Genomic DNA, 71724 nt, shown 5'->3' on the forward strand with positions numbered 1-71724 from the left:
GGTACCATCTGCACACTGAAACGCATGGAATGCGCATCTACATATGCAGTGATGCGGAATCCATGCGTTTCAATGCAAGTCAATGGCGGCGAAAACGCAGCACTTCCGCAAAATAATTGGTAGTGCTGCGTTTTTTTCCGCAATGATAATCCGTAGCGGAAATTTCCGCTGCATGTGCACAGCACATGCGGATTATCATTGGGGGACATGACAGGCCTTCTACCAAGCCTTTTTTAAGCATTTCTGCAGCGGAATTGCCGCTGCAGAAACGCTTAGAAAACGCATCGTGGGCACACAGCCAAAGGGTTGAAAAGGATGTTGGAGTGGATCTGTTCAAAAAAAAAAAAAAACCCTCTGTCTGAACATAGCCTAAAGCTTTTGTTAACAATGGTGTCTTTTTTAATGATATTTTAAGATCTGCTCTCAAAATTTTTCCTCAAGAACGCTTATAAAAATTCATAGGAAGAGGGGTTTTTTTTTCCCCATAGAGGTATAAAAAAGGACATATCACTTCTATGACACGTATCCTGATGAAATCCACACCGTACTAGACACTGTCCAAAAACAAACTTTTAGTACTTGTGAAGACCCGGGTCTTCTGTGGGCGTAATACCACTCAGACAATACAGGGTGGGGGTAAAACAGTGTGGCAATACTTTATTGAACCACAAAAAACGGACAATAAACAGATAGAACAGTCCCAGCAAATACCCAAGATGGTGCAACATTACACAGTCTCACCCTTCTGCCGGCCCGCCGAGAATAGAGCAGCTGAGACTTTGGGACTTCCAGTGCCAACTACCTCAACCAGTGGTCCCCCGCTTTTGGCGGGCCCCCACAGAGAGAAGGTAGCACTAAGCTTAGGAAGCTGACATTTCATCGAGGTACAAGGCCAGGAGACTCGAGGGTCCCACCCTGGTTTCTCCGAGCATCTCCATGCGGCCAGATGACCGTCTGGTCACTATCTGGCATCTCCGAACGTCTCCATGGGTTCCAGGCGACCGGACGATCCCTCCTGGCAACCCCCAAACAACATATCTATGGGGCCAGGTGACTTCATCGTCCCAACCTGGTCTCCCCAAATGTATCTATGAGCTCTCTAATGGTCAATGGAGCAGATCTGTATCTTTCCAGTCAGGGCTGTGTACCCTTAGGCTGGAATCCTGTAGAATCCAAATCTGTGTCTCTCTGGATGGACGTATGCTACCAATCTGCTGTCCTGAAGAGTCTGTCTGATCTTTTATTCTCTTTTCAGCAGGATAGAAAACCATTTTTATATTTACATATGTGGCTAAGGTCATCAGTCACAGGTCGGGGGGGAAGGTGCAGGGCTCAGGTCTCATTGTTTGCACATTTAATGAATTTGCATAGTTTGTCCTCCTGTTTTTTTGAGTCAACAAGCCACAGGGTTCACACAATGGTTAATCAACATATTTTAACATTCATTGTTCCACCCTGAGTCACTGTCCTTCTTGACCAGCGAAATAAACACATTCAAAAATCAACACAAAGACAATAGTGTATTTCTCTTGGCTTAACAAATCTAGAAGTCTGGCTAATTAAGATTAGAAGCTGTGCTGTCACAATACTCTTTCAATTTTCACACTGGCCACAAGGGCTATTCTAGACTCGAACGTCTTGTCCTTTTTGGAAGAGTTTCCAGCAGTCTCTTTATCATCAGAGGCAGGATTACAAGGACTGGTAACACCTTTAGCTGACAGCTGTACTTTTATGCACCCTACAGCCGCTTTAACACATCTTTACCTCCAGTCTTGAAGATCCATATGGGAAATGTCCTCTTTATATCATCGAGTCATTATTAGGGCCAACATTCAGTATAGAATATAGCAGTCGGAGCTCCTTTTTTCCTGATCCTGAGTGCTTGCTTTATGTAGCCGGAGCTCTTCCAACTGCGATGGCGAATTGCTGCACTATTTTGTTTCGCAATTGTGTGCCCATTTTGCCCATTGTGAGTGAGCAGAACTTGTCTCACCCTAAAAAGAAAGTGGTGTAACTTTGGGATAGGTCAATAATATCCGATCACTTGGGGTCTACCCCCACCGATCAGGAGTAGATCTACAGCACCCGGCAGCGGTGACACCGGAGATGTCCCATGCAGATTACATCGTGCTGCTGGTATTGATGACTTGTCATGCACATGGCCATATTATCTGTATGAGTATGATCCGACAAAACATAGGATAACACTCGGACCAATTCTTATGTCATGCACATGTCCGTTTTTTTTTTTCACCACCGGACCGAGTCTGTCTGACGAGAAAAATCACAGGACGAGTTTGATCCAATATTCTGATAGCACCCAGCCTTGTGTGTCAGTGAGTGCGTGGAAACCATCGGACTGCACTCGGATGACATCTGAGTGCGGTCCGATTTTCACGGATTGACACATTGGAGAAGATGGAGAAATTGTTTTCTCCACCTTCTCAATCGAGAGAATTAGATTCACACTCATAAAAATCATGAAATTCCGCTTTAATGTTTTCAGTCTAGCCATTAAAGCTCACAATTAGATACTTCCAGTTTTTTTTAGATAGGACTTTCAGCTTGATGTGTCCGTGGTCATCAGGCGGCAGGATTACATTCACTGGTAACATCTTTATTATGAAGCGGATGACACAGAATTTACATCATTTAATGATCATTGCACAGTTTCTGCTCCCGGCACAAGGACCTCTGCACAGTTCTGCTCCCGGCACAAGGACCTTCTGCACAGTTCTGCTCCCGGCACAATGGCCTCTGCACAGTTCTGCTCCTTGCACAATGGCCTCTGCACAGTTCTGCTCCTTGCACAATGACCTCTGCACAGTTCTGCTCCTTGCACAATGACCTCTGCACAGTTCTGCTCCTTGCACAATGACCTGCACAGTTTCTGCACCTGGCACAATGACCTCTGCACAGTTCTGCTCCTGGCACAATGACCTCTGCACAGTTCTGCACTTTTCACATGACCTCTGCACAGTTCTGCTCCTTGCACAATGATCTCTGCACTGTTCTGCTCCTTGCACAATGACCTCTGCACAGTTCTGCTCCTTGCACAATGACCTCTGCACAGTTCTGCTCCCGGCACAAGGACCTCTGCACAGTTCTGCTCCCGCACAATGGCCTCTGCACAGTTCTGCTCCTTGCACAATGGCCTCTGCACAGTTCTGCTCCTTGCACAATGACCTCTGCACAGTTCTGCTCCTTGCACAATGACCTCTGCACAGTTCTGCTCCTTGCACAATGACCTCTGCACAGTTCTGCTCCTGGCACAATGACCTCTGCACAGTTCTGCTCCTGGCACAATGACCTCTGCACAGTTCTGCACTTTTCACAATGACCTCTGCACAGTTCTGCTCCTTGCACAATGATCTCTGCACTGTTTCTGCTCCTTGCACAATGACCTCTGCACAGTTCTGCTCCTTGCACAATGATCTCTGCACAGTTTCTGCTCCTTGCACAATGATCTCTGCACAGTTCTGCTCCTTGCACAATGATCTCTGCACAGTTCTGCTCCTTGCACAATGACCTCTGCACAGTTCTGCTCCTTGCACAATGACCTCTGCACAGTTCTGCTCCTTGCACAATGACCTCTGCACATTTCTGCTCCTGCACAATGACCCTGCACAGTTCTGCCCCTTGCACAATGGACTCTGCACAGTTCTGCTCCTTGCACCAATGGCCTCTGCACAGTTCTGCTCCTTGCACAATGACCTCTGCACAGTTCTGCTCCTTGCACAATGACCTCTGCACAGTTCTGCTCCTGGCACAATGACCTCTGCACAGTTCTGCACTTTTCACAATGACCTCTGCACAGTTCTGCTCCTTGGCACAATGACCTCTGCACAGTTCTGCCCCTTTGCACAATGACCTCTGCACAGTTCTGCTCCTTGCACAATGATCTCTGCACTGTTCTGCTCCTTGCACAATGACCTCTGCACAGTTCTGCTCCTTGCACAATGATCTCTGCACAGTTCTGCTCCTTGCACAATGATCTCTGCACTGTTCTGCTCCTTGCACAATGACCTCTGCACAGTTCTGCTCCTTGCACAATGATCTCTGCACAGTTCTGCTCCTTGCACAATGATCCTCTGCACAGTTCTGCTCCTTGCACAATGATCTCTGCACAGTTCTGCTCCTTGCACAATGACCTCTGCACAGTTCTGCTCCTGGCACAATGATTCTGCACAGTTCTGCTCCTGGCACAATGACCTCTGCACAGTTCCTGCTCCTTGCACAATGACCTCTGCACAGTTCTGCTCCTTGCTACAATGACCTCCTGCTCCTGCACAATGACCTTTGCACAGTTCTGCTCCTGCACAATGACCTCTGCACAGTTCTGCTCCTTGCACAATGACCTCTGCACAGTTCTACTCCTGGCACAATGACCTCTGCACAATTCTGCTCCTTGCACAATGACCTCTGCACAGTTCTGCTCCTTGCACAATGACCTCTGCACAGTTCTGCTCCTTGCACAATGACCTCTGCACAGTTCTGCTCCTTGCACATGGCCTCTGCACAGTTCTGCTCCTGGGACAATGACCTCTGCACAATTCTGCTCCTTGCACAATGACCTCTGCAAAGTTCGGTTCCTGGCACAATGATCTCTGCACAGTTCTGCTCCTTGCACAATGACCTCTGCACAGTTCTGCTCCTTGCACAAGGACCTCTGCACAGTTACAATACTTTCACATAGAAGTAATTTCCTAGTCCCCATAATCATGTAAAAAATATATTTTCTTTATTTTGTGTTTGCAAGAACTTATCAAGGGGACCCAAACTACTGTTTTAAATTCTGTACGAGATAAAGGAAGAATAATTATGGAGCCTCCCATGACTAGCACTTGTATAGAGATGACCCGCAGATGAGGATCTGTGCTGGCAGAGTGGTCGCTCCTGCTTACTTTCAATTAGCTTTGATACCATTCACAAAAGGAAGACGCTGATCCCTGCTGGAGTTTTCCATCCCCTCTGAAAATGACAAGAGACTATGGCGCGGACTGTCAGATCCAATTACCGGGCTCGATTACAGAGAGTGACTCTCGCACTGTGATAATACCTCTGCACGGAATTGCTTCAAGTAACATGTCACACAAATGTGGTGAAGCCATCTGCTCCTCCGATGCCGTACATCATTCCCAATTATAGGGCTTTCTTATAAAAAAATGTGACAAGCGCAGCAGCTGCGAGGATCTGCTCCCCTGATTGTGAAATATTGTCCTTCTGTCGTGCGAGGTACTTGAGTTTTCAGGTTTCACCTGCTCCTCTATCAGTGTATCATGGATCTCCTGTGTAATGCAACCACATATAATCCAAATGCTTTTATTTTATTGTCAGAAACTTATTTTTATAGATGTGAGGGCTACATAGATGCCACTTATCTTTTCCTCGTCAGTCATAGATCACTTTTGTATAAAATTCTTTGTGAGCAGCCTGTGAAGCCATAGCGTACTTCCATGGCCTGCAGCGTCTCCAGACTTGTCTCCTATCATGCACTTCTGGGACATCAGTGGTTAGCATGCATCCTTCCATGGCCTGCAGTGTACCCGGACTTGTCTCCTATCGTGCACATCTGGGACATCATTGGTTGGCAAGTATTCCATGGCCTGCCGCATCTCGGGACTTGTCTCCCATTGAGCACATCTGGGACATCATTGGTTAGCAAGCATCCTTCCATGGCCTGCAGCGTCTCCGGACTTGTCTCCTATCATGCACATCTGGGACATCAGTGATTAGCAAGCATCCTTCCATGGCCTGCAGCATCTCTGGACTAGTCTCCCATTGAGCATATCTGGGACATCATTGGTTGGCAAGCATCCTTCCATGGCCTGCAGCGTCCCCGGACTTGTTTCCCATTGAGCATATCTGGGACATCAGTGATTAGCAAGCATCCTTCTATGGCCTGCAGGGTCCCCAGACTTGTCTCCCATCGAGCACATCTGGGACATCATTGGTTGGCAAGCATCCTTCCATGGCCTGCAGCATCTCCAAACTTGTCTCCCATCGAGGACATCTGGGACATCATTGGTTGCCAATTGTAAAGGGAGCTGCCAGAAGCAGATCTTGATGATTTGCCCAAGGTTGGGGCTGTACATATTTCCCTGCAGCGTCCATCACCCTTTTCTGAAACAGCACTTCATCAGGGAGCGGCACTGAGGTCACTTCTCGATCTTCTCTAGTGAACCAGGATGTCATAGAATCATAGAATGGTAGAGTTGGAAGGGACCTCCTGGGTCATCTGGTCCAACCCCCTGCTCAAAGCAGGATTCACTAAATCATCTCAGACAGATGTCTGTCCAGCCTCTGTTTGAAGACGTCCATTGAAGGGGAACTCACCACCTCTCGTGGCAGCCTGTTCCACTCATTAATCACCCTAACTGTCATAAAGTTTTTTCTAATATCTAATCTGTGTCTCCTCCCATTTAGTTTCATCCCATTGCTTCTAGTCTTTCCTTGTGCAAATGAGAATAAAGATGATCCTTCTACAATGTGACAGCCCTTGACATATTTGTAGACCGCTATTAAGTCTCCTCTCAGTCTTCTTTTTTGCAAGCTAAACATTCCCAAATCCTGCAACCGTTCCTCATAGGACATGGTTTGCAGACCAGTCACCATTCTGGTCGCTCTTCTCTGAACTTGCTCCAGTTTGTCTATGTCTTTTTTAAAATGTGGTGCCCAAAACTGTACACAGTATTCCAGATGAGGTCTGACCAAAGAGGAGTAAAGACCAATAATGACTTCACGTGATCTAGACTGTATGCTTCTGTTAATACATCCCAGAATTGTATTTGCCTTTTTTGCTGCTGCATCACACTGTTGACTCATGTTCAGTCTATGATCTATTAGTATACCTAAGTCTTTTTCACATGTACTGTTGCTTAGCTCTATTCCTCCCATTCTGTATATGCTTTTTTCATTTTTATTGCCCAGATGTAGTACTTTGCATTTTTCCCTGTTAAAAACCATTCTGTTGGTTGCTGCCCACTGCTCCAGTTTATTTAGGTCTTTTTGAATCCTCTCTCTCTCTTCTCTAGTATTAGCTATCCCTCCTAGCTTTGTGTCATCAGCAAATTTAATCAGTTTACCCTCAATTCCTTCATCTAAATCATTGATAAAGATGTTGAACAATACAGGTCCCAGGACGGAGCCCTGTGGTACCCCACTTGAGACATTCATCCAGCTGGATGTGAAGCCATTTACAACCACCCTTTGAGTCCGATCACTAAGCCAGTTATGAATCCACCTAACAGTTGCCTGGTCCATTGCATACTTGGTCATTTTTTCAATAAGGATGGTGTGAGATACTTTGTCAAATGCTTTGCTGAAGTCAAGATATACTATATCTACAGCATTTCCCTGATCCACCCAGTCAGTGATTCTGTCATAGAAGGAAATTAAGTTAGTCTGACATGACTTGTTAGTTATAAACCCATGCTGACTCTGGTTAATCACTTCATTCTTATCCAGGTACTTACATACATGTTGTTTAATAATTTGTTCAAAGATCTTTCCTGGTATAGAAGTCAGACTCACCGGCCTATAGTTCCCTGGGTCCACCTTCTTCCCCTTTTTGAAGATAGGAACAACATTTGCTCTTCTCCAGTCTTCTGGGACTTCTCCTGTTCTCCAAGAATTTTCAAAGATTATGGAGAGTGGTTCTAAAATTTCTTCTACGATCTCCTTCAGTACTCTGGGGTGTAATTCATCTGGACCTGGAGACTTGAACTCATTTATGTTAGCTAAATATTCCCTCACAATCTTTCTGTTTACAGATAACTTGGATTCTTCTATTCCTTTAAAAGGACAGTGAAGATCAGTTGATGTTACATTTTCTTTCTGAGAGAAAACAGATGCAAAATAGGAATTAAAAAGTTTGGCCTTCTCAACATCCTCTCTTACCATTTCTCCATTTTCATCCTGTAAAAATCCTATAGCATCTTTGACTTTTCTTTTACTTTTGACATATCCCCAAAATCCTTTTTTATTGCTTTTGACATCTCTTGCAAGCCTTAATTCATTGTCAGCTTTAGCTAACCTGATACATGCCCTGCAGGATCTGCAGACTGCATTATAATCTTCTTTAGATATGCCTCCCTCTTTCCATTTAATAAACATTTCTTTCTTTCTTTTTAGCATGTGTTTAAGTTCTGTGTTCATCCATCCTGGTTTCCTTAAATGCTTCCCATTCTTCCTACTTTTCGGGATTGTTAACGATTGTGCTTTGAGAATCTCATTTTTAAAAATTTCCCATCCTTCCTGGACATTTTTGTCCTTAAGGACATCCAGCCATTGGATCCCTCCTATTCTCTTTCTGAGTCTCTTAAAATCTGCCTTTCTAAAATCTAACCTTGAAGTTTGAGTCTTCACATGTCTTCCTCCTCTAGTTATCCAAAATTCTATAATAGCATGATCGCTGCCTCCTAGGGTCCCAGCCACTTTTACCTCCTCAACCATTTCCTCCTTGTTTATAAGGATTAGATCCAAAGTAGCAGATCCCCTTGTTTTCTCCCCTACCTTTTGGAAGATAAAGTTGTCAGCAAGAGAGGATAAGAATTTGCTTGACCTGTTAGTTTTACTTGAGAGAGATTCCCAACAAATGTCTGGATAGTTGAAATCTCCCATGACCACTACGTCATATTTTTTTGAGAACTTGGTCATTTGATACATAAAGAGTTCATCCATATCTTCAGCTTGCCCAGGTGGCCTGTAGTAAATGCCTACAATGGTGTCCTTTCCGTTGTTCTCTCCTTGTATTCTTACCCAAACAGTTTCCACAGAACTCCCAGTCTCTGAAGCTTCAATCTCTGTGCAGATATACGCTTTTCTAACATACAATGCGACACCTCCTCCTCGTTTATCAAGTCTGTTTCTTGCAAATAAGTTGTATCCTTTTAGCCTTTTATTCCAATCATGTGTATCGTCCCACCAAGTTTCAGTGATTCCAATGACATCATATTCCTTTTCCTGCATTAGTAGTTCTAATTCTCCTTGTTTGTTGCCCATGCTTTGTGCATTTGTATAAAAACATTTTAGTTTGTGATTGGTTTCTCTTCCTCCCATATTTTTATTATTTAAATAGTTTTGTCTTTGTTCTTCTTTTCCACTTCCAGTAGCAGAGATCTCAATAGTATTTGTCAGCTGTATGGCTTTTTCTGGCCTTTTGCTTCCCTTCCCACATTGTTCTAGTTTAAAGCTCTTCTGATGAGTGTAGCAAGGCGACTTCCAAATACATGTTTTCCAGTCTTCGTAAGGTGCACCCCATCTCTAGCAAGTAGTCCATCGTATAGGTAATTCATTCCGTGATCCAGAAATCCAAATCCTTGTTGACGGCACCATCGACGTAGCCAGTTGTTCACCTGTAGAATCTTATTCCACCTCATTGTTCCATGGCCATCCACTGGGAGGATGGATGAGAAGACCACCTGCGCTCCCAATTCTTTCACTTTCTTGCCCAAGTCTTCAAAGTCACTGCAGATGGTTTCCAGGTCCTTTCTTGCGGTGTCATTTGTCCCCACATGTATTAGCAGGAATGGGTAGTGATCTGTAGGTCTGAAGAGTCTTGATATCCTGTCAGACACATCTTTAATTTTTGCTCCTGGAAGACAGCACATTTCTCTTGAGGTTATGTCTGGTCTGCAGATAGCAGCCTCTGTTCCTCTTAACAGGGAATCCCCCATGACCACCACTCTCCGTTTTTTCTTCACAACATTCTTCTTTCTCCATCCAGGAGGATTCTGAGGGCTTACAAGGTTATTCATTGCTGGCAAAGTCTTATCTTGCTGTATTTCTTCATGGTTCTCCTGCGAGAGAGCCTGGTACTGGTTCCTGAGCAGTATGGGTGCTGACTGCCTCTCGATCCTCCTGCTTCTCTGGGTCACATGCTTCCATTCCTCTGTTTCGTCAGGTGCAGTTCGAATTTCTTCTCTTTCTGAATCATGAAGAGATAATTCTGCTCTGTCTAAGAACTCTTCACCTTCCTTAATGATTTTCAAGGTAGTTAACCTCTCTTCTAGATTTCGCAACTTTTCCTCCAACAGGGACACAAGCTTGCATTTCTGGCATGTGAAGTTTGGCTTTTCCACTGGCAAGTCTGTGAACATGTAGCAGGATATGCAGCTCACCAAATGGCTCCTGGACTCTTCCATGTTCTTACTGTTAATGTTCTGAAAACAGTGAAAAAAGCTTAAAAAAAAAAGCTTCAAAATGCGCGCGCCGGTAGGCGCGCGGTTTACCGATGTCCTCTTTTCAGCTCCAACAGCCAAAATCCAGTGTTCGTTGAGCTCACGGAGACTCTTCACTTACCCCAAAATGCAGTGGGAATATGCAAATTATCTCCTCAGGACTCCTCCCCTGGTTTACCGATGTCCTCTTTTCAGCTCCAACAGCCAAAATCCAGTGTTCGTTGAGCTCACGGAGACTCTTCACTTACCCCAAAATGCAGTGGGAATATGCAAATTATCTCCTCAGGACTCCTCCCCTGGTTTACCGATGTCCTCTTTTCAGCTCCAACAGCCAAAATCCAGTGTTCGTTGAGCTCACGGAGACTCTTCACTTACCCCAAAATGCAGTGGGAATATGCAAATTATCTCCTCAGGACTCCTCCCCTGGTTTACCGATGTCCTCTTTTCAGCTCCAACAGCCAAAATCCAGTGTTCGTTGAGCTCACGGAGACTCTTCACTTACCCCAAAATGCAGTGGGAATATGCAAATTATCTCCTCAGGACTCCTCCCCTGGTTTACTGATGTCCTCTTTTCAGCTCCAACAGCCAAAATCCAGTGTTCGTTGAGCTCACGGAGACTCTTCACTTACCCCAAAATGCAGTGGGAATATGCAAATTATCTCCTCAGGACTCCTCCCCTGGTTTACCGATGTCCTCTTTTCAGCTCCAACAGCCAAAATCCAGTGTTCGTTGAGCTCACGGAGACTCTTCACTTACCCCAAAATGCAGTGGGAATATGCAAATTATCTCCTCAGGACTCCTCCCCTGGTTTACCGATGTCCTCTTTTCAGCTCCAACAGCCAAAATCCAGTGTTCGTTGAGCTCACGGAGACTCTTCACTTACCCCAAAATGCAGTGGGAATATGCAAATTATCTCCTCAGGACTCCTCCCCTGGTTTACTGATGTCCTCTTTTCAGCTCCAACAGCCAAAATCCAGTGTTCTTTGAGCTCACGGAGACTCTTCACTTACCCCAAAATGCAGTGGGAATATGTCATTAAGGGACTGTGGTGACAGTAGCTGTGGTGACTGCAGCGCCGCCCCAATAATGTCCTGCTCCTGTAGGGGTGATAGACGCTGCAGGGAAGCGAGTGCAGCCCCAGCCTCTTGTGTCATCCTGTTTGATATTCCTCTGAAATGAAACGTCACAGAAAGTAAAAAAAACATAGGAAATAGCAAGATCGGGAGAAATGTATGCAATTTAATAAAGCTAAAAATAAAAGTACTTGGGGCTAACAGATGAACATTTATAAATTGCTTTATTTATTGGACCGCTCCTTTAACATGGTATAAAGTATATGGCACAGCCATGGGCACAACCAGTGTGCCCACCTCTGTTACTTTGTTTTGGATACAGTAAGTAAAGGTAGAAAGCTTGTAATGTATTTATGATCTAAGTATGGGTTGTGGGGTGCCAGTAAAGTTAAAGCATCCCTGACATTTCATGTGATTTTTCAGAATGAGGAAGGACACTATTTCTGCATTTTCACCATATACTATGCAGGCCATTTTTATTTTCAGTTGTCTCTGAGCTAGTGGATAGAGGCTAAGAGCTGTGTTGCCAACACGCACAGACATGAGGGGTTTCTGTTCTGTCTCTCTGTAGCACATGTGCAGAAGGAGGATATTATACAACAGTACTGAGCATTATAGCTGTGGATCTTTGCAGTGAGTAACAATACACAGTGTGAGTATGTGTGTGTTGTCGTCTTTCTCTTTCACTCTGCGCTCTATACCCATGTAGGCATCCTATTGGGATACTAATTAAGGGTGTGGTATCAAAAAAATAAGATCAAAGTTGATTTTAATCTAGACTGGCCCAGCTGAATAAAGCTAATGGGAGCTATAAAAATGACTATTAAGTATTAAGCATATCCTAAGGCTGTGAATGGCTATATATATATATATATATATATATATATATATATATATATATATATATATATATAAATACACTGCTCAAAAAAATAAAGGGAACACTCAAATAAGACATCCTAGATCTGAATGAATGAAATATTCTCATTGAATACTTTGTTCTGTGCAAAGTTGAATGTGCTGACAACAAAATCACACAAAAATCATCAATGAAAATCAAATTTATTAACCAATGGACGCCTGGATTTGGAGTCCCCCCCCCCCAAAAAATTAAAGTGGAAAAACACACTACAGGCTGATCCAACTTTGATGTAATGTCCTTAAAACAAGTCATAATGAGTCTCAGTATTGTGTGCACACTACAGGCTGATCCAACTTTGATGTAATGTCCTTAAAACAAGTCATAATGAGTCTCAGTATTGTGTGTGGCCTCCACGTGCCTGTATGACCTCCCTACAACGCCTGGGCATGCTCCTGATGAGGTTGCGGATGGTTTCCTGTGGGATCTCCTCCCAGACCTGGACTAAAGCATCCGCCAACTCCTGGACAGTCTGTGGTGCAACGTGACGTTGGTGGATGGAGTGAAACATTATGTCCCAGATGTGCTCAATCGGATTCAGATCTGGGGAATGGGCGGGCCAGTCCATAGCTTCAATGCCTTCATCTTGCAGGAACTGCTGACACACTCCAGCCACATGAGGTCTGGCATTGTCCTGCATTAGGAGGAACCCAGGGCCAACCGCACCAGAATATGGTCTCACAAGGGTTCTGAGGATCTCCTCTCGGTACCTAATGGCAGTCAGGCTACCTCTGGCGAGCACATGGAGGGCTGTGCTGCCCTCCAAAGAAATGCCACCCCACACCATTACTGACCCACTACCAAACCGGTCATGCTGAAGGATGTTGCAGGCAGCAGATCACTCTCCACGGCGTCTCCAGACTCTGTCACGTCTGTCACATGTGCTCAGTGTGAACCTGCTTTCATCTGTGAAGAGCACAGGGCACCAGTGGTGACTTTGACAATCCTGGTGTTCTGTGGCAAATGCCAAGCGTCCTGCACGGTGTTGGGCTGTGAGCACAACCCCCATCTGTGGACGTCGGGCCCTCATGCCATCCTCATGGAGTCGGTTTCTAACAGTTTGTGCAGACACATGCACATTTGTGGCCTGCTGGAGGTCATTTTGCAGGGCTCTGGCAGTGCTCCTCCTGTTCCTCCTTGCACAAAGGCGGAGGTAGCAGTCCTGCTGCTGGGTTGTTGCCCTCCTACAGCCCCCTCCATGTCTCCTGGTATACTGGCCTGTCTCCTGGTTGCGCATCCAGCCTCTGGACACTACGCTAACAGACACAGCAAACCTTCTTGCCACAGCTCCCATTGATGTGCCATCCTGGATGAGCTGCACTACCTGAGCAACTTCTGTGGGTTGTAGAGTGCGTCTCATGCTACCACGAGTGTGAAAGCGCAACCAACATTCAAAAGTGACCAAAACATCAGCCAGAAAGCATTGGTATTGAGATATGGTCTGTGGTCCCCACCTGCAGAACCACTCCTTTATTGAGGGTGTCTTGATAATTGCCAATAATTTCCATCTATTGTCTATTTCATTTGCACAACAGCATGTGAAATTGATTGTCAATCAGTGTTGCCTCCTAAGTGGACAGTTTGATTTCACAGAAGTTTGATTTACTTGGAATTATATTCTGTTCTTTAAGTGTGTGTGTGTGTGTGTATATATATATATATATATATATATATATATATATATATATATATATATTTTCTCCCAAATAAAATTATATTTTTATATATACTGTATATATATATATATATATATATATATATATATATATATATATATATACACAGTACAGACCAAAAGTTTGGACACACCTTCTCATTTAAAGATTTTTCTGTATTTTCATGACTATGAAAATTGTACATTCACACTGAAGGCATCAAAACTATGAATTAACACATGTGGAATTATATACTTAATAAAAAAGTGTGAAACCACTGAAAATATGTCTTATATTCTAGGTTCTTCAAAGTAGCCACCTTTTGCTTTGATGATTGCTTTGCATACTCTTGCCATTCTCTTGATGAGCTTCAAGAGGTAGTCACCGGAAATGGTCTTCCAACAATCTTGAAGGAGTTCCCAGAGATGCTTAGCACTTGTTGGCCCTTTTGCCTTCACTCTGCGGTCCAGCTCACCCCAAACCATCTCGATTGGGTTCAGGTCTGGTGACTGTGGAGGCCAGGTCATCTGGCGTAGCACCCCATCACTCTCCTTCTTGGTCAAATAGCCCTTACACAGCCTGGAGGTGTGTTTGGGGTCATTGTCCTGTTGAAAAATAAATGATGGTCCAACTAAATGCAAACCAGATGGAATAGCATGCCGCTGAAAGATGCTGTGGTAGCCATGCTGGTTCAGTATGCCTTCAATTTTGAATAAATCCCCAACAGTGTCACCAGCAAAGCACCCCCACACCATCACACCTCCTCCTCCATGCTTCACGGTGGGAACCAGGCATGTAGAGTCCATCCGTTCACCTTTTCTGCGTTGCACAAAGACACGGTGGTTGGAACCAAAGATCTCAAATTTGGACTCATCAGACCAAAGCACAGATTTCCACTGGTCTAATGTCCATTCCTTGTGTTCTTTAGCCCAAACAAGTCTCTTCTGCTTGTTGCCTGTCCTTAGCAGTGGTTTCCTAGCAGCTATTTTACCATGAAGGCCTGCTGCACAAAGGCTCCTCTTAACAGTTGTTGTAGAGATGTGTCTGCTGCTAGAACTCTGTGTGGCATTGACCTGGTCTCTAATCTGAGCTGGTGTTAACCTGTGATTTCTGAGGCTGGTGACTCGGATAAACTTATCCTCAGAAGCAGAGGTGACTCTTGGTCTTCCTTTCCTGGGGCGGTCCTCATGTGAGCCAGTTTCTTTGTAGCGCTTGATAGCTTTTGCAACTGCACTTGGGGACACTTTCAAAGTTTGCCCAATTTTTCGCACTGACTGACCTTCATTTCTTAAAGTAATGATGGCCACTCGTTTTTCTTTACTTAGCTGCTTTTTTCTTGCCATAATACAAATTCTAACAGTCTATTCAGTAGGACTATCAGCTGTGTATCCACCAGACTTCTGCACAACACAACTGATGGTCCCAACCCCATTTATAAGGCAAGAAATCCCACTTATTAAACCTGACAGGGCACACCTGTGAAGTGAAGACCATTTCCGGTGACCACCTCTTGAAGCTCATCAAGAGAATGCCAAGAATGTGCAAAGCAGTCATCAAAGCAAAAGGTGGCTACTTTGAAGAACCTAGAATATAAGACATATTTTCAGTTGTTTCACACTTTTTTGTTAAGTATATAATTCCACATGTGTTAATTCATAGTTTTGATGCCTTCAGTGTGAATGTACAATTTTCATAGTCATGAAAATACAGAAAAATCTTTAAATGAGAAGGTGTGTCCAAACTTTTGGTCTGTACTGTTTATATTATATATAAATATAATATATAATAATATATATATATATATATATATATATATATATATATATATATATATATATATAATCAGACCGGATACTGATAAGGTGACATTCTCGGTGCTATCAGATCTCCTCCTCTCTGCAGTATTCCTGTTTAACACTAGAGGGCACATTGTGTCTTTCTCATAACTGATTTATGATCTACTATGTTATTTGCAAGGGCCAAGTTTCATTAAAAAGGAAACGTATTACCAGAAAAAAAATGCTATTAAACAGCAGATATGGGGTTAATCTGCAGGTTAATAGCGTTATTAACCTGTCCGGCGCCCACACTTAGCCGAATGCTGCGGGGAGAAAATTAACTTTATTCCTCCCCCTGCAGCATTCTAGTTTCAGTCACGGGGGCAGCGCTGGCATTGACTGACCGCTGGCCCAAATGCAGAGCCAGTGTCAGTCAGGGCTTGGAGCACGGTTATAGCCGCCCCTCTCTATACTCAGAGCGGTGACTAAACCGTTGCCGCCACCGTGACTGAAACCGGAACGCTGCTGGGGGAAATAAAGTTAATTTTCTCCCCGCAGCGTTCAGCTAAGTGCAGGCACCGGGGCAGGTTAATAACGCTATTAACCTGCAAATTAACCCCATACCTGCAGGTTAATAGCGTTTTTTCTGGTGACAGGTTCCCTTTAAAGCTTTTTATAGCTTACAACATAAGTAGTAATTGCATACCTCCCAAGGGTATTAAAGGAATGGCCCCCCTGAACATACCTGTAAGCTGTCTTTTCTGGCTTCTGATTATGTATTTGTTTCCTTCTTACTGTATGATCTGTAAGATTTATTGCTATGTGGCCTATAAGATTTGTATATCTAATACGTTTCCATGTAAAAATGTAAATAAGAACTTAAAGGGCACTTTTTATCACATCCATTTATGGCAAATAGCTCTTTCCACAAATGTATGTAATGTGTCTGATGCCAAGACCCTCCAACCATTGGTCAATCAGTGGGGCCACAGCACAATTCTGAGCATATATCCCTTTAAGTTTGCTGTCAGGAGACACAGTCTTTATTGTAAATAGGCTTACCGGAGGTCTTTAGGGGTCCAGGATGGGCAAATGCAATGTCACCATTTTCATTTAGCAATGGCTCAAGTTTTTAGTTCTTTACTAAAGAAGCTCTTCCATCAAAGTTTTTATCCTCTTAATATATTGCAGACATCATAGCACTGTGTATTTACAATTGATCATTTTGCCTTTCTATCCAGGTAATTCTTCTTTTCTCTGCTCCATGTACAAACAGGAAGGTGCTTTTCCCTGCATGAATCATTCCCCTCTTCAGCTGCTCCCTCATCCCATAGACTTTTGCAGTGACTCATGACTCATACATAGTGTTGAGCGAGTATGCTCGGGCCGAGCTCCGAGTTTTTACAGCTGCTCGGTGATATGGTTGAATCGCTCCTGTGTGCATGATTTGCAACTGTTTGACAGCTTTATTACATGTGAGGAATGTCTTTCTTACACATTCCTCACATGTAATAAAACTGTCAAACAGTCGCAAATCATGCACACAGGAGCGATTCAACCATATCACCGAGCAACTGTAAAAACTCGGAGCTCGGCCCGAGCATACTCGGACAGAACATACTCGCTCAACACTACTCATACAGGGAAAATTGACCTCCAGTTTCTACATTGAGCTCAGAAGGATTCAGCTAGTCGGTTTTTAATCACGTGATGTCATAGACTTAATGGGAAAGAGAAGAATTATCTGCGTAGAAATGAAAAATGAGCAATTGTAAGTACACAGCGCTGTATAATATGATGCCTGCAATATATTAAAAGGATAAAAATGTTGATGGGACAATGCTGTGCCTTCACATTTCCTTTGTGCACCCAATTGGAGGCTGTGTCTGAGCTGTAGATAATGGGGTATGATGACATTTTGGGGTCGGTAGAGAATCTGAAAGGAGCCGGTGGGTTCCACTATAGATATATGATGGCCAGATCATATGACTGTGTAGCTCAGCTCCAATTGAAGTGAATAGTGGCTAAGCTGCAGTACCTGAGAATGGCTACTACACCGTGTACCGAGCGATGGTGTTCTAGCTTTCTACAATATATATCCGCCAGCCACTTTAGACTGTAGCATAACTAGGAACAGAGCTGTCAATCACAATGAAGATCCACCCACATTCAGCTGCTCAGCTCTATAAACAATGGAGTCAAAGTTTTCGCTAACTTCTATGTACATATGTGGTGATGTACCTCACTGGAATGGTAAAAAAAAACCTTGATCTGTGGCTTTACATACACTAGTAGCTGTGTCAGTGTTGCAGTCTCATTGTGACATTTACGTTAAATGGAATCTGTCACGTTGAAGGTAATGTCCAGTGTGCAAGCAGCGTATCGTAGAGCAGGAGGAGCTGAGCAGATTGATATATAATTATGTGGGGAAATATTTGTTTAGCTTGTATTTTACCAATGTGCTCAGCTCTTCCTGCTGCCGCCTGCAGATCACGCTCCATGTTCGGGTGACCATTCCCTTTAAGTTGCCTTTTCTTGACTTCTAAAATCAGGACGTAGCACAAGGATACTTTATTCTCTGCATGTCTCGATCAGCTACAACCAGCAAATTCCCAGAAAACAATTCCCAATCCACTATCAAATGTCAGTGTTCTACTCAAACAGGATATATTAGATATCATTCCTGACCAGGTGCCTGTAGTCTGGTTTCCAGCCTGACATCTGAACGTACTGGAATAGACTATGGACATGTATAGAAGGGATCAAATATCATCTACTAAATCCTGAACTTTTTTTAGTATTTGACTCTTTCCAACTTTTATTATAGATCAAGTAATGCTGGATTTCGATATCGCTATGAACCCAGTGGCGAAAAATGATGGACATTTAATTCGATCTCATGAAAGGGATGGAAAGCCTAGATGTCTTGCATTCGTCGCACATGGTTTGGACTTAAAGGGGCATAAAGAAGCCTTGTGAAATGTCCCTTTATTGCCTTCATTAGGTTTCTTAACCACTTGCCATCATCTTGCGGTCTTTCAATGTTCTAATGAAACGTGCCTCTTTATAATAATAACTAGATGGTGGCCCGATTCTAACGCATCGGGTATTCTAGAATAGGTATGCGGCCGACCGGGCGCAAGCAGCAGAGCGGTGTTTACATTTGGCGCCAAAATCGCTGATTGGTCGAGGCCGGCAACCGCGACCAATCAGCAAAGCGGTGTTTAAATGTGGAGCCAAGATCGGTGATTGGTCGCGGTCGATATTTAAATGTGGCGCCCAAATCGGTGATTGGTCGCGGGCAGCGTCCGCGACCAATCAGCACAGCGGTGTTTAACTTTTGCGGTAAGATCAGTGATTGGTCGGGTCCGAAGACCGCGACCAATCATCGAATCGTCTTGGTGAGGACCGGGGAGCGGCGCTGCCTGTGCGGGTACTTCCGCTGCGAAAACCCAGGACATGAGCGGGCGCTCGCAGCAGAAGTATCCCGACCCGCAGCACCGCTCCCCGGTCCTCCCTTCCGCATGGAGGTCAGCGACGCCCGCGGTCGGGGTCCTTCCGCTGCTACCGGCCGGGAGATGAGCGCCTCGCGCCGCTCATCTCCCGGCTGCATCGCCGCTGAGCTCCGTCCCGCTGATGAGCCGCTAACGGCCGCCATCTTTTTTCAGAAATCTCGCGGCGCTGATTGGCCGCTGCCGGACCAATGAGCGACACGGGATTGACAGACAGACGGGATAAGACGATTATATATAGATCTTTTTATTTATATAGTGCCAACATATTCTGCAGCGCTTTACAATTCAGACAAGTTACATACATTATCGCTGTCCCTATTAGGGCTCACAATCTACATTCCCTATCAGTATGTCTTTGGAGAGTGGGAGGAAATCCACGCAAACACGGGAGAACATACAAACTCCTTGCAGATGTCGTCCTTGGTGGGATTTGAACCCAGGACCCCAGAGTTGCAAGGCAGCAGTGCTAACCACTGAGCCACCATTGGACATGAGAAGGCAAATGTGGCTTCACACTGGGATCGTGTTGCCGCTGCTCCCCCTCAATCTCAGCGCAACCATGACGAAGCAGTGAACCGTGCGCATGCTCAGCAGTCCGGATGGGATGGGAGCCCCCTTTAGATGTTGTGGTCAAAAGCGTCCAAGGCATCTAAGGAGTTTGAAGGCGGGAGGGGGCTCTGTGTCTTTCAGAGACCATGATCAAATTCAGCTGAGTGTGGAGAATTGCATTATACATTACATTCTGGATTGGGAACCTTCTGCCGTGCTTCAGCTCTCTTCTGGCAATCGGAGTGCTGTACTTTTATCTTAATTTGTATGGGGGGGAAGGGGGTCTTCCAATTCTCCGAGAAAGGAAACATGTTGGAATTCCGATGACCGATCCTTTTGTCCTCTGGCAGATCTCTCATAGACCATACAGCCAAGAGATCTTGTGCGTGGAGCGAAGTCTCCCAAAGAATTGTTGGGCCGACAGCTATATAACATAGATGTGGACCATAATGCTCATGGGAGCTACTACACCAACACATGAATATTTCTAGTCATGAAGGCAATCAAAAGAGCAAGTTGTATGATAATCATTCAGTCAGCCTTCATGTAGAAGTTTCTGAATGCCAATTGTGTTCTCTTTTGACCAATGACACAAGGCTTTTGTAGGTTGCTTTAGCAGGTATTCTGCAGGTTCTCCTTTGGAAACACCGGCTGCTGAAGTAACGTACCTGTCTTACAAGGAGACTGGGGGGAGACCTGAGCAGCATTGGGGTGTGACATTGGTATACTTTATTTTCAGCATGTCCGAGTTGATCACTGCTTTAAACATTTTCAAAAAAAATCCATCACATGTACAAATAATGTTCGTTAAAAGCAAAATGAGACACTATGTTCACATAGAACAGATTTGGTGGAAAGCTTTCGCAACTAGAAGTCCTTCCATACTTTTGGAGAAAACACATGGATTTCTGAAAAGACAATTTAGATTCATAAAACTGTTGCATGTACCCTTTAGTGCCACCATACACATTAGGTTAATGCCGGTGGGTTTGGCCAACAGTCTAATGTGTATAGAGGCCTCCTGACTCTTCCACCATAGCTGATGATGGGGAAATAAAAATCCAGTGAATTCAATCTCAGATTACCCATCAGTTTGTTCTCAGAGAGGAGTCTGGCAGCTGCTCACTCATGGAGACCACAGGATCTCCATCATTCTGTCCACACCTATCTATAGTGTAGATCGCCTCATATTCTAAGCACCTTTCATACTGAAGCAGTAACTTTTTTTTTTTTTGAAGCAGCAGTGAAGATAGGGCAGCTAAGCTTCAACACTTTGGGACCCAGTCCATTTTTTTTTCTTGTCTTCCATTATCTTCTGTGACCCTGGATGGGGGAAATTATACCAAAAAGGCATCCAGGATGGGGAAAATTATACCAGGAAGGGGCTCAGTAGGTGAGACAGTGTAAAGGGTCCAGTATGGGGCACATTATAACAAGAAGGAGCCAGGATTGAAGACATTAGTATTGGAACTGGCACAGGATAGTGGACATTATATTAGAAGGGGACTTATTATACCAGTATGGGGGACATTATACCAGGAAGGGGTGCAGGAGGGAGGACATACCAGGAAGGGCCCAAGCATTGTCATTCTGAACAGTTCCTTTGAGGATGATGACCAATGCTGTTACAAGCAGACCAGTGGGGAATGTTACCAAGAATATTTGTATTAATCTGGTTGCCTGACTATTCTCTGTATAGCCATTGAATTAAAGAAGTATTCCCATGTCAATACGTACTAGGTGTAATAAAAAAATAAATATATCCTGCTGATTAGCTTTGTTACTTACCCCATGTGCAGGGCATTGCAGTATCTTAGATATCCATGGTTACAGCCACTCAGACAGTGACAGTTGGTTAGCTGTTAGTGGTTGTAACCATGAATACCTAAGCTACTGTGATGCCCTGCACACGGGGTAATCAACATGGCTAATCAGAAGACCTATACTACACATTTAATTGTATGTACAGTAATATGAAAAAGTTTGGGCACCCCTATTAATCTTAAGCTTAATGTTTTATAAAAAATTGGTGTTTTTGCAACAGTTATTTCAGTTTGATATATGTAATAACTGTTGGACACAGTAATGTTTCTGCCTTGAAATGAGGTTTATTGTACTAACCGAAAATGTGGAATCTGCATTCAAACAAAATTTGACAGGTGCATAAGTATGGGCACCCTTATCATTTTCTTGTTTTAAATACTCCTACCTACTTTTTACTGACTTACTAAAGCACTTTGTTTGGGTTTGTAACCTCATTGAGCTTTGAACTTCATAGCCAGGTGTATGTAATCATGAGAAAAGCTACTTAAAGTGGCCACTTGCAAGTTGTTCTCCTGTTTGAATCTCCTCTGAAGAGTGGCATCATGGGCTCCTCAAAACAACTGTCAAATGATCTGAAAACAAAGATTATTCAACATAGTTGTTCAGGGGAAGGATACAAAAAACTGTCTCAGAGATTTAACCTGTCAGTTTCCACTGTGAGGAACATAGTAAGGAAATGGAAGAACACAGGGACAGTTCTTGTTAAGGCCAGAAGTGGCAGGCCAAGAAAAATATCAGAAAGGCAGAGAAGAAGAATGGTGAGATCAGTCAAGGACAATCCTCAGACCACCTCCAGCGAGCTGCGGCATCAACTTGCTGCAGATGGTGTCACTGTGCATCGGTCAACTATACAACGCACTTTGCACAAGGAGAAGCTGTATGGGAGAGTGATGCGAAAGAAGCCGATTCTGCAAGCACGCCACAAACAGAGTCGGCTGAGGTATGCAAAAGCACATTTGGAGAAGCCAATTTCTTTTTGGAAGAAGGTCCTGTGGACTGATGAAACCAAGATTGAGTTGTTTGGTCATACAAAAAGGCGTTACGCATGGCGGCAAAAAAAACACAGCATTCCAAGAAAAACACTTGCTACCCACAGTAAAATTTGGTGGAGGTTCCATCATGCTTTGGGGCTGTGTGGCCAATGCCGGCACCGGGAATCTTGTTAAAGTTGAGGGACGCATGGATTCCACTCAGTATCAGCAGATTCTTGACAATCATGTTCAAGAATCAGTGACAAAGTTGAAGTTACGCAGGGGATGGATCTTTCAGCAAGACAATGATCCAAAACACCGCTCCAAATCTACTCAGGCATTCATGCAGAGGAACAATTACAATGTTCTGGAATGGCCATCCCAGTCCCCAGACCTGAATATCATTGAACATCTGTGGGATCATTTGAAGAGGGCTGTCCATGCTCGGCGACCATCAAACTTAACTGAACTGGAATTGTTTTGTAAAGAGGAATGGTCAAAAATACCTTCATCCAGGATCCAGGAACTCATTAAAAGCTATAGGAAGCGACTAGAGGCTGTTATTTTTGCAAAAGGAGGATCTACTAAATATTAATGTCACTTTTCTGGTGAGGTGCCCATACTTATGCACCTGTCAAATTTTGTTTGAATGCAGATTGCACATTTTCTGTTAGTACAATAAACCTTATTTCAAGGCAGAAACATTACTGTGTCCAACAGTTATTACATATATCAAACTGAAATAACTGTTGCAAAAACACCAATTTTTATAAAACATTAAGCTTAAGATTAATAGGGGTGCCCAAACTTTCATATAACTATTAGCTAATATTATTACACCTACTACCTATTGGGATAGGATCTTTGAGATGGGAATACCGCTTTAACTCAGTTCTTGGACCGTTCCTGGTGTAATGTCCCCCATCGTGGTATAAACGACAGGTTCCAGGATGGAGGACATTATTAATAAGCTCACTTATAGTATAATGTCTACCATCCTGAGACAGTTCCAATAATAATTTCTGATTGGATTTATTATTACTACACCTACTACATATTGGGATAGGATCTTGGAAAAGGGAATACCTCTTTAAAGCAGTCAGCCACTTTATAAAAAAAAAAAAAAAAAAAAACCTGCTACTCAAAGTCCTATGGAACTAGCTGTAGACTGTCTCTAGCTCCTCCCACCATAGAATTCTAATAAAAAAAAAAAAAAAACAGTAACGGTCATTTTCGCTCCCAGAAATGGGGAAAATCCGTCCTCACTGAATACGGATTTTAGCCATGAATTGAGAATGAACGACCACTTCAGCAGGAGAAAGAAGCAGATTTTTCTATGAAGACAAATTACAAAGTTTCTTATTTTCATGTATACTATTGATTTAAGAAGTAAGAATGTGAATAATGGTAAGAGCTTTGTGAAACAATATAAACATTAAACTCACAATATGCTCCCCCTAGTGGTGACTGCAGATAAAATTCAGGCTATCATTTAAGCATGGCTATGGAAGAAACAAGTCTCTAAATCAGAACAAAAATAAAATTACAAAAAACAAGTCCTACTGGTCTGAACTGTTGTATTCTTCTATTTTACCCCCCAATTACATAAAAACAGACCATACTGAAAGTAAGAACTATTTATTGGTTTGTAGTTTGGGTTGCAAGCAATAATATACATATATTAGACACCCATACTTATTCAGTGCAGAATGGTTAACAAGTGTAGATTTGGAAAGAACCAAGACATGAAGCATTGGAGCAATGCGCCTCACATGTCTACGACAGGAATACGAGACACACGACTTTCAGACATTTTATTTCCCATGTTGAGTTTGCAGCATTCTTTGTCTAATAAAATATTGAGAAACTTTATACAATATACAAAAAGTTAAATATATCTAAGGGAAGGTGGGCTCCTCCTTCACCGCCAGTATGCCAGATGGGTTATTAAGAACATGTGAAATTACTCCATGTATGTAGACCGAAATGGATCATTTCTCCTGGTCATTCTCCAGAAGAGGACACTTTACAGATGCTGTACAATATTAAACTTTAAAGAGGTTTTATTTTTTCTTTTTAAGAAAATGCATTGGATGGCCTATCTATAAAACTGGCTACCAATATGTGATCAGTGGGGGTCGTAAAGGCTACGCCAGGAAAGGAGCCAACAGAAAAGGAATGAGCTGCGGTAACCGGAACAGATGCACCCCTGGACTAACTGTGGTTGGCCATGGTGCTCACTGTATCTGCTCCCTGGATTCCCACTGATGACCCATTCATTGTCTAGCCTTTATGACTGGGTCATCAGTGGGAAGGGAACCGAAGCTAGTCTATCCTTTAGCTAGTATTCCCACTGACAACCCACTCATCGTCTATCCTTTAGCTAGGATTTACTTTTTTTCTCTTCCAAGTTTGGACCTTTTTTTTTTTTTTTTTTCTTTAAAATGACCCATTTTTTAGAAAAAGCACCACTCTCAATGGGCTCTGCCCAGTATTGCAGCATAGACCAATTAACTCAATACCAATCCCAGCCCATTGGCAGGTGTGGCGGTGTTGCTCAGGAGTGGAGAAGACCTTTTCTTCTCAAGACGTTACCTAGGATTAGAATAGACAAAAGATCACGTTGGGTAACAGCCAATTTTAAGATTATAGGTCATCACTGACTCTGATGCCAAACGTAAATCAATAGCTCCACTTACTGGATTCCTAATGGGCAATATAATCTTTATTTTTAGACTCAGAATTTTGTAATGACAAAGTCTTGAAGGAATGAAACACTGTACAGCATTTCCTCATGTAAGCAAAACCGAAAAGGAAGCAGAATCCTCTCTTGTTGGGGGCAACGCTGAATGACTCAGAGCCGGATCCCACATGTTGGCGGCTGCCTTCACTAGAACACCAGTTTTCGGCTATAAGGGCATTTTGGTATTATAGCCATCTCAAAGCAGCCTTATTGTAAATTGTTGGCCACAGTATCAAAGAAAAGCTAAATTAGCATTAATTACCCAGATAAACAAAGAGCCGGCCCCCTTCTCAGCACATATAGTGGGATAGGAGGCAGATTTCTCATTTCAGTGGCTAAATCAGCCCCCTTTACTCATTCACGGTCAAATGCTTTGCTGGTAGGTGAGCAGTCAGCCCCCTTCTGTCTATACATCAGCTGTATCAGAAGGGGCTGGTAAGCCATTGGCATGAATAGTCAACCAGTTACCATCACAAAGGCTGGAACTGTTGTCCTTCGTCAGACAAACAAGAAGATCTGCTGAAAATGGACCATGAAGCTGAAGATCGGGGACATATTTCTCATGTCAAGTATATTAGCAAGTTACAAAACGTGCCAATATAAAGCAACCGTTTAACCCATCACATATGATCATCCTCCAGCTGTGTGTTCCAGTCCTCCTGCATCCAAGGCAGCAGCTACAATGGGGGTAGGGATCAGTGGTAAGTCAGAACCAAGGCTCAACAGGAAAGGTTAGGGGAAGCGTAGTTTAGACGTACCAAAGCAATGTCCATGCTACTGCAGTGGAAGAAGGGACCATGAAGACAGCTTCAGCACCAAGGAGAATGTTAAAACATAATTGCACAGTAAAAGTTAAGAATGTTGTGAGAAAAAGCAAAGAAAAAAAAAAAATAAAGAATCCATAAGCTTACGCGTTTTATAGATGCGAGTAAGGGTTACCAACCCAAAACGCATAAGCTGATGGATTCTTAATCTTTTTTGCCTTTTCTCACCATGTTTTTAGTTGCACAATAAAAGTTATGATTTAACATTTTCTTAGGGGTGCTAGAGCCCTGTCCTCATGGACCCCTTTTCCATTTCTGACCTGGATACCAGCCTGGTGTGTTCCTACCCTCCCTGACCAAACAAGGTCTACCAGGGGGATCCTATATGAATACAAGTGGTTTTCACACTGGATTGTCCTCCTTGGAAGGTGAGCCGATTACCCTTTTTTCTCTTGTGGATGGCAAGAAGAACAAACAAATTAATTATGGAACAAATCAAGCCAGACATGTCACTCAAAGCAAGGATTACCAAGCTATGACTTGCCTAGTTTGGACAGATCATCCGAAGAGAGCAATCACTGGAGGAGAACATCCTGGTCAGAACAACAGAAGGAATAACCTGATGGCTTAATACTATCAAGATAGTGATGGAGAAGAACCTGGTGGACCTATCTAGATTTGCACAAGATCGATCTTCCTACAACACGTTCATCCATCAAGTCAACCTGGCTTGAAATCGAGCTGAAGGCCATTAATAATGCTACCACAGTGGCCACTTTGGATGCAGAAAGACTGGAGACAGCGAGAGGCCACAAGATTGGGTGAACAAACTTGACAAACGTATAGCCAAGTCCAGTGGCACTTTAAGAACAACCAATAGTAATCTCAAACTACCCCTTTAAGCCACACATGGGAAGATCCTTTGACCAGACTGGTTTTATCCCTTTGACTCCTAGAATGCCCTGCGCGGAATTTTTCTAAATGTGCAACAAAACTTAGTTTTTAAAAAGGACATCATGTACATTTAATGAACAGAAATGGTGCTCAATAAAAATAAAAGACTCAATAAAAAGGAATGATGGGACCTATACATCGAGGCGTCTGGTTACAAATAAAAGGAACCAGATAGTTTAGTCGAGGCAGTTCACAGCAAATAACCCGGTCGTACACGGGAGGCTTATGTAAGATAGTCCTTTTGAATTTCCCAAGTGATGTGAAGATTAGAGCCACTTACAACCAGACCGTTTAATGTGAAAACACTGAAGAGCCATTGAATTATTGAGTAAAAGGAGAAACTTTGTAACAGGATTAGTTCACAGCAAGAGGCTTTCAGAACATGTCTGCAAATATACCCACGGAACTATAGCTCACTGGATAAAAGGAGTTAAAACAGCACAAAATCCATTAGTGGATGAGAACAACTGGAAGGAAACTGCACTTCGTAGATTGTCAACGTGGTTCGAAAGTAGGAGAAACCCCCCCCGCTATGTGCACGGAGTATAGTCCGGGTTCAGTGCATATAACAACGTGCCACGTAATGCATGCACACGTCCTCGTGGTGGCCATTGGTACAAAAAAATAAAAGTTAGTCCACCAGTGTTGTACTAGACACCACCCTGCGATTGGTTTGGAGCATCTGCGCTATCCCAATGCACCAGCTTCATAGAAATGACCACCGACTCCCACGTGGCACAAGACGGAAGGACCACGGTGACAGCAAGTTGACACCAGAGCTTTGCAATGTAGCAAAAAATAAGATTGCAAGCCAGTCGAAAAAAGAAAGTAGTTACAGATTAGCCCTTTATGTACTGCATTAGTTTTTATATACAGTAGAATTCAGAACACATTATATTAGCCCTTTTAAACATGAGTGACAAATTATGAACATCTACCAAAAAGTATGGGGGATGAGGGGGGGGATTAGGTTAGTGAAGAAATACAAAGGCTTATATTATCTTACTCCAGCAGTGAACAAATCTTGGCATACACATTATCTGTACTGTATAGGCGTGGGACTCGCAGGTTGTAGAAATTTATCTGGACTGCGTACAAACATGATGTGTACATTTAGGGTAATAGCGCACAGCAACAAGTAACGTCAATGTGCGAGACCAACCGTATCATCTGAAAACGCCATGGCAGTCTGTCGAGATATGGACTGAGAAATCTGGACCAGCCCTACAAGTCAGATATATAAAAACCAACCTTCAAAAGATCTAAACATGGTGAGAACCAGGCATCCTAGTCCTGTCACTGGCATCCAGGCTTGTGCGATAAGTCAGGCTCACACCAGGTGGAAAAACCCAAACTGGATGTTAGTCTGCAAATCCATGCAAAAAATAAAAAAAATCCAATGATCAGCCTTCCTGTGGATTCCGTTATTTACCGGCTTTCATTGGGTCTAATCCATACATGTCAAACTCTGGCCCACATGGTGGTTTTATTTAGCCCCTGACACAAGAACCACCACCCCAATGTGCAGCCATTATTCTGTATGGAGGACGATGTAGGGCCCATTATTCTGTATGGAGGACGATGTAGGGCCCATTATTCTGTATACTGGTTAGTCCAAGACTTTGTCCAAGTTTTTCATTTTGGCCTTCTGTGTGTTTGACATCCCTGGTCTAATCCAATTTAATAAGTGACCCCCGTCACTATATTTGTTCCTCTACCCAAAGCACATTTAAAATCCACATTTTCATTGTGCATCAGATTTACCTATATAAATGGCAACCATGATTAAATAGATCTTAAACCTGATAAGGCCAGTGTGCTTACGTTGAAAATTCAGGCCTGAAAGGACTACATCAATCCTTTTTTTCTGAAAGTTGTCACGTCAGATATTGAAGTGAGAATTTCTCAAGTCCAGCTGTACACCTAAAATAAGAATTAGAGAACCATTCTGATACGGATTGGAATGAGAGTACACCGGCAGCATCAGGTTTGAGAGATTTATTTAATAACAAGCAGTTTGTGATGCGATATTCACTGGGAGGTAGATTTTGCCAAATAAAAACAAAGCACCATAATAAAAAGTTTCCTACATGTAATATACCCATGGTGTTATCAATCCCACTTACATTGAAATAAATGTTTTCGTTGGAATTCTCCTTTGTATGTTAGTGTTATAAATTAATGCCAATCGACTTGCCATATTGTCAAAGAAGGCTTGTATGGGCAATTAATCTGCCGTGTTAAAGGGGTACTCCCATCTCAAATATCCTACCCCAGTATGGAGTAGGTATAATAAAATATTAGCAAATCCCTCCAATTAGAAATGTAGTATAGTTCTCTGATTGACTGTCTCTTGCCCTATGTGCAGGGCATTGCAGTAGCTTAGGTATCCATTGTTATGACTCCTAAGAGCCAACTGTTACTATATGAGTGGTTGCAACCATTGATACCCAAGCTACTGCAATGCCCTGCACATGGGGTAAGAGACATAGCGAATCAGAAGAACTACACTTCTAATTGGATGTATTTGCTATAGTTACACCTACTCCATATTGGGATAGGATCTTTGAGATGGGAATACCCCTTTAAGACTGCATTGGGTGTATGCAGTCGCAGGTTTGGCAAAAACTGCACCTCGGCCGCAACACGTGACCACAGCCTTAGTTTTATATGACCATACTCTATGTAATAATAATAGTGAGCAAGGGGTGGCAGGGACTGTCATACTTTATTATAATCCCCATCTGTGTGCAAATTCAACTAATTAGTTGAATACCTTCATTTATTAGACATACTGCAAGGTGTATTAATGAATTTCTGTTTGTATATATTGCCTTAGTTCATAGCAAGAAAAACCCACAATAAAACCATGCAGCCATAATGAAAAACTGCTTCTCCTTCACAACGGCCTTGCCCATAGCAGCCAATCAGCCCTCCGCTTTCATCTCTGAAATTGCTCTGATAAAATGAAAGCCTAGCGCTGATTGGTTGTTCTAGGTAAATGAAGCCCTTATTGCTCATAGCAACCAATCAGAGCTGAGCTTTCATTTTACCTCAGCAGTTTCAAATAATGAAGCCAGACGTCTGGTTGCTATGGGCAGCAGAGACCAGATAAATGAGGCCTACATGCCCTCACAGAGCCAATACAAATGTGCTGCTCTATTGTTGACATGTCAAAACACACCTGACAGCCCCAACTTATTATGGCCACCAGGAACAAGAATGGAAGCTTCTCTTCCATGTTTACTTTATATGTACACTAGTGATGAGCGAGCATGGGATGCTCGGGTACACAGCATCGCGGGTGCTTGGGCGCCATGCTCAAGTCCCAGCCCAGCGTGTTTTGCGGCTGTTAGACAAAAAAAAAAAAACAAACAAGTGAGGTTTGCCTGCCATACACGGTAATGCCGTAGCCATGTTGGCTACAGCATTACCGTGTTTGGCACAAAATCCCTGGGGACTCGCCCATGACACTCGAGCACCCGCGATACTCAATGCATACCTGAGCATCCCACGGTCGCTCGAGTAGCAAGCACACTCGCTCATCACTAGTGTACACCTGATTATATTATATATATCTATCTATCTTTTTTTTTTCCCCACTACATCAGTAAAAGGAGGAGCTGAGATGTGAAATATTTAGGGAAGGACTTGTCTGGAAGAACACTATACGAGCTATACCAGTCCCACGATGTGCTGCAGATCTAAGTGATCACAACTGGATCTTTTCAGTGGTTTTAATGGACAGAAGACAGGACTTCAAAGAGAATATTTCTCAAAATTCCCTGCATCGCCATCTTAAATGCACAATCTTATATAAAAGACACCTATAGTTTTTGCCTGTGATAAGCTTTATAATCCATTCCTTACTGAACATGCCATATGCCAAGATGCAATCTGCTAGAAAGATAATATAATACATTGAAATGGGGGAGAATTAAAAAAAAAAAAAAAAAAAAATCTATATAAATATTTTTTTCTTTAATTTTTTTTTTTTTTGCCAAGGAAGAAGTAGAGTTTCGATGGAAGAAACCTTTTACAGATGTGACATGCTCCACGTTCTCTTTGCTGAAACTATGGGTGGGTCGACCAAAGAAGACATTTTTTTTTTATGTGGAGGAAGTGACTGGCTAAAAAAAAAAAAAAAGTTTTAGGTAGAGACTGGAGTTAAATATGGTGGGAAAAAAAAGTTAGTGTCAAAGTACAAATTGTAAGGATGTTACTCAGGTCGGGTCACCCCGGCTGTTAATACCACCAATGTAGAAAAAGGTTCTAGAAGAACGGCAAAGAAAATATATATAAAAAAAACAACAACCAAGGAGTAGGGAAGAGACGTGTAATAGACCCTTGGTCAAAGGTCTTCTTCAGCAGAGTCCCCATGAATGAAACACTGAAGTTCCACCACAAGTGCAGTACACGTTATTCATGGCGGCCCGATAAATGCAGGCTTTGTGGTGGCTCGTTACAATGGAGATTCTCCGCTTGCTTGGAATAAAATTATATAAAAACAAAAATATATATATTTCTTCTCTCAAAACACTTCACATTCGGGAGCCTCTCTCTTGCAAGATCTGAAAAGACAATATTAGGGATAGACAAGTGAGAAATGAAAGAAGAGGAGCATATGAGGAAAATCACAAGGAGCTAAAACTGGAAACTACAGACAGACATTCAGGGAACCACCTATGGGTACGAGCACACGACGGCTTTTACAGCCATATTTTTCAAGAGCAAGAAGCTCCAAGTGTTTTTTCTCCCTCTTGGAGTTTAATGGGTCATTTAACAGCCGACTAGTTTTGAGTGTTGCATCTTTGCACTGGAGGTTTCCATACTTTTTTTTACTCCATGTAACAATGATTTTTTTTTTCCAGGTTTTTTTTCCCCTCCAAGCAAAATGGTCAAAAAGACCTTGTATTATAAAGTACGGAGCGTCTTCCTCAGGTCACTTCTTGGCATCTTTGGAAACCTTAAGTGATTAAAAATATTCTCAAAAGGCTGAACAAATGAACCGCAAGTAGATTTTACATAATGTTCATTCTTCTGAACGGTCTTCAGACAGGTTGTGGAGGCAGCTAGCCTGAGAAAGACAGTGTGCACATACCCCAAGAGTAAAAATAATGAGTCTTTCCAGAAACAGAGGCATTATAAGCCATTGGCTCAGTCTTTTACTAGGAGAGAAAAAATAAAAATGGAGCGCAAGTGAGCATGTGCAACTGTCGCTCCTACAGTCCCTTATACACATGCTCACTATAACTCCATACTGTAGACAGACCTAGCAATCATACATTTACCACCAGTCCTATGGATAGGAGATAGGCCCTTTAAGGATTCTGCTGGGCCAACCACCATCGCTGAGATGGGTCATTGGACACTAGATTTGGGCCCCATTCCTTATTACAAATCTCTCGTGCAGTTGCGTAGCATGGTGGAGACCATCCCATCCATGGCTCAGGTGCACAAGCTATAAACATTGCGAATACTCCCTAGACAGTAGAATAGATTACAGGGTAACATTGTACTGATGCAAAGTGCAAATGACAGGTGCTAAATTAGGGACAGCTGCTACATGATGGCACACAACAGCCAGAGAAGTCTCCACTCCAGCAATTATCCCTGTGACCTCACAATAGAAGACCCTACTGCATACAGTTTTATTATTACATTCAATGACTAATCAGTATTCAGTGAGCTCCCCCTAGTGGCAGCTTCAGGAAGCATTTTATTTGACTATGCACGAGCTTTGTAACTTTTCTTGTAAGCTTTAGTTTTGAATCCTTTGAATCCATTGCAAGGAGGAAAAAAAAAAAAAGTATAGGTTTCAGTTTGTAGGCAGCTTTATGGCTATGCAATGGATATGGATATTTCTGAAAACGTTTGCTTTCCTGTCATTCTGATGCAATATTCCGGGCAAACACACTAAAAGCTAATAGCCAATTAAAAATACATATAAAATGCATTCATATTTAATAAAAGCAGTCTTGTGAAAAAGGTTTACTTTAATGCTCTAGGATACCTTAACCCCTTACCGACTGCCAACAGTCTTGCCAGCTCCTGAAATGTAGAAAGAACCACTTGGGTCTCAGAAGACAGTGGTTTCTCATTCCTCAGCTGCTTAATGAATGCTACATAGGTAACAGGAGCATCTGCAATGGTGGAGACCCAGATCAGCTTTACAAATATCATACAAGAATGGCTGCAGTTATAGGAAAACCCACCACAAAGAAGATTTTGGGAGCAGCTCGTAGCTCACGTTGTGTTGGTCAGATGCAATGTTAGGTATTCGAGATAATGGTCTCAGTGCTTGCAGGACGAGCAGCCATAATCTGCTAAACATGTGAGCCACTGGACACTGAAAACAATCCTTTAATAAGCTTAGTCCTTAGGATCCCTGGAGGCAGATCATAAAGTCTATAGCGATTTTATACATCCAAGTCACCAGGTCCCTTGTAGCCCCCTGTAAATCCAATGCAGCAGACAGCCTCCTCCCTTTACTCCAATGGTGTAGCATGGGTTTAAGAGTCTAAAAAAGGTGGGGAAATATACTGGGAGTTTGGTGAAGGTTTGGGAGTAGAGGGGAGTCAGGAAAGCTAGGGCTCACCAGTAATTTATAACTTAATCTGAGTCATTCATATCGTAATCCGTCTCTTCGTCCTCACTCTGTACCAGCATGCAGCATGCACGAGCAAAGAAAAGGAGCCAAAATTAAAGTGCAAACAAAAGAACAGAAAGATGAAAGAGCACAAATGCACCAAGCAGAAGATGCCCTGAATCTGTGGCTAGGTATGTATGTAGAGCATGCTATATAGTGGACTTAACCTGGCTACAACAGATCTGCAACATGTGCCCATAACTATATGATGACTGGCTGTGGTAGCCTGTGATCTCGTCAAAGGTGAGTAGATGGGAGCCTGTGGAGTCATTTAAATGCCACTGTTTGAGATTGGCATTTAAATAGTTAAAAATCTGAGCTAGCCATGGTCACTGCAGGTACAGGCAGACAGCTGTTCTGCCAAGCAGGAAGCAGGCTCAGCTCCTGAGCCAGCTTCATACGTTCCTTAATGACCTAGGATGTAAATTTTCTTCATAAATGTGATATCTGGAAGTGTGACAAACGAAAGGTGAGGGAGGTTTTGCCTCTGGGGTCCTCACCTATCCCATGTGGCCCGTTCACTGAATGGTCGTGCTAGACCCCTTTTCTCCCAAAAGGCAACCTACACATCAGATTATAAATGTTTGTTTGTAATACTCCTTAGTGATATAAAACCTAGTTAGATTGATGTCTGTATGAGAAAAGTTATGTAATTATGCATGTCTGATCTAATAGGAGAAGAAACTGGGGGAAAAGAAGTAATTTTAGGCATTTCCAGCGAGGCAGGTGGGTGAGCAAACAGAAAGAGCTGCTAATGGCAAAAAAAGGAGCCTCTGGTATAGCGTATACAGAGCAAAGCAGGCATTTGCGTTTGTAATAGACACGGATATTGATGAGCTTTTTAAAATGGATAGGTCAATATCAAATCTGTGGGGGTCCAAAACCTGACCCCCTCACTGATGAGCTGTTTGAAGGTCCTGTGGTGCTGGATATAAATGGTGTACAGAGTCAGCTCTGTATACAGTGTACTGGCTGTATTCCGCAGCGGCAGCTCAGCCCCTATTAGTGGTTGAGGGCAGAGCAGCAGCACCAGGAATGGCCACTACCCAGCTTACAGAGCAGAGCTGCAGCACCAGGAATGGCCACTACCCGGCTTACAGAGCAGAGCAGCAGCACCAGGAATGGCCACTACCCAGCTTACAGAGCAGAGCTGCAGCACCAGGAATGGCCACTACCCGGCTTACAGAGCAGAGCTGCAGCACCAGGAATGGCCACTACCCAGCTTACAGAGCAGAGCTGCAGCACCAGGAATGGCCACTACCCGGCTTACAGAGCAGAGCAGCAGCACCAGGAATGGCCACTACCCAGCTTACAGAGCAGAGCTGCAGCACCAGGAATGGCCACTACCCGGCTTACAGAGCAGAGCTGCAGCACCAAGAATGGCCACTACCCAGCTTACAGAGCAGAGCTGCAGCACCAGGATTGGCCACTACCCAGCTTACAGAGCAGAGCTGCAGCACCAGGAATGGCCACTACCCAGCTTACAGAGCAGAGCTGCAGCACCAGGAATGGCCACTACCCAGCTTACAGAGCAGAGCTGCAGCACCAGGAATGGCCACTACCCAGCTTACAGAGCAGAGCTGCAGCACCAGGAATGGCCACTACCCAGCTTACAGAGCAGAGCTGCAGCACCAGGAATGGCCACTACCCAGCATACAGAGCAGAGCTGCAGCACCAGGAATGGCCACTACCCAGCATACAGAGCAGAGCTGCAGCACCAGGAATGGCCACTACCCAGCATACAGAGCAGAGCTGCAGCACCAGGAATGGCCACTACCCAGCATACAGAGCAGAGCTGCAGCACCAGGAATGGCCACTACCCAGCATACAGAGCAGAGCTGCAGCACCAGGAATGGACACTACCCAGCATACAGAGCAGAGCTGCAGTACCAGGAATGGCCACTACCCAGCATACAGAGCAGAGCTGCAGTACCAGGAATGGCCACGGCCCAGCATACAGAGCAGAGCTGCAGTACCAGGAATGGCCACGGCCCAGCATACAGAGCAGAGCTGCAGCACCAGGAATGGCCACTACCCAGCATACAGAGCAGAGCTGCAGCACCAGGAATGGCCACTACCCAGCATACAGAGCAGAGCTGCAGTACCAGGAATGGCCACAAGTTGGAGTACAGAGCTGTGCTGTCCCGGCTCCGTACACCAGTCACTTCTATCCTCCGCAGAAGCTGCACACTGCTGATCTTTGGGGGATGCAGAATGTCAAACACCAACGATGATATTTTTGACCTATACTAAGCGCTGGACAGCCCACTTTAGTGTTAGGTATTTGGTATGCTCCAATGTGCAATTAAGAGGTACCCTCCACCCCTAAAGGACACGACTTACCTTCGCCTTTTCACTAGGTTCACTAGCAGTGCCGTAAGGCGTATTGTGCAACTCTTTAGAGACTACACACAAGAACTCCGCTTGATCTTCATTTCCATAGTTATAGGAAGAACCGATGCTGACGAGCTTCAAGAGAAAAACAAATGAAGGAAAGAAAAAAAAAAAATCAGCCATGAACAAAATCAAAATGTCTGCAATTAAGACATTACTGGAAGGCCATAAATGCAGTAATTGTAAGGGTCAGCAACACCCTGCCCCTGCGGGATGCAACATTACGCATTTCACTTGATTAGATTGTTTAAACGTATAAGGGATGAACGTATCTGCGTGTAGAACAGGACGGACTTGAAGTTTTTTCCCCCACTCAAAAGGGAAGGAAGAAAGGAGGCCCCCCACGTCCAATCCGCCTCTCACTACGGGAGCATGGCCACGTCCTGCCCCCGCCAATCTCTACTTGCAGCCGTGATGTGCAGTCTATGTACACGACTGCCCATTACTCCGCTTGGCACGCGCACTGCACCTGATGGCATCATCCAGGGGCCAGAAATGGGCAGCAGCCATCATGTTATGCATCGGGGGCACCACAATGCTGCCGAGAGACCCCCAGTGCGGTAGGGTACCTCTTCATCTTATACCTCATTTTTGCACGTTTTCCTAAAATTAATATTTTTTTAGCTTGATAATTTGTCTATTTTTAACATTCTGTGTAAGTTAGGCGAGAACTTTTCCAATTTTTTTTTGTTGCAAAACTCGATTTAGAAATTATTTGGCCTTTATCCACTTAAACAGAATATGATAAAAGCCATCCTAGAAAAATCAGTATTTATAAAAGGTGGGATCCTAAAGGTTAGAGGTTTATCCTGTTGTGTCCCCGGCCCGAGACATGTAGTATTACATGGTGACCATATGTCTGTCCTATGTGGTACAGAAATGGGTAGGTCCGCCTGATCGACCACCGAGGGTAAACCCACATCCCTATGATGTCCACACCCCCAATAGGGCTGTCTAAAGCCCATTTACCCACTAGACAGGCGAGCAACAATTTTAGGAATTTACTCAAGACAAGTCCAGGCTAGAACACCAAAAAAATAAAGTCCGCTTAATTCATAGGGGTTCATTAACATGTTCAATTATTCCACTGCAGAATTTCTACTGAATTTTGCATCAAAACGCCATGTGCCTTACATGCAGATTTCCTTCTACATAAGGTAAAAGTTGATATAAAATGTGCACGTTAATTCCAGCTGCGGACTTCTCTGCAGAATGGATGAAATTTGACTCAATCCAATTTATTTTGCTGCCCCGCCAATATTCTGGATTTTACTTCTGCAAATCCTAATTGAGAAATCCACATCCTATCCGCCACATGTGAACATAAACCTTTTTTTTCCCCCTACCAAACGTAAATCTTTCAAACCCTCACAAAAAAGGGAAAGGGGAGGCAGATACAAACTTAAAAGGAACATTAATACTTTAAACAAGGTAACCAAGTAAGAAGGCAATGTATAAGGATTTACATATTCAAGAAAAGCAAAAGATCAGCCGAGAAGAAGACGCCATATCCGAGCTACAAATTAGGTAATCAGTGGGTTCAGCGAGACAGACAGTGGGGCAGTATTCCGGTGGTGCTGTATGCAAGGCCATGCATGTGTATATGTAGCAGAGGGGAGCAGAAAGGGAATATTGAGGAGGTGGAAGAGGGGGAAAGTAGTGTGCAGAATGGGACACACCTCGCCGCTGCATTTCTGGAGGCTGGTCTCCTCCACTTTCACTTCCCTTGAAACAATGAGAAGAAACTCTGACTGGTGATCCCGCCCGCATCCATACATGGAACCTACGCTGACAAACTGCAACCAGAGTAAATGCACAGTCACCATCTGGACAATGCACAGAGGACAGTAGTAGAGTGCTCTGTATGTGTAATGCCAGCTCACGCCTGTGAGGCCATTTATCTGCACTTATAGTGTTATGGATACCAACACAGATCTAGGAGTGATGCCAACTAAAGCAATTCCCCTGAAGTCCATTTACCAAGAATGATGCATGACTTTCAGAAACCTATGGTCACGATCACATCACTACAACGGTGCACTTCTAGACCAGCTTACCTGCTCGAACTTCCAGCCGTCTGACATTGTGGACACCATTTGGGTGAGCTCTTCCTCCTGACATTGAAGTACTCTGTAAACATGTTTAATCGGCACCTTTAAAAAGAAAAAAAAAAGAGAAATTCAACATCAGTTGTGAATGTGCGGCTATGTGGTCTGGACCGCCTCCTCCAGTGTTATATGGCAGTATGGTGGGCGGTCCAGACTACAGCAGGAAGCATGCCAATATCAAAAGCTGAAAGTAGGGTATAATGTCAGGTTCATGGGCTGGTGATATACGGCGAATACCTGGCCCGACCAGAGGGTTCATTGACCTGAAATAGCCACCTCACATAGCCGGGCATTGCCATCGGAGAACAGACAGTTAATCATGGAGTTGTGAACTCGGCCTTATAGTAATTGTGCAATACATGGGTTAATATCCTGCCAATTTGTTTGATTTTTAGCTGGGGAATGACAGAGGGGTGAGACCGAGCCAAGTGGGCCATGCCAAACAATCTAAAGGTCTTAAAGTGCCCATAAAGACTAGATACAGACTATTTTAATATTACGATAAGTTTTACTGGTAAGCTAAAAGATCAATTTTGCCCACTGAGCAATCGTTAGGGCTGAGACTGTCCATCTATATCAGTTCAGTAGAACATGAATGCGCACCTTTTCTGTAGAGGGCTGAGGGGAGAGGCTCCTGCTGCAGCTAGTTTTGCAGGGGAACAAGCAGATTTCATGAGACCTTTTTAAAATTTATTTTTAATTGCAATAAGAGAAAGTAAAGCCAAAAGAAAGCAAGAAATTAAAGGGGGGCTGGTATATTTTTGGTGCATTTTTTTTTTTTTTAGCGGGGGGTTGAATAGGATTAAAATACAAGACTCAAACCATTGACCGGTAGAGCATGGTTTCTTGAGGGAAGCAACCATCTTTGGCCAATTATGAACACACCCTTTAGAGATCATCTCCTTCTGAGTAAATCAGCTTTTCATAAACGTCTGTGTCACTGTTCCTCACTTATAGACAGCTGTGTGTCAGCAGTGCACAACATCTGAGTGTACAGATGTTTTAATGCCACTTTATTTGCCCCATTGGCTGTCAATTTGTATGTCAAACTGGTCAGTAAGTAAATTTGACTGGTTGCTCTAGAGAACTAGGTCAGAAATGATAATGTAGGGCCTTTGTGTCCCTAAAAGCTGGTGAGTGAGAGCAGAGTATTAGCAGAATTAAGGGGATCAATGCACATCAGCATCGTGTCCTACACCGGGGCTTTTCTTTGACCCTCATTTAGCACTAATTAGCTTATGAGCTTTCCTGGCTAGGAATCTGGAGCTTACGCTACATGTAACACTGCTGTAGACTTTCCTTCTAATGATCCCAGGACATAAGGAACCTCCTCCGTGTGAAGGAGATCTACAAATGTGAGATGTGCAGAGGCCGTCAGAAATACCGGCCGGGGCGAGATTCATTATCTGGGTGACGTAAAGGATCTCAGCTCAATGAGTGTTTTGTCTCTTCTTGCAGAGATAAAACATATACTGAGGGCACTTTGTTAATGCTGTCCGGTATCTGTGGTGGAGGACGACTTCCTTTTATGGAACATTTTGTGCATTTTCCTTCCCAGGGTTTACTGAAATGCCAGCAGCCGTAGAACAAATTGTTGATGCTACGAGTCAAAGCGCCAAAACAGTGAAGGGGCTGGAAAGAGGAAAGTCACAAGGAAGATGGGGCCTCACACCACAGGGAGAAAACAGGAGAAGAGACATTTATACACAACTTAGTCTTCTACTGATTTTATATTCCTTCCAAAATATCAAAATGCAAGTGAGTGCATGCATAAAAATGTACGCTGGTCAGTATTGGAGGGTAGACTTGATTACTGCGCTCGCACTAGTGTATAGGGCAGACTAGCAAAGTTTGTTTCGAAGAATAAAAAAAAAAAAAATAAAAAAATAATAATAAAAATAATAAATATTTCTTTTATTGTATTCAGCAGTGAGTAAAGCCTGTCTGAGTGAGTAAAGTCTTGATTATTTTTATTTCTAATAATTTTATTTTTCCCCTCCCAAAACACAATTACGGTTAAAGTCCATCAGCAGCAGTCATGTGGACGCCTATCTGTAGCCACGTTAGCTTGTAGGTGTCGCTGGCAGCATCTCCGCTCTCTTGCTTGGGACTGACCCATATCCCCATCTGACCTGACACTTAAATGTAGGAGCTAAAAATATCCCCCCCCAATGCAATGTGCTTACTGTCGGCTGATCCCAAGTCCAGGAATAATGATTAGTCAAGGGGAAAGTATTTTTTACTGTCACTTTGAAAGTGAAATATGGAGTCCATGACTTACATTCCCCACAAAACAGATTCAACTATTCTTGTAGTCTTTCTTTTTAAAATGCTGAAATACTCTGCAGCCCTTTCAAAAAAAATACACCAGTCACTGCTTATCTGGAACAGTCACAAAAAAAAAAAAGTACTAGTCATTTAAAGGCTATTCCCATCTCCTAGATTATATCCCAATATGTAGTAGGTGTAATATTAGCAAATGCATTCAATTAGAAATGTAGTATAGTTCTTCTGATTCGCTATGTCGCTTACCCCATGTGCAGGGCAATGCAGTAGTCTAGGTATCCATGGTTACAACCACTAAGAACTGTTTAACTGTCACTATGAGTGGTCATAACCATGGATACCCAAGCTACTGCAATGCTGCACATGGGGTAAGCGACATCGCGAATCAGAAAAACTATACTACATTTCTAACTGGATGTATTTGCTGGTAGCACAGTGGCTAACACTGTTTTGCACTCTGGGGTTCTGGGTTCAAATCCCACGAAGGAGGACATCTGCAAGGAGTTTGTATGTTCTCCGGTTTCCTCCCACACTCCAAAAACATACCGATAGGGAATGTAGATTGTGAGCCCCAATGAGCCACATAATGTATGTAAAATTGTCTGAGTTGTTGGCACTATATGAATAAAAAGATTATTGCTACACCTACTACATATTGTTCCCTTTAAAACAGACTGTACAACATGAGGAAACCATGACTTTATTTTTAGGCTCAGTTCAGGGTTTGAGCCCCAAGTTTGTGATATGGCCAAAAGTGTCTTTTTGGCCTCCATTGGGCTGATATACAATGGTATATCTTTTTACTTTATAATGTCCTATACTGTGCAGGTGGTTTTTCAGGTTAGGCTAAAAAAATAAAAAATAAAAAAAGTCACCTCATCAAGACCACCCCTATCTATTAAAAGGACATGAAAAGCGACCCTGCATTCAGGACATACTAGGAGCCTGAGAAGAGACTCTCAGATGTGAGATGCTGGGATTGGGATCCAAAGCAATTCTATGATGACCCCAGGGAAGGGGGCCAGAGTCAGAAGAGGGTAGCCTCCGATCAGACCGTGTCACCAATGGTGGACAGACATTCTCAGATGAGTAGCCAAGGCAGACTACTATAAGAATGCCTTACCTGTGAGGTTTTACTGTCCCTTTCCCTTATTCTATCCTTTACCAGTTTAATTAATGATGTGATATTGTAGAACTCTGCTTCTTCCAGAACTCCTGCAAAAAGGGGAAAACAGAAGAAAAAAAAAAATTAAACAATGGTAAAAGTATGTGAAAAGTTGCAGAAGTTATGTTTAAAGTGCTGTCAGGTGCGACATCCTGCCAGGTTTACATGAGATTATAGTGAGATATGAGTGATCAGCTCCGCTGTCAGGTCACAAGAGTCGCTGACATGAAACAGTCACACCTTGGAAAATCACCAGAACAAACAGGTTCTCCGGCTTTAACCTCATTGCAGATACAGCCAATGATTGCTCCTCTTGGAGGTAGTCTACAATAACCACATAGATGGCAAGAGCCCATCTACGCCGCATCGTCCTAATGCATTGCTAAAATAGTGACCTTGATTTAGAGATAGGCCTTCTACTCCAGACGTCCAGAGGTGTCCTGTCAAGAAGTTAGCAGATCCTTCACAGGTTGGACTTTTTGCCTCAGTTTTTGGACCATGTTAGGCTATGTGCCCACGATGCAGAAATGCTCAGGATTTTTCCTGAGCGTTTCTGCATCTCCCTGGCAGAAAAAAAGCATGCGGATTGTACATGTGTTTTTCCTGCCAGGGACATGCCGATGTGAAGCATTCTTCACTTGCTTTAAACATGCGGGTTGACAAGCGATTTTAGCATCACTTGGAAAGTGCTTGACAACTTGGTCACACTATATAAATCCATGCAAACTGCATGGATTTATATACTGTGACCGAAAGAATGGTAAAAAATAAATCTATACTTACCTTCTGATGGCCCCCGGTGTCCTGCTTCCCTCTGTTCTACCTTGCCGGCAGCGGTACACTGAAGGACCTGCTGACGTCAGCGTCGTGTGACCAGTCACATGACTATGACGTCAGCGCAGGTCCTTCAGTCCATCGCGAACTGCCGGCATGCGAGGAGTGCACCGTGGGCTGCCAGAAGGTAAGCATATATTTATTTTATTCTTTTTTTTCACAGTTTCTATGGTACCCAGGTCCAGAGGAGTCTCCTCTCCTCCACACCCGGGTACCATCCGCACATTGGAACGCATGGAATCCGCATCTACATATACAGTGATGCGTAATCCATGCAATCTAATGCAAGTCAATGGCAGCGAAAACGCAGCACTTCCGCAAAATAATTGGTAGTGCTGCGTTTTTTTCAGCAACGATAATCCGAAGTGGAAATTTCCGCAGCATGTGCACAGCACAAGCGGATTATCATTGGGGAACATGGCAGGCCTACTACCATGCGTTTTTAAGCGTTTCTGCAGCATTTTTGCCGCTGTGGAAACGCTTAAAAAACAGCCTAACAGTTCAGCTTAAGACTTCAGGAGAAGAGATAAGGGTTATAAACTCTGCTGTAAGAACTGGGCTTCTATGGAACAGCTAAAGACTCATTTATGGGGGACAATTTTGGGCCATAAATGAGCAACAACTCACTTTACCAATTCTAGCTTAATGGTTCGTTTCCACAGGTTTAGATGGGGCGGTGTGCTGTAGACTATTACTTTTAGGCCAGAATCAACGACACTCAGCCGACGAACAAGTCTTTTGCTCATTATCTTACTTGAGAAGTTTTTTATCCCAGAAAACCTCCTTTAAGATATCAATAACCCATCCTAAGGCTAGGTTTTTCACTCAACCGAGATTTCGAGATTATGGTGATCACTCCGATCAGACGGTGATTAAAATTCTCAGGAGGTGGAGAGGTTAAAAAAAAAAAAAAAAAAAAGTTACTCCAACTTCTCCATTCAGTCTGTGAACATCAGACTGCACTTAGACATCATCTGAGTGTGGTCTAATGTTTTCCACGGACCCATAGACTTGAATGGCGAATATTGGAGTCAAGTTGTGCATGGCCTCATTGAATAATATGGGGACAAGTGCCATCTGTCAAAATGACAGATAAGACTCGTCCGATTTTCATAGATGCGTGCACGAGCCCTTTGGATAGGTCATCAATATCCGGTCGGTGGAGGAGCAGATCCACACAGGAAGAGCTCGTCCCAGGGACTGAAGCTCGGCTCCTAATGACCTCTATAGGAGCCGAACTGCAGGACATAAGAACAGCCTCTACAGTGGACGGATCAGCGGTGTTCTGCCCCATTCACAGTCTACATCCGTCACCTGGGCCAAAAGGAAATAGCCAATAGGGGTGCCACATGTTGGTCCTCCACCGATCAGATATGGCCTGGCCTTTTGCGTGTCAAGAAGGTAGCATGCCTTTACACAGCAATACCAGTCTGGGCGCCCGATAAGCCCCAAGGCTCGGCATTCATTGTAGGCGCAGGGCACTCACCTTCTTCTGCTAGGTCTTTATTGATGACTAGTTTCCCATGCCTCAAATAGTTCAATACTGGACCAAAGTACGTGGGGTCTCTGTCTATTAAATAGGCACCGGTATCGTCCTAAAAAGCAGAACACACAAGATGTCAGCTCCTTATCACATAAATGGGTGGGAGTAACACATCAAAGGAAGGTTCACATCTATAGACCACCTACAGTCATGGCCAAAAGTATTGAGAATGAGACAAATAGTAATTTTTCCAAAGTTTACTGCTTTATTTTTTGTAATGGCAATTTGCATATACTCCTGAATGTCAAAGAGTGATCAGCTTAACAGCAATTACTGTACTTGCAAAGTCAATATTTGCCCAGAAAATGAACTTTAACCCCCAAAACACATTTCAACATCATTGCAGTCCTGCCTTAAAAGGAGCAGCTAACATCGTTTTAGTGATTGATCCATTAACACAGGTGTGGGTGTTGATGAGGACAGGGCTGGCGATCAATCAGTCATGATTAAGTAAGAATGACATCACTGGACACTTTAAAAGGAGGCTGGTTCTTGGTATCATTGTTTCTCTTCAGTTAACCATGGTTATCTCTAAAGAAACACGTGCAGCCATCATTGCACTGCACAAAAATGGCCTAACAGGGAAGGGTATCGCAGCTACAAAGATTGAACCTTTGTCAACAATCTATCGCATCATCAAGAACTTCAAGGAGAGAGCTTCCATTGTTGTCAAAAAGGCTCCAGGGCGCCCAAGAAAGACCAGCAAGCGCCAGGACCGTATCTTAAAACTGTTTCAGCTGTGGGATTGGACTACCAGCAGTGCTGAGCTTGCTCAGGAATGGCAGCAGGCTGGTGTGAGTGCTTCTGCACGCACTGTGAGGCGGAGACTCTTTGAGCAAGGGCTGGTTTCAAGGAGGGCAGCAAAGAAGCCACTTCTCTCCAGAAAAAACATCAGGGACCGACTGATATTCTGCAAAAGGTACAGGGAGTGGACTGCTGAGGACTGGGGCAAAGTCATTTTCTCTGATGAATCCCCTTTTCGATTGTTTGGGACATCTGGAAAACAGCTTATTCGGAGAAGAAGAGGTGAGCGCTACCACCAGTCTTGTCTCATGCCAACTGTAAAGCATCCTGAAACCATTCATGTGTGGGGTTGCTTCTCAGCCAAGGGAATCGGCTCACTCACAGTCTTGCCTAAAAACACAGCCATGAATAAAGAATGGTACCAGAATGTCCTTCAAGAGCAACTTCTCCCAACCGTCCAAGAGCAGTTTGGCTCCCAAAAATGCCTTTTCCAGCATGATGGAGCACCTTGCCATAAAGCAAAGGTGATAACAAAATGGCTCATGGAACAAAACATAGAGATTTTGGGTCCATGGCCTGGAAACTCCCCAGATCTTAATCCCATTGAGAACTTGTGGTCAATCATCAAGAAACGGGTGGACAAACAAAAAACAACAAATTCTGGCAAAATGCAAGCATTGATTATGCAAGAATGGACTGCTATCAGTCAGGATTTGGTCCAAAAGTTGATTGAGAGCATGCCAGGGAGAATTACAGAGGTCTTGAAGAAGAAGGGGCAACACTGCAAATATTGACTTGCTGCATTAACTCATTCTAACTGTCAATATAACCTATTGGTACTCATAATATGATTGCAATTATATTTCTGTATGTGATATAAACATCAGACAAACACTAATAAAAACCAGAGGCCAGCAGATCATGTGAAAATATAATTTTGGTGTCATTCTCAAAACTTTTGGCCATGACTGTAGATACTCATTGCACAGGACCCAGCTAGTCACGGCTCCCTTAGCCATCCCAAGTATGAAAGTGAAAATTTACCTAATAGAAAAGTCTATTCAGACATGCAAATCTGAGAGTTTCCAGCCTCTTTGAATAGTGAATACAAGGAAGTTCTGTATCACTGAATGGAAACATCATTTGCAAGACGGGAAAGCGGCTCATGTCATTGTGGTAATTCTATATACTACACAGGCTCATCCTATACGGCCACTTATCAGGCTGCAGTCAGTGCAAGTGACGGTTCTATACAGCAGTAAAGGGGAGATTGCTGGCTCCCTCATCACCAGTGTAGAGCTCAGGTCATTGTTACTGCACTGATAACGAGGGTGAAATCTAAGGGAACAGTGTGCACAATCTAGTCCTATTCATATTCTGGATATCACCCTTCGGTTATACACAACTGCTGAAACCAGGGGGCTGCCCACGTAGTGAGGGGCTTTGCAAATGGCTGATGGAGCTCCATAATTAGGGATGCCCTCAGGTAACACAACATTAATGGTACTGTGATACAACTGCACTTTTTTATGCAAGTTTTAAATAGGACCCTGCAGAATTAACCCATCAGCAGTTTTCGGTTTTGTTTTTTCCCCCGCTGTTATGGTGACATCGGTGTATGGGGAGAGTTGTACATTTGAATGACACCATTCATCCTACCAAATGGTACTTGGAAAAATAACCAAGCAACTCTGCCATTTTTTTTTGGGGGGGGGGGGGTTCACACTCCCGGGTTCGCACTCCCACAGTTATTCGGCACCGCTGCTCATGTCCCCTGAAGGCCCTCTAGATTCCTCCTCCAGCAAAGGATGCCGCGGCAACCACCCCGACCTGATGCCGCAGCAACCACCCCGACCTGATGCCGCGACAAAAGAGCTAGGGGACTTTCAGCTTGGTAGAAGGGAAGTGAAGAGACCAGTGAGGCCATTGACTGCAGTGTGGGGCTCTGGTGGGCAAGAATGTGTTTTTTTCTGTTTCATTGCTTTATACCCATCATCGGTCCATTTTTAAAATTAATAATTATATTCCTATGCTCTTGGAAGGCTGTTCAATCACCAACTAGGACCACCCATGGGTCTCCCAAGTATAGAAAAGCAGTGATGTTAATTCATAAGCTGAACCTTCCCAAAAAACTATGTACCGGCTCAGCTCCTGATCAATGTATTCAGCTGAATGTGTCTGAGCCCCCACATAACTAGCAATTCCCCAAAAGCCTGGAGCCGCTCGCTACAGCTTTGTACTTGCACGCCTATGGCGGTATGCTAAAAGGGACATATGGATTAAAGCTTGGTTTACATTATGCATTATTTCATTACAGTCCAGCCTCAATTCTCTTTGACCGAACAATTTGTAATGCCCTGTAATCAATTTATTCACACATTTCCAGGAATAACAGATGAATCTGAACTCATACAGTTTGGGTATACCAGTTTTTTTTTCTCCAAAAAAAATAAATAAATGCAAAAGCAGAACGGTCATTCAGGAGCCTGGGACAGCTGGGCAACAACACCTTCCGACTTCCGAATATCACCCAGTTTTCCCAGAACCTGAAAACTTATAAAAGCAACTGGACATACATAAAGTGAGTAGAAGTAGTCTTGTAAGCCCTTTAAAAAAAAAATACAAATTCAAGACAGTCCAGAATAAACCCCCTAATCAAGAGACCGGCATCTAGCAATCTAGAAGTGTGATACGTTATCAATGTGAGAAGTTCAGAGATCGCAGAACACATCTAACGAACCCCTGGATATCTGCTTCTATCTCGCGCACCCATCTCCATACGCACGATACATTTCCATGCTTACCCTATACAGATGTATCTAACCTGTCAAGAAATTAGTCCAGGAGAACAGATGCTCTCATGTAATTATTTTAATTTAGCGGCTGCTAACATCTTGCTAAGGGCATCTAAATTAATCACGTATTCCCAAGATATGGCATTTCCCCTGTGTACCTTGTAGACACTTACTAGAGAATAATGATTATGTTTTGTGAGTAGAAGCCTGACAAACAGATATCATTCAGCATCCACCAGCTGAGCCATATGGATTCCTCTCCCAGCCAAGTTTTACTAAATCAGTTAATCTATAAAATATTTTTAATGAAGTTCTGTATCTGGAAAGCAATATAAATGCAATATGACGACACCAGAAGGAGTTTCAAAACCTAGGGGAAAGGCCCACTAAAGCTACACAAGAAGCACATGCTGCATTCAAAGCAGCATATCCAGCATCTTGTGGCAAAATTAAATATTTAGCTTAGGTGAACACAATTCGGTGAGTATTTTGACCATATAATTTTTAAGCAGATTTTACAGCTTGGCATTTGTATAAACTTAAATACTTATTGGATGAAGCAAATCAGGTGATGTGTATTTGTGTAAATGAGAGTGAGGTCTGAGGATTCAAGGCCCTTTATCATGTTGTGCAGAATTATAAGGCAGCCTGTTTTGTTTTTTTCAGTCAAAATGGGATGATAAAAAAAGTAACCAATTCTGAAAAGTCAAAAATTGTTACAAGTTTTAGATGGATGAAGAGCTCTGAAAATTCCTAAAATATTGGGGTGCAATCACAGAACCATCAAAAGTTTTGTTGCAAATAGTCAGGGTCACAAACACGTTGAGAAAAAAAACGACCAGGAAGCCATTATCGTCCATGACTGTCATATTCCAAAACTACAACCTCCCTGCAGTCCAGAAGTACAAGGTGTTCAGTGCTCAGAGACATGGCCAAGGTACGGGAGGCTGTATCCCGACCACCATTGAGCAACACAGAAGTGGAAACCACAAGATTGGGCCCAGAAATATCTGAAGACAAATTATTCAAAGGTTTATGGACTGATGAGATGAGATGGACTCTTGATGGACCAGATGGATGGACCGTGGTTGGATCAGTAACGGCACAAACCTTCACTCCTACTCAGACACCAGAAAGATGGAGGTGGGGAACTGCTATCGGCTGATATTCGTAAAGATGAGCTAGCTGGGCATTTTTGGGTTGAAGGTGGATGTAAGATGATCTCCCAAACCTACTGCCAGTTTTTATAAGACATTTTCTTCAAGAAGGCACAGAAAGAAGTCTGCATCTTTCAAGAAAACCATGACAATGCTCCATTATATGCCTCGAGGTCTCCACTGCCAGTAAAGGCCTTAAAGATGAAAGAATAAGGGCATGGCCCCTTCCTCACCGGACCTAAACCCTACTGAGAACATGTGGGCCCTTCTTCCACAGGAGATTTACAGTGAGAGAAAACAGTCCTCTCTGATCAGTGTCTGGGAAGCCCCCCCAATGTTAAGCTGATATTTTTGGGGGCCTAGAGGTATGGACTCTCACCCATCTGGCAATTCTTCTCTATTCAGTGGAATTAAATACCCCTTTAAGGACTTGAGGCAGCCCACTGGTTGAAGACCTTCATACCCACTAGATAACAGTCATTAGGGCATCTACTTAATGGCCAAATACTAAAAGGGAAGGGGATGGATATGCCATTTACTACTTGGCCCTGACTGCTATGGGGTAAAGTTTGCTGCTTGTTGCTAAATAGGGATCCTGCAACTTTTGCAAGGGTATGACCCCTTTACAAAGCCATCAGCTCTTTATATAACTAATATTTCAAGACTTATTGATGGCGATAATTACAGAACTGATCGGCTCTCCACAATGTGTATTTTACTGGTTGCATACATTATGACAGTGGTGAGCGCATTGTATACGCTCACGCACAACTGGATATGGAAACTTCACCGGATATAAATAAGATACTTTGTCGGCTTTGTGCCCGAACCCACTGAAAAGGCAAATCAATAGAGCCAATTTGCCTTTGCACAAAAGACTATCCAAAAATACTGACTATTCAATCAAAGCAGCGCATCTCAAATATATCTGCATGTCGGAAATATGCAAAAAGACTAGTCTTTGCATATCTAAAGTAATATTTTCCAATGCAGACATTTCCATCCTACATGTAAAAGACTTGGCGGTTTCATTATAAAGATTCAGGCATCTCCCAGCTCACACCAATGGCAGACAACCTGACAAATACACATTACGTATGCAGAATGACATCCTAGGAAAGGCCCACTAAAGCCGCAACATGAAGCACTCTGCATTCACAGCAGCATCTCAGCTGATTGTCAAACTTCTCAACCAACCAGTTGTGGAGCCCGTCAGTTTCTTCAAACAGTGGATATCTGGGGCAATTTCTTGAAGGCCTAGACTAGGAGTAAGCAAATATGTGCCTGCTCTATAGAGCGTTACCACCACAAACTACCCCCAAAAAAAAAAAATAAAAAAAAAAATCTGCCACTATGAAACCTTACACAAAAACACTCCATTTCCACACGGGCACTCATGTACATTGTGCACAGCAGGAATATTGATCACGATAAATTATTCACGTGCACTTTGTGTTATGAGGTTAATGGCTTGTAAGACAGTTATGTGCATTGTCTGAGTATCGTATTCCCAGACTGGCAATCATACGTCCACCCGATCCTCCTTACCTGCGCTTAGTGGACCCCCCGACACATCCCCTGATTATACTTTATTCTTAATCACAATGTTAAAAAGTGCTCAGGTCTTCACTTTCAGGTTAAACAAATGGTGAACGCTCAGATTATGTCATGTATGCGAGGAGAAAAAAAAACACTTGTCTACTGTCCAGGTCATAATGTTCTACATACAAATATTAGGCATGATAGTTAAAGGAACAGAATAAAAATGCAGCTGACACCATGTACAAAAAGTGCAATGTGTATGGGAGTGTGCATGATGGCAGATTTCAGGGAAGGAGGCTCGGGCTGTTGGATTTCAGCAAACCCAATCACCTTCACTGACAACGAAAGGAGCGGGAGTGGAGGGTGCACACCTCATTCAAGATAAAGGATAGGAAACAGCTTACCATTCTGGAAGCATGCTCACCTGGCTGAGCGTGCATGTCTATGGGGAAGACGCCGCTCCTCCTCACGAAGCAAGAGTGAAACGTTGCCCCCCTCCTCCTCCTCCTGATGAAGCAAGGGTGAAACGTCACCCACCCCTGACAAAGCAAGGGTCAAAATCCCCCCCCACACTGGCAAAGCAAGAGTGAAATGCCGCACCCACCCCGACAAAGCAAGGGCGAAACGAACATTGGGGCAGGACCACATGTTTTTATCGGCCACATCATAATATGTGAGCACTTTACTAACATCTTAATTCCACTCCTCCCACTAGGGGCAGCAAATACAGGCAACATTACATTGGTATCCATTTGTTACCATTTAAGAGTGCTTTTTATTGCTCGCTGTATAGTGGTCTTGCTCTGGCAGTATATATTAGCCATCTCATTGTTACTTTGCCTTGGGATGTCCAACCATTTAGCTATATATTTATCTGCAACTAATGCATTTATTTATGTGGTCCTCCATTGGGGCTTCCCCAGTCTTACTATTCAGATCAGCTACTATTCAACTGCAGGTAGCAGACTAATCAGGAATTGCCATCTATCAATGCTACGGCTCCCGGGCAGTGCCCACAGCAGTGTGACTGACACCTCAGTGTGTGCAGGAAGAGCAAAGAGGAAAAGTAGTCATCCCTCCTCTCCCCCTCGCTGGGCCATGCTCCCAGCACAGCAGCAATGATTGACAGCAGCCCCAGATTACTCCACTGCACACAGTCAGGGACAATTAGACACATTTATCGTTGGAATCATTAACCATATAATAAGGCTGATAAAGTGCTCTTAATACAGCCTAGTATATCCTGATGCCAGGTTACCTTTAAGTAGCCATGAAAAGGGCACAAACCTAATCCCTACCATCTGTCAGGGGGTGATGGAGTTTCCCCTAAAATAATAAGCAGTCTGGTGATCACGCTAGACCAATGACACTGAAGCCCTTACTAGTTTATCAAGTCCCCCCTATACTACTGTCCTACAGGCGCTATATAGGATTATAACATTTCTGCTGTGGACAGGTCGTGATAGACCGCGGGGTCAGGAATGCAGGACGGCACTTAACATCGGGGTACTACTGTCATGTCTATACACAGCTATAGTATCTGTTACCGATATAAGCCTGATCTAACACGTCTTTACAGGCACATGACTTGCTGGAATTAGGTATGTGGGGGATTAATACATAAAATTAAATTTTAATAATCCATACCCTAACATTTTACATATGAATGTGGGCTTTATCATGGGGTCTATTACTGAGAAGTCCTGGGGTATTTCTATATCACGGAGGGGGTTCTTTGCATTCCACATCAAGGCCACTGCTGCCGGAGAAAGCCTTTGTTATACATGTGAGAAACGAGGAGGGTTTTTTTTTTAAAAAAAAACCTTGAACGACAAAACTACAGCAAAAACACTTTTTTCCTTATCAATTCTCTGAAATATTTACTCCACAGACATGGTGGACACTTTGCGCAAAAATAAAGCTGGTATACCACTGCGTCCCCCTCTTGTTTCCCACCCAACCCCACAGAATTGTCCCACTTACAGTTCAGACCTCCCCACTGATCATGGGGAGGCAGTTTTGCCTCCTAAAGCTATGTTCACACTTGACTTTTTGATGCACTTTTTCCCCATAGGCAAAACCTGCTCTCTTGGCAGTAAAGCAGCAATGTCAAAAAAAAAAGAAAAAGCAGGTTTGCTGAATTCTTGTCAAGGTACATTTGTCTCTTGTACATTCTAATAAAGTTTAGTGCAGAAAAAAAAAAAAACGATTCAACTTCCTCAGGTTTGGGCACCAAAAACACAACAAAACCTGATACCAGCTTTTTTTTTTTGCACTTACTCATTGCTTTTAAATGGGCAAAAAATGCTACAAATACGCTGAAAAAATGCTGAAAGCAGCAACAAAGCTCCATTCTGCAAAAACGCAGCTCTTAGCCAAAACAGTCAGGGAAAAAAAATGTGCACATGAGATTTCTGAAATCTCAGACTTTGCAGGTACTGCAAAATGCAGCTGAAAAACTGCATAAAAAAAAAAGGTGCAAAAAAACCAAAAAAAAAAACCAAAACACAACAACGTGTGAACAACGGGACCACTCTGCAGCTCCGTGCACAGTCTAATGGCACAGAACAGGTCAGCTCAGATATAGCATGACCTTAAATGTGGTAGTCCCCTTTAAAATAATTTTTTCATGGCTTTTCAAAACTGGCCTAACATTATAATATAAGTATTACCACTTCAACCCCCACACTTCAGTGACCACATCCCACCCATCAGTCACAGTGGAGACCATGGAATCCGCAATCCTGAAACAATTTGGGGCTGATGTGATAATCAACACTATGTTTTATACCAATCCTTTTGCTCTCCCTCAAAGTTGAGGAAAATGCTTAAAAATTGACAGGCTTTTTCTGTACTGTTACCTTTGATGGGGCCAGAATCAGCTGAGGGGGATCTCAGAAAAAGACAGATAAGAGTTAGAAACTCTCCAGTCAGATTGAGCTCACTGACAAATTCTCAGTTAACTCCTTCTGCAGACAATAGACAAAATTTTAGTTTTATACTGAAATACATACGAGTTAAAAAAAAAAAAAAAATTCCCCCAAAAAGGTAGACAATCCCTTTAAGGGAGAGTGGAGGATAAATCTACTTTTTTGGTACCCAGGACAAGTGTAAATGAGAACGTGACACCAGGCACCTTAACAGCAGTACAAATATTGCACCCCCCCCCATACCTCAAAACAGCAGGCAGCCCCCAGGTCACAGAGCAGCTGGTAATACAACCCAGACTGCCCCCCGGGACACGGCTGGATGCTACTACAGAGGGTGGAGGCTCGTGATTGGTGGGTGTAAGGGCTACAAATCCCTGGGACCCTCTTACCAGGGGTGTAGCTCCCCTCCCCCATTCCCACGGCATTTTGCCCCCCCCAGAGGCTGATGCCTCCCCCCTTAGCAGCTTTATTACTACTCCCAGCACCAGGCAATAATGGGAGTAGCACTTGTAGGCACTCTGATACTTGTAGTCCCCCAGCAGCCCCCGCTGTGCCCCCGGCCGAGCACACACCTTGTCAGAGTCCAGGTCCGGATCCGCCTGACATAGCCGGTACAGGAAGGATTTGGGGTCCCTGCAGAGGGTCTGCCGTGTGGTCAGGAAACACGTCCCCCCGACATTCAGCCGGACCCACTTAGACACCCCGCCCGGTGCGCTGCCCCTCTCCCCCGGGGCGGTCACTGCCGCACACCGCCGGCACAGCGCCGCTCCGGAGCCGTTCAACTCGCAACTATTCTCCGCCATATCCGTCACCAGCCTGCCACTGACAGCCCCGGAAGTGTCCGGCCTTTAATAGCTTCCCCCTCCTTCGGGCTGGGAGCGCTGTTGACGCTATACCGGAAGTGCACGTGACGTCAGCACAGGGAGGGGACAGAATACAGCGTTACACTGACCGGAAGTAAACGCTGGGACGCATTCTAAGAGACTAGTATTTGGTCAGAATTTTCCCTCAGTATTTGTAGCCAAAACCAGGAGTGGGTGATAAAACCAGGAGCGGGTGATAAAACCAGGAGCGGGTGATAAAACCAGGAGCGGGTGATAAAACCAGGAGCGGGTGATAAAACCAGGAGCGGGCGATAAAACCAGGAGCGGGTGATAAAACCAGGAGCGGGCGATAAAACCAGGAGCGGGCGATAAAACCAGGAGCGGGCGATAAAACCAGGAGAGGGTGATAAAACCAGGAGTGGGCGATAAAACCAGGAGTGGGCGATAAAACCAGGAGCCGGTGATAAAACCAGGAGCGGGCGATAAAACCAGGAGCGGGCGATAAAACCAGGAGCGGGCGATAAAACCAGGAGCGGGTGATAAAACCAGGAGTGGGTGATAAAACCAGGAGTGGGCGATAAAACCAGGAGTGGGTGATAAAACCAGGAGTGGGCGATAAAACCAGGAGCGGGCGATAAAACCAGGAGTGGGCGATAAAACCAGGAGCCGGTGATAAAACCAGGAGTGGGCGATAAAACCAGGAGTGGGCGATAAAACCAGGAGTGGGCGATAAAACCAGGAGCCGGTGATAAAACCAGGAGTGGGTGATAAAACCAGGAGCGGGCGATAAAACCAGGAGCGGGCGATAAAACCAGGAGTGGGTGATAAAACCAGGAGTGGGCGATAAAACCAGGAGCGGGTGATAAAACCAGGAGCGGGCGATAAAACCAGGAGTGGGTGATAAAACCAGGAGTGGGTGATAAAACCAGGAGTGGGTGATAAAACCAGGAGCGGGTGATAAAACCAGGAGCCGGTGATAAAACCAGGAGTGGGTGATAAAACCAGGAGTGGGCGATAAAACCAGGAGCGGGCGATAAAACCAGGAGCGGGCGATAAAACCAGGAGCGGGCGATAAAACCAGGAGCGGGTGATAAAACCAGGAGCGGGTGATAAAACCAGGAGCGGGTGATAAAACCAGGAGCGGGTGATAAAACCAGGAGCGGGCGATAAAACCAGGAGCGGGTGATAAAACCAGGAGCGGGCGATAAAACCAGGAGTGGGTGATAAAACCAGGAGTGGGCGATAAAACCAGGAGTGGGCGATAAAACCAGGAGTGGGCGATAAAACCAGGAGCCGGTGATAAAACCAGGAGCGGGCGATAAAACCAGGAGCGGGTGATAAAACCAGGAGCGGGCGATAAAACCAGGAGCGGGTGATAAAACCAGGAGTGGGTGATAAAACCAGGAGTGGGCGATAAAACCAGGAGCCGGTGATAAAACCAGGAGTGGGTGATAAAACCAGGAGTGGGCGATAAAACCAGGAGCGGGCGATAAAACCAGGAGTGGGCGATAAAACCAGGAGCCGGTGATAAAACCAGGAGTGGGTGATAAAACCAGGAGTGGGCGATAAAACCAGGAGTGGGCGATAAAACCAGGAGCCGGTGATAAAACCAGGAGTGGGTGATAAAACCAGGAGTGGGCGATAAAACCAGGAGCGGGCGATAAAACCAGGAGTGGGTGATAAAACCAGGAGTGGGCGATAAAACCAGGAGCCGGTGATAAAACCAGGAGCCGGTGATAAAACCAGGAGTGGGTGATAAAACCAGGAGTGGGTGATAAAACCAGGAGCCGGTGATAAAACCAGGAGTGGGTGATAAAACCAGGAGCGGGTGATAAAAACCAGGAGCAGGTGATAAAACCAGGAGCCGGTGATAAAACCAGGAGCGGGTGATAAAAACCAGGAGCCGGTGATAAAACCAGGAGCGGGTGATAAAAACCAGGAGCGGGTGATAAAACCAGGAGCGGGCGATAAAACCAGGAGTGGGTGATAAAACCAGGAGCGGGTGATAAAAACCAGGAGCGGGTGATAAAACCAGGAGCGGGTGATAAAAACCAGGAGCGGGTGATAAAAACCAGGAGTGGGTGATAAAACCAGGAGCGGGTGATAAAACCAGGAGTGGGCGATAAAACCAGGAGCCGGTGATAAAACCAGGAGCGGGTGATAAAAACCAGGAGCGGGTGATAAAAACCAGGAGCGGGTGATAAAAACCAGGAGCGGGTGATAAAACCAGGAGCCGGTGATAAAAACCAGGAGCGGGCGATAAAACCAGGAGCGGGCGATAAAACCAGGAGCGGGCGATAAAACCAGGAGCGGGCGATACAACCAGGAGCGGGCGATACAACCAGGAGCCGGCGATGAAACCAGGAGCCGGCGATGAAACCAGGAGCCGGTGATAAAACCAGGAGCGGGTGATACAACCAGGAGCGGGTGATAAAACCAGGAGCGGTGACGTGTTTCTAGTATACTTTTCATGTGATTGTTCCACTCCTTGTTTTGGCTTACACATACTGATGTAAAAAACTCACCCAATACTGAACGTGTGAACATGGCCTTAGAATGCTTTCACATTGCGTTCTGTGTCCCCGTCGGGGCAATACGTCCTAAAATTCCCCGCAAAACATATGCGTTTACGGGGGCAATAGACCGCAATGGTGACGGCTTGGCGAACATGAGCTCTGCCGTGCACTTTTTTCGGGAGTGTGCGTCTGAGTGTCGGCCTCTTGTGGGCGCACACTCCCGAAAAAGTGCACGGCAGAGCTCACGCCAAGCTGTCACCATTGTGGTATATTGCCCCCTTAAATGCATACGTCTAGACCCCATTTTGCAGGGAATTTTAGGATGTATGCCCCAACGGCGACACAGAACGCAATGTGAAAGCACCCTTACCGTGATAAACGCACCAGCGCTGTGAAGTCATGAGACAATGTTACATTTTGCTGCCTCTTAGGTTCCCCTCACCGCCACTCCCCTGCTGCTGTGGCGCGCAGCTTCCCGGGCTCTGTGCTTAGGTCGCGCGTGCTCCCTCTTTCTTAAAGGGGCCACGCGCGCCGTCCTATAGAGTCCCCGGCCAATGGCCGGAGGACTGCCCCTATATAAGACACCTCCTCCAAAATGGAGTCTCCTGTGCAAGGTTGTTGTTCCGTGTGCTAACACTTGCTTCAGCCCTCAGGTTCCTCTGCCTGTCAGTCCTGCTCACCAGTCTGCCTGCCAGTTACCTGCCGTGACCACCAGCCTGCTTGCCTGGAAGCACCTGCCATGCCTACCAGCCTGATTACCTGGAAGCACCTGTCTGTTACCTGTTTTGCTGGCTAGCCTGCCTACCTGGAGCACCCGTCTGGCTATCTGCCGAACCAGCCTGCTTATCTACCCAGACCACCTGTCAGCCTGCCTGCCGTGCTCTTCCGCTGTAACAGTCAGTTCTTGCCTTCTGACCCGTGGGAGTCAACTGCTCTCACACAAGGTCGGTCCCAGAGTGGCACCTGGTCCCCCTGCTCGGTCCTTCCCTGGTTCACGGAGTCGATTGAGCCGCCGTGCGACCTTGGTCAGGCCGAGTAGATACTTAGTCACGCCCCTCTGGTCCCTTCTTGCACCGCAGCACAGAGGTTCCACCACCCGAACCCGTAACATACAGTACAAGATTCTTGTGCTGCTCCTGGAATAAGTTGGGGATGAGCAGACCCGTGGATGGTAGGGTTCAACCGAACTTTACTCCAAAGTTCGGTTCGGGTACTAGAACTCTACCCGAACCAGAACCCCATAGAAGTCAATGGGGACCCGAACTTTAATGCTGTACAATGGTCGTAGTAAGGGCTAGGGAGCTGACAAAGGTAGCAGAATACCCCCACAGAGTCTCTCTCTCCCTGGTTTGCATCAATCTTTCTTCAAGCAACGTGGATGTGATTTCATGAAATCTCCGCCCTCAGTGCGTCTAAAGACGCTGCTTAACTGTGCGGTTTTGTTTTCTCTATAAGGTTCTATGTGGAGCCTAAAAAAAGGTATGTAGAAAAAACTTTCATTTTTAAATGCAGAATCAAAGTACTATAAAAAAAACACATTAAAAAGACTGCTTCAAATCTGCACAAAAAGCATCAAATAAGGCTATGTGCCCACGATGCAGAAATGAAGCAGAAAATTTCTGCAGCATTTCTGCATCTCCCTGGCAGAAAAAATGCATGCAGATTGTGCATGCGTTTTTCCTGCAGAATACATGCGGATTCACATGCGTATCCACATGCGTTAACGCATGTGTTTCCGTATGCGGACTGACAAGCACTTTCCAGGCGATAGCATCACTTGGAAAGTGCTTGAAACTAGTTCACACTGTATAAATTCATGCAAACGGCATGGATTTATACAGTGTGACCGTAAAAATAAAAGCTATACTTACATCCGATGCCGCCGCGTGTGCTGCAGTGTTCCTTCCTGGTTCCTTCCTGGCTTGCCGGCATCTGGCGAGACAGCCTGCGGTCCGCGACGTCATCTCAGGTCATGGAAGGAGAGGCGCTGCAGGGGCCGCCGGACAGGTGAATATAAACTTTATTTTTTATTTTATTCTTTTTTTTACAGGTACAATGGTACCCAGGTCTGGAGGAGAGTCTTCTCTCCTCCAGAACTGGGTACCATCCGCACATTGAAACGCATATTATCCGCTTGTACAAATGTACAGTCACAGATTCTATGGCGGCGCTTCCGCAAAATTAATGAACATGCTGCGGATTTATGAGCGCTGCAGAAACGCTGCGGAAAAATCCGCAGCATGTGCATTGACATTGCGGAATGCCATTGGGGACCATGGTGTGCGGATTACCATGCGTTTTTGATGCGTTTCCACTGCGGAAATTCCGCAGCGGAAACGCATGAAAAACGCATCGTGTGCACGCAGCCTAATGGGGGAAAAGGCATAAACTAAATGCAGAAAACACGCAATCATCAGAGAGGATTGTTATTGATCATGTGGTGGAGACACCTGCTGAACACGTGCAGATATGTAGTAGAGGGCAATGAACCATCAGGAGAACTCTTGCAGGATGTGCCAGAGATGAGGACAGATTGCCATCTGCTGACCAGGCAAAATCATGCAGAACCAAGTTGTGCTAGAAGAGTTGAAGGGGGAGGAAATTCAGATGCTGGACCTGATCAGGTGACATCCAGGAAGGATTTCCTGGATATAAAAGTCCAGCGCACCAAGCTACAAGCAGATTTGGCGCCAGGCTGCAGAGCGCAGCAGATGTGCTCCAGAGGGATTGCAGAGTCCAGCGCAACAGGCAGCAGCCGGAGCCCTGTGCTGCACAAGAGCCGGACACCGCCTGATAAGCTCCGCACTCCTCACAGAAGTTCCCCGAGTTCTGCGCATGTTGGTCAGAGTCAGGATCTGCGCCCCACACTGAGTAATTTCCGGGAACCCGACGTCGCCTGCCAAGAGCCGAGGTCTGGACTCCCTATCCCCAAGCCTGAGAAACTACCGTCAACGGTCAAGCCAAGAAAAGCTGAGAGAGGCCTGCGACAGAGGAGACGCGCCAGCAACAGCGGATGAATCGCGCAAGTGAACAGGGCCGTCACTTCTAACTTTCACATACGGTACCGGGGACCTTTGGGATTAGGACTTCAGGTTGGGTGGGGGCCGTTTGGTGCGTGGGAGGCTAAACGGGATCTGATAGACTTTATCTGGTAGAGACTTGCGGCCTAGCGGGAAGAACCAGTGACCCCCCGCTAGGGCCATATAAAGAGAACTCAAGTGGTGACTCCCACGAATGGGTGCATCACACTTTTGCAAAGAACTTTACTGTTATTCACTGAAAGCATTTCTTATTGTTATTCCAAGTTGCTGTTTAATACCCTTGTTACTAACCCCTTGCAGAATACTTGTTATACATATAAAGTGGTTATATCAACCCCTGAATGTTCCCGCCTTGTGTCTCTGTGCGTTGCATTCCGGCACCTGTGTTACATATACAGTAGCAAAAGAAGCGCAGCATTAGAGGTATGTGTGAACATGGCATCAGTATTACATTTTTATTACCTTTTTATGGGTTTAACTGAGAAAAAAATTAATCATCCCATTTCTTTTTGCCATTTACTGATCACTGTAAATAATCTGATCGCCGTTGTGTGGGTTGTTATGATTCCTTTTAAAGGAATAGAGGAATCCAAGTTATCTGTAAACAGAAAGATTGTGAGGGAATATTTAGCTAACATAAATGAGTTCAAGTCTCCAGGTCCAGATGAATTACACCCCAGAGTACTGAAGGAGATCGTAGAAGAAATTTTAGAACCACTCTCCATAATCTTTGAAAATTCTTGGAGAACAGGAGAAGTCCCAGAAGACTGGAGAAGAGCAAATGTTGTTCCTATCTTCAAAAAGGGGAAGAAGGTGGACCCAGGGAACTATAGGCCGGTGAGTCTGACTTCTATACCAGGAAAGATCTTTGAACAAATTATTAAACAACATGTATGTAAGTACCTGGATAAGAATGAAGTGATTAACCAGAGTCAGCATGGGTTTGTAACTAACAAGTCATGTCAGACTAACTTAATTTTCTTCTATGACAGAATCACTGACTGGGTGGATCAGGCAAATGCTGTTGATATAGTATATCTTGACTTCAGCAAAGCATTTGACAAAGTATCTCACACCATCCTTATTGAAAAAATGACCAAGTATGCAATGGACCAGGCAACTGTTAGGTGGATTCATAACTGGCTTAGTGATCGGACTCAAAGGGTGGTTGTAAATGGCTTCACATCCAGCTGGATGAATGTCTCAAGAGGGGTACCACAGGGCTCCGTCCTGGGACCTGTATTGTTCAACATCTTTATCAATGATTTAGATGAAGGAATTGAGGGTAAACTGATTAAATTTGCTGATGACACAAAGCTAGGAGGGATAGCTAATACTAGAGAAGAGAGAGAGAGGATTCAAAAAGACCTAAATAAACTGGAGCAATGGGCAGCAACCAACAGAATGGTTTTTAACAGGGAAAAATGCAAAGTACTACATCTGGGCAATAAAAATGAAAAAAGCATATACAGAATGGGAGGAATAGAGCTAAGCAACAGTACATGTGAAAAAGACTTAGGTATACTAATAGATCATAGACTGAACATGAGTCAACAGTGTGATGCAGCAGCAAAAAAGGCAAATACAATTCTGGGATGTATTAACAGAAGCATACAGTCTAGATCACGTGAAGTCATTATCGGTCTTTACTCCTCTTTGGTCAGACCTCATCTGGAATACTGTGTACAGTTTTGGGCACCACATTTTAAAAAAGACATAGACAAACTGGAGCAAGTTCAGAGAAGAGCGACCAGAATGGTGACTGGTCTGCAAACCATGTCCTATGAGGAACGGTTGCAGGATTTGGGAATGTTTAGCTTGCAAAAAAGAAGACTGAGAGGAGACTTAATAGCTGTCTACAAATATGTCAAGGGCTGTCACATTGTAGAAGGATCATCTTTATTCTCATTTGCACAAGGAAAGACTAGAAGCAATGGGATGAAACTAAATGGGAGGAGACACAGATTAGATATTAGAAAAAACTTTATGACAGTTAGGGTGATTAATGAGTGGAACAGGCTGCCACGAGAGGTGGTGAGTTCCCCTTCAATGGACGTCTTCAAACAGAGGCTGGACAGACATCTGTCTGAGATGATCTAGTGAATCCTGCTTTGAGCAGGGGGTTGGACCAGATGACCCAGGAGGTCCCTTCCAACTCTACCATTCTATGATTCTATGATTAGAGGGATGCCAAATATGTCTGTTAGTTGCTTATTTGTGATGTTAATTTAAAAAAATATATATACTTTTTACTTTTATAGGAGGGAATAAAATCTGACTTTTATTTTCCCTCTAGAATACAGGAACATAAAAATGCACTGGTATAAAGAGATATATCTCCATGTACTAGTATATCTACCTGTTATGTAGGAGAATACACTGCAAATTCAAGTAGAGAAAATTCTCATGCACTCGTCAGTTCAGCCTGTAACTCATAGCTTTTGATTCTGCCTTCAATGATACCAGTTGTGGGTTCGAATCCCAGTAAGATCAGCTCTCAAGAAAAGAAGTGAGAAGAGTTATGTCATGGAATGTAAATTTGTAGAGAGATGCCGGCCCTGCCCCAGAGTCAGCGGAGGAGGAACAACGGAGCAGTGAGGTAGGGACATTGCCTTAACCTCCCCGGACAGTGGGACAACTCGCTCAAATCGGGACTGTCCCACTTGTTCCGAGACGGTTGGGAATTATGCCGCACACCGTAAGCTTTTGCGATTTGAAGGAGGGAAACCTCATTGGACCTTTCCATATGTGTGGTACTATCCCACCTAGCAACTTGCAAGCAAGGATCCCATACGAAAAGGTTCTACCCTGGACTTACTAGCGCCACTGCACTGGGTCAACACTTGGGCCCTGTTCTGTTTATGTACACCCCTGCTACACTTGGAGGGCTCAAGTACAAGTACACTATATAGGCCCTTTCTAGTCCAATAATGTGTGTGACAGAAGCTGTGTGCTGCATCGGACGTGTAAGTGGACCATTTAAGTTTTGCGCCTCTGTGCGGCTATACAGATTGCACCAGTGTTATGTCTGTCCCTACTTGTCCTCCATGTGTAGTATGGGGTCTGTCACTCTCTACCCGTCTACCATGTGTAGTGTGGGGTCCGTCACTCTCTACCCGTCTACCATGTGTAGTGTGGGGCCCGTCACTCTCTACCCGTCTACCATGTGTAGTGTGGGGCCCGTCACTCTCTACCCGTCTACCATGTGTAGTGTGGGGCCCGTCACTGTCTACCCGTCTACCATGTGTAGTGTGGGGTCCGTCACTCTCTACCCGTCTACCATGTGTAGTGTGGGGTCCGTCAGGACCCAGCCTATTTTGACCCTAAAGACCTTGGCATTTTTGTCAATTCTGACCAGTATCCCTTTACGAAGTAAAAACTCTGGAACACTTCAACGGATCCTAGCGATTCTGAGATTGTTTTTTCGTGACATATTGGGCTTCATGTTAGTATTACATTTAGGTTGATAATATTTGCGTTTACTTGGGAAAAAATCAAAAATTTGGCAAAAATTGAAAATTTTGCAATTTTCAAAATTTGAATTTTTATTCTGCTAAACCAGAGAGTGATGTGACACAAAATAGTTAATAAATAACATTTCCCACATGTCTACTTTACATCAGCACAATTTTGGAAAAAAAAAATTTGGGGGGTAGGAAGTTTGAAGGGTTCAAAGTTCATTAGCAATTTATCTTTTTTCCAGTAAAATTTACAAAACCATTTTTTTTAGTGACCACGTCACATTTAAAGTCCCTTTGAGGGGTGTACATGACTGAAAACACCCAAAAGTGACACCATTCCAAAAACTGCACCCCTCAAGCTACTCAAAACTACATTCAAGAAGATTATTAACCCTTCAGGTGCATCACAGGAACTAAAGCAACATGGAAGAAAAAAATGAACATTTTAATTTTTCTAACAAATTTTCTTTTAGCCTAAATTTTTTAATTTTCACATGTGTAACAGGAAAAAATGCATCCTAAAATTTGTTGGGCAATTTCTCCTGAGTACACAGATACCTCATATGTGGTCATAAACCACTGTTTGGGCGCACGGCAGGGCTCAGAAGGGAAGGAGCGCCATTTCACTTTTTGACTGGAAAATTAGCTCCAAAAGTCAAATTGCGCTCCTTTCCTTCTGAGCCCTGCCGTGCGCCCAAACAGTGGTTTATGACCACATATGAGGTATCGTTGTACTCAGGAGAAATGCCCAACAAATTTTAGGATGCATTTTATCCTGTTACCCATGTGAAAATGAAAAAATGTAGGCTAAAAGAAAATTTTTGTGAAAAAAAAAAAAAAAGTACTTTTTCGTTTTCACAGTTCAATTTGTGAAGCACCTGGGGGTTTAAAGTGCTGACTATGCATCTCGATAAGTTCCCTGGGGGGTCTAGTTTCCAATATTGGGTCACTTGTAGGGGAGCTCCAATGTTTAGGCACACAGGGGCTCTCCAAACGTAACATGGTGTCCGCTAACAATTTGAGCCGATTTTCCATTCAATTTGTTAGTGGACACCATGTCGCGTTTGGAGAGCCGCTGTGTGCCTAAACATTGGAACTCCCCCACAAGAGACCCCATTTTGGAAACTAGACTCCCCAAGGAACCTATCTAGATGCCTAGTGAGCACTTGGAAGCCCCAGGTGCTTCACAAATTGATTCATAAAAATGAAAAAGTATTTTTTTTTCCACAAAGTTTCTTTTTTCATTTTTACGGATTAATTTGTGAAGCACCTGGGGGTTCAAAATGCTCACCACCCATCTAGATAAGTTCCCTGGGGGGGTCTAGTTTCCAAAATGGGGTCACTTGTGGGGGAGCTCCAGTGTTTAGGCACACAGGGGCTCTCCAAACACAACATGGTGTTCGCTAACAAATTGGAACCATGTCGCGTTTGGAGAGTCCCTGTGTGCCTAAACATTGGAGCTCCCCCACAAGTGACCCCATTTTGGAAACTAGACCCCCCAGGGAACTTATCTAGATGCATAGTGAGCACCCCCAGGTGCTTCACAAATTGTGTAGTGTATGTCAGGTTGGTGTGCGGTGTGGTATAGTGTAGTGTATACACCACACACACTCACACTAACACTAACCTGACATAGCCTCCTCAGCTGAGTACACCCTAGACTGGGATGAGCGGGACATTTTATGTGCTGTGAGCGTGTGTAAGAAAAAAAAAAATCAAAACTTTATTATAGTGTGAGTGTACGTTACGTGTGTGTGTGTGTGTGAGTGCTTGGTGTAACCTTCTGCAGTCAGGCGGAGGGGGCACGCTCAGGCACACGGGGCACGCTCAGGCACACGGGGCGGTCAGGCGTAGGAGGGGGCTGAGGAGATGGAGGAGCCAGCAGCAAGAGTGGTGATCACTGGGGCAGAAAGAGGGGCAGGAGGCGGCAGTAGCAGCAGCAAGGGGGTGAACCCTGGGGCAGAAAGGGGGGCAGGAGCCGGCAGCAGCAAGGGGGTAGGAGGCCGGCAGCATCAGGGGGGGTGATCACTGGGGCAGAAAGGGGAGCAGGAGCTGGCAGCAACAGGGGGGTGATCACTGGGTTTGCGGGGGGGGGATGATCACTGGGACGACAGGGGGGGTGATCACTGGGAGGGATGGTGGGTGATCACAGGCGCAGGGGATTCACAGTGAGCCTGCTGCTGCCTGTGATCACCATACACCGGCTGGCAGAAGGAGAGCACCAGCCGGTGGATGAAGACGTGGGAGAGGGAGCAGAGGTCGGGGTGCAGGTATGAAATTGGACTGGGGTGGATGGGAGAGGGGGTCGGGGGGGAGTGGGAGCTGGAATCGGACAAGGGGGGGTAATATTACCGGCGGTGGATCGGCGTCGGATCAGTGGTGGCGGGAGATCAGCGGCGGCAGCGGCGGCAGCAGCAGATCAGTGGGTGACCAAGCTCCACAGCTTTCACGGACAGGAGAAAGCTGTGGATCTTGGTCAGCCATTGTAAAAATGACACCCTCCACTTCTGAATGGAGGGCTAGCGTCACATGGACACTAGAGCCAATCAGATTTGGGGGGGGGGTCGTGACAGAGCTGACACTCCCCCCAGTCAATGGCTGATGCTATATGCATCAAGCCATGCCCAGATCATAAATATTTCACCAATTTCCATTGGTGAAATATTTAATTCATTCCGATTGGCAGTTTCACTAAAGTGAAAGTTAAACTGCCAATCGGAGGGGTCCTAGGCACGGGGGGGTTAATCTGTGGCACCCCAGGGGTCTGGTTTCCACAGTAACAGCAATGTTATGTCTGAGAGCAGGTGGGAGGTCTCTTGGTCAGGAATCCTATGCATGCCACACCTCCTGCCCAGTCCTGGGAGGGGAAGAACTTCCCCTATATAAACCTGGGGCTGAGGCAGGGTTAGGAAGTTCAGAGGGAGAGTTCAGCCAGGAGGGCTGACAGGGAGCTGTGGCTCCGGCTGGGCCCAGCTCCTGGGCCATGCCAGAAGTAGAGAGAGAGAGAGAGAACAAGAGTAGAGAAGAGAAGCAGCATAGGAAGAAACAACAGGAGCTCTGTGGGAGCAGTGCTACAAGGAGTCAGGGGCTGGCAGCTGCAGAGCTCGCCCTGACTGAGAAGTTATCACCGGACCCGGAGTCCGAGGCTGTGGTGACTAATCCTTACCCAGCAGCAGAAACCGACCGGCAGGGGATTGCAGGTCCTCTGGCCCAGAAACCCGAAGGCACGGTCACACGCGTGGGACCAGCACCGCCATCGTGGAGCGGAAGCCATTAGAAGGCCCCGAGTCACCGGCCATACGGGTGAGCACCACACGGTACACTCAGGGACGTGGGCTACTTTTACCCGCCTCTAGCAAGGTAGCCAGAAGAGTACAGTTAGTTTGGGAGGCCTACAACTCCGCCTGGCCAGGGGAGATCCCATCTGCTCAAGGACTGACCAGGCCCCAATCGCTAGCCAGTACTCCGGGAGGGTCTATCTTTGTCACCAGTAAAGACCCTGAACTACACCGTACCGTCTCCGAGTGGTTCCTGCTACCCCCATCATCCACGTCGGCTGCCCTGAGGCCATACCCCTCCCGTTGGGGGTTATACTATCACGCTGCACAATCCTACCACCGGCCTCAGCGGTCTGCCCTGCAGCAGCAGCTCCTTAGCTGTACTCAACGGGTGGCGTAGTCGTCCAACATCTACCGCTAATACAGCGCCACTTAGTCTGACTCCCTGGGCACGGACCGGGTCACCGCCACGAGACTACAACCCTCAACAGATCCGGCTCCGGGTAAGCTCCCGCGTGCGCAACGCTGCGCGACACAGGCCCAGGGGTGCGTCAAATCCACCCCCCGTGGGGTCAACTACAGGTTGTCCAGTTGCAGTAGCAACTGTGATACCTGAGCGACCCCGCTCGCATGCGCTGCAGGGGCGCGATCCCTCCATGTCACAGACGCTGTGACATGGGTCGGGAACGCACCGGTTTCCATGTCACAGACGCTGTGACACGGGTCGGGAACGAGCTACCTGTCCTCCATGTGTAGTGTGGGGTCCGTCACTCTCTACCTGTCCTCCATGTGTAGTGTGGGGTCTGTCACTCTCTACCTACCCTCCCAGCCATGGCTGTGACTATGAAGGCTCCTCACCATGAGTGCTCACCACTGCCCTTTAATTCTTATTAATTAAACCATAGGACTTAAGACCCGGAAAATGGGTGATCTCTACATCTCACAGGGCAATCGGGTGACGAAAACTGAAAAAGGGGCGACTTCCTGTAGGACCGGGTGAGTTGACATGTTATCCTAGTACTTACTTTTGCTCGTAGAATTATTATTTTTTTTTTTTCAGAGACAGATTTGAGATAAAATGGTGATCACGGAGCAAGCAGTTTATTGGACACTAGATGGTGGCCCGATTCTAACGCATCGGGTATTCTAGAATATGTATGCGGCCGACCGGGCGCAATCAGCAGAGCGTTGTTTAAATTTGGCGCCAAAATCGCTGATTGGTCGCCGTCGCCGGCCACGATCAGCTAAGTGAGGTTTAAATTTGGCGCCAATAATGCTAATTGGTCGCGGCCGGCGACCGCGACCAATTAACGAACTGTGTTAGTGAGGACCGGAGAGCTTGTTTAAATTTGGCGCCAAAATCACTGATTAGTCGCGACCACGACCAATCAGCAAAGTGGTGTTTAAATTTGGCTGCAATATCGCTGATTGGTCGCGGCCGGCAACCGCGACCAGTCAGCAGAGGGGTGTTTAAATTTGGCGCCAAAATCACTGATTAGTAGCGGCCTGCGACCGATGAGCAGAGCGAGGTTTAAATTTGGTGCCAATATCGCTGATTGGTCGCGGCCAATTAGCGAATCGTATTAGTGAGGACCGGGGAGCGGCGCTGCCTGTGCGGGTACTTCCGCTGCGATCAGCCGCTCATCTCCCGGCTGCTCGCAGCAGAAGTATCCCGACCGGCGGGGCCGCTCCCCGGTCCTCCCTTCACACTTGCCGTCGGGAGATCAGCGGCCCTAGCCGCTGATCTCCCGACGGTAGCCGCATGGAGGGCAGCGGTGCTGCCGGTTGGGTGTAGTTCTGCTGCGAGCAGCCGGGAGATGACCGGCTAGCGCCGGTCATCTCCCGGCTGCATCGCCACTGACATCCGTGCGGCAGATGAGCCGCTAACGGCTGCCATCTTTTTCTGAAATCCCGCGTCGCTGATTGGCCGCGGCCGGACCAATCAGTGAAGCGGGGTTTCCTGGACAGACGGACGGGATAAGACGATTATATATATATTAGATTTTATCTGTCGTGGATTTTACGGTATAAAATGTTAGATTACAATAGCACATATCCAACTGTGTTAAAGACTTAAAGGGGTTGTCCCCTTTCACACAATGTTCTGCCCTGCCTGCAGTTTAATAAAAAATAACAAACCGTGCTTATGTGTCGCTTATGTTTCCAAGTACCTTTAATATCTGTGATCAGATATCTCATTCCAGAGAAATCCATGTTTTTCTTAATATGTAAATTAGCTGTTAAGATCTATGGGCCGGACATAGATCTCCCCGAGAATAGAGCTTATTTTATATGAAAGAGGGTGTTACTAGTGTGAGACATGTAGATCAGGAGAGCGAACTGTCAGTCATTACATGTCTCTCCCTAGTAACGCTCGTTTCATGTATGATAATATCTGGAGGCAGATTCTTGGGGAGATCTATGTCCGGCCCATAGATCTTATCAGCTCATTTACATATTAAGAAAAGCGTGGATTTCTCTGGAATAAGACATCGGATCGCAGATATCAAGGTATCATTTTATTCATCTTTCTATGACCTTTATGTCCATATAGATGGCTTAGGAGGGTTGATCCTACTGACACATTCCCTTTAAGGGAAGAATGCAATGCTTTATTCTCTATCAAAATGACAGCCCCATTATAAGTAAATGGGGGTAATTTTTGCACAAGAGGCAATCCAGCACTGCTTCATTTTTACCATGATAAAAGAAGCCAAAAGACAAAAAGCAGACGTGAAAGGAGCTCCAGGGCAAGAAACTGGTTTCCCTTAATTCTTCTAATGAGAAAAGAGGAAAGGTAAATGAGTCCTAAATTCCTTTACACAGAGCGTCGATATGGAGGCGAATCCAAGGCTCATAACTAAACCTCTGGGTTTTATTCTCAATTTTATCTGCAAATATATATTTAATCCTTATGTCAAGGGGGGGTCGGGGGGGGGTTCGTCTGGCACAATTTGTGGCTGCCACAAGATCCATTTTCAGTTTCCACAATTGAATAGAAAAACAGAACTCCGAAAGTTATTGTGAACCCGGCCCAATACATACAGCGAGCTGTAATGCAAGACATGCTAAGGTGTCCATAAGTTTTAGGGTATATCCACATGTATCTGATTAGCTGCAGTACTGCAGAAGATTCAGGGAAAGCTTTAATTGCGGATTTTGATTTTCCCATTGAGCTTAATGTAGATTTTCCGCAAAAAAAGAAAAATGACAGAAAATTAAAATTCCGCAGATGAAAAAAAAACAACTGAAACACAGGCGTATTTTTTTTTTACTATAGAGAAGTCTATAAAAATACACAGAGGAAAAAAACAACAATCCAAAACACCAAGTAAAAAACAAACGCCCCAAAATTATGATTAAAAAAAAAATAAAAAAAAAACACAACATACCAGCAGTATAGATTACTTGTTTCCCTCATTCAGATATCCGCTTTTTTTTTTGCATACGAGAAAAAAAAAGGAATTTTCAGCAATGTGCAAGATCTGATTTTCATTCATTTTTGGTCCTTGTGTCTACTTGTACCAGCAGTGTGGTATCCATTTTTCTCATAAAATATATACACTGCTCAAAAAAATAAAGGGAACACTTAAACAGAATATAACTCCAAGTAAATCAAACTTCTGTGAAATCAAACTGTCCACTTAGGAAGCAACACTGATTGACAATCAATTTCACATGCTGTTGTGCAAATGGAATAGACAATAGATGGAAATTATTGCCAATTATCAAGACACCCTCAATAAAGGAGTGGTTCTGCAGGTGGGGACCACAGACCACATCTCAGTACCAATGCTTTCTGGCTGATGTTTTGGTCACTTTTGAATGTTGGTTGTGCTTTCACACTCGTGGTAGCATGAGACGGACTCTACAACCCACAGAAGTTGCTCGGGTAGTGCAGCTCATCCAGGATGGCACATCAATGCGAGCTGTGGCAAGAAGGTTTGCTGTGTCTGTCAGCCTAGTGTCCAGAGGCTGGAGGTGCTACCAGGGGACAGGCCAGTACACCAGGAGACGTGGAGGGGGCCGTAGGAGGGCAACAACCCAGCAGCAGGACCGCTACCTCAACCTTTGTGCAAAGAGGAACAGGAGGAGCACTGGCAGAGCCCTGCAAAATGACCTCCAGCAGGCCACAAATGTGCATGTGTCTGCACAAACTGTTAGAAACCGACTCCATGAGGGTGGTATGAGGGCCCGACGTCCACAGATGGGGGTTGTGCTCACAGCCTAACACCGTGCATGGATGCTTGGCATTTGCCACAGAACACCAGGATTGGCAAAGTCGCCACTGGCGCCCTGTGCTCTTCACAGATGAAAGCAGGTTCACACTGAGCACATGTGACAGATGTGACAGAGTCTGGAGACGCCGTGGAGAGCGATCTGCTGCCTGCAACATCCTTCAGCATGACCGGTTTGGCAGTGGGTCAGTAATGGTGTGGGGTGGCATTTCTTTGGAGGGCCGCACAGCCCTCCATGTGCTCGCCAGACGTAGCCTGACTGCCATTAGGTACAGAGATGAGATCCTCAGACCCCTTGTGAGACCATATGCTGGTGCGGTTGGCCCTGGGTTCCTCCTAATGCAGGACAATGCCAGACCTCATGTGGCTGGAGTGTGTGAGCAGCTCCTGCAAGATGAAGGCATTGAAGCTATGGACTGGCCCGCCCGTTCCCCAGACCTGAATCCGATTGAGCACATCTGGGACATCATGTCTCGCTCCATCCACCAACGTCACGTTGCACCACAGACTGTCCAGGAGTTGGCGGATGCTTTAGTCCAGGTCTGGGAGGAGATCCCACAGGAGACCATCCGCAACCTCATCAGGAGCATGCCCAGGCGTTGTAGGGAGGTCATACAGGCACGTGGAGGCCACACACAGTACTGAGCCTCATTTTGACTTGTTTTAAGGACATTACATCAAAGTTGGATCAGCGTGTAGTGGGTTTTTCCACTTTAATTTTGGGGGTGACTCCAAATCCAGGTCTCCATTGGTTAATAAATTTGATTTCCATTGATGATTTTGTGTGATTTTGTTGTCAGCACATTCAACTTTGTACAGAACAAAGTATTCAATGAGAATATTTCATTCATTCAGATCTAGGATGTGTTATTTGAGTGTTCCCTTTATTTTTTTTAGCAGTGTACATATACACACACACACATATATTTCAAGCGTTAACCCATTATGCTATGTGCACATGAAGTTTTTTTTTTTACTTTTTTTGGAAGCTTGGAGCAGAAACTGAGCGACAACTCTCCAAATCCTCCTCACAAAATCCTTTAACTTGGGGAGTTTCTGCTCTGAAAATGACCGTGTGCACATATCCTTAAACACACACACGAGAAACACTGAAAGCGTGCATGCACTCTCCGTTTAGTCTCACAGCACCATTGACTTGTATTGGCGAGTTTGATTCGTGATTCAGATCAAAAATGAACATTTTTTTGGGATACGGAGTCGGCAAAGCCAAAAGAAGAAAAAAAAAGACCTTAACAACCCCATAGACTACAATGAATATACGTTTGTTGAAAA

General features: G+C 44.7%; 1 protein-coding gene across 2 annotated transcripts; it reads right to left on the reverse strand.

Moving 5' to 3' along the window:
- Positions 1-24087: 24087 nt before the first annotated feature.
- On the reverse strand, positions 24088-53959 carry LOC141162225 (BTB/POZ domain-containing protein KCTD5). Of its 2 annotated transcripts, XM_073648094.1 has the most exons (7): positions 53646-53959; positions 43849-43957; positions 41487-41578; positions 38027-38122; positions 37649-37765; positions 35919-36044; positions 24088-31497 (listed from the first exon to the last, which is right to left on the reverse strand). In XM_073648094.1, exons 1-7 carry the CDS (start codon positions 53874-53876, stop codon positions 31468-31470), a joined length of 801 nt encoding a protein of 266 aa, XP_073504195.1. In that variant the 5' UTR covers positions 53877-53959; the 3' UTR covers positions 24088-31467. The 2 variants fall into 2 exon arrangements, with proteins under 2 accessions (XP_073504195.1, XP_073504196.1); XM_073648095.1 differs by lacking the exon at positions 37649-37765 and having other exon boundaries at positions 53646-53955.
- Between the last annotated feature and the right edge of the window lie 17765 nt (positions 53960-71724).

The sequence above is a fragment of the Phyllobates terribilis genome, unplaced genomic scaffold, assembly GCF_046119375.1.
Source record: "Phyllobates terribilis strain yellow unplaced genomic scaffold, ASM4611937v1 Scaffold_9__5_contigs__length_417890890, whole genome shotgun sequence".
Taxonomy (NCBI): Eukaryota; Metazoa; Chordata; class Amphibia; order Anura; family Dendrobatidae; genus Phyllobates; species Phyllobates terribilis.

Coding starts and splice junctions, on each gene's coding strand:
- LOC141162225 (XM_073648094.1), bottom strand. CDS start 53,876: ATGGCGGAGAATAGTTGCGAGTTGAACGGCTCCGGAGCGGCGCTGTGC. Junction 41,579..43,848: donor TAAAGACCTAGCAGAAGAAG/GTGAGTGCCCTG, acceptor CCCTTTTTGCAG/GAGTTCTGGAAGAAGCAGAG. Junction 36,045..37,648: donor TCCAGAAATGCAGCGGCGAG/GTGTGTCCCATT, acceptor TTTCTCTTGAAG/CTCGTCAGCATCGGTTCTTC.